At 41.8% G+C, this 72,089-nt stretch overlaps 1 protein-coding gene and 2 long non-coding RNA genes across 4 annotated transcripts; all 3 read right to left on the bottom strand.

The window, feature by feature from the left end:
- Window positions 1-36,745: 36,745 nt before the first annotated feature.
- Window positions 36,746-44,363, bottom strand: wu:fa11c10 (protein FAM110A). Of its 2 annotated transcripts, XM_031286454.2 has the most exons (3): window positions 44,350-44,363; window positions 39,626-40,025; window positions 36,746-39,193 (listed from the first exon to the last, which is right to left on the bottom strand). In XM_031286454.2, exon 3 carries the CDS (start codon window positions 39,181-39,183, stop codon window positions 37,759-37,761), a length of 1,425 nt encoding a protein of 474 aa, XP_031142314.1. In that variant the 5' UTR covers window positions 39,184-39,193; window positions 39,626-40,025; window positions 44,350-44,363; the 3' UTR covers window positions 36,746-37,758. The 2 variants fall into 2 exon arrangements, with proteins under 2 accessions (XP_031142314.1, XP_031142317.1); XM_031286457.2 differs by lacking the exon at window positions 44,350-44,363 and having other exon boundaries at window positions 39,626-40,360.
- A 3,843-nt stretch (window positions 44,364-48,206) lies between these two features.
- LOC118496440 lies at window positions 48,207-66,028 on the bottom strand. Its single transcript, XR_004899007.1, has 3 exons — window positions 65,853-66,028; window positions 48,440-48,517; window positions 48,207-48,216 (listed from the first exon to the last, which is right to left on the bottom strand). It is a non-coding gene; the product is annotated as an uncharacterized LOC118496440 (long non-coding RNA).
- A 4,430-nt stretch (window positions 66,029-70,458) lies between these two features.
- On the bottom strand, window positions 70,459-71,707 carry LOC116041000. Its single transcript, XR_004102813.2, has 2 exons — window positions 71,458-71,707; window positions 70,459-71,372 (listed from the first exon to the last, which is right to left on the bottom strand). It is a non-coding gene; the product is annotated as an uncharacterized LOC116041000 (long non-coding RNA).
- Between the last annotated feature and the right edge of the window lie 382 nt (window positions 71,708-72,089).

Below are 72,089 nucleotides of genomic sequence, written 5' to 3'. Positions count from 1 at the left end.
CAACTTGCTCATTATGATCACCTCTATTACTCAGCTCATGTCAAAACATGTTTAGATCTGCTTCTCACTGTCTGTACTCCTGAAGAGTCATCTGTCAAACACTGAATTCTCATAACTATGTGAGCTATGCAGACAACTGTTTACACTGACTGTGCCTCAAACTTTAACAAGCCTATTTAGCACAACCACTAACAAATAGAGGAAGACAGAGCGACCGTTAGCCTGTTAGAATGACGACTGTGAAGGTTAATCAGACTGAATGACAGTTGAAAATAAGAAGTAAAAGAGCAAACACAGAGAAAATATTAGGGAAGAACATCAAAACATGAATGTAAAAATAGGAAGTTTATTGCGTTTTCAGAAGTTGCGCAAGTGTTGCATCTGTTGTGTGTTTTCTGTCCGGGAGTACAGACGGCAAATTATTTTGGGCTGATAAGACACCCTCAGGTACACTCTCTGTTACCTGGGGGTACTGTTTGTGTGCAGGTGCATGTGAAAGCATGCACACTGGTGTTACTGTTGCGTGCATGTAAAAGCTTCCTTGTATATTTGTGTGAGTGTGTGTGTGTGTGTGTGTGTGTGTGTGTGTGTGTGTGTGTGTGTGTGTGTGTGTGTGTGTAGTTCAGAGTTGTCTCCCTTAAGTTAAACTGACGTCACAGTGACGGCCACAGGTGACTCAACCTCTAAGTCGTGTGTGTGTGTGTGTGTGTGTGTGTGTGTGTGTGTGTATGTGAGCGTGATGTGTTAGATTTTGATGGAACCTTTTAGAGGGAGAGAGGTGGAAGTGGAGAAAGATTTAAAGTAGTTGACAGCTCAGTTAGTATGAAGAGATGAAAAGTGAAGGACGGTAGACACCCACTGCAAAAACATCCACCTCGCAAACCCATTTAGCCTTAGATTCTGTCTTACACTTTTTTCGACCACTTCTTCATTCTTGTTATTCTTAATACATGCAATCAAGGCCTGTACAGTGAGAGGTGCAAAATAAATTCTTATCAGTGTATAAACAAATCCTAGCGAAGCGGCAGGGGAATTTCTGTGTTTTTCAAACTGGTCCCTATTTTTTACAAGTGACTAATGTGAACAAAAATCTTTAAAATTAGTCCAGCATTGAGTGAAAATACTGTAACCAACAGCTGCGAACCAGGCTGCATTGTAATCCTACGGGGAAATTATGCATCATCAATGTACGTCCACTAAAAGTGGTTGTTTTTGCCACTGACAGACCCACATTGGTATTATAAGTGTCTGACTACATTATGGAAAGATGGGAACGTCTTGTTCTGAAATCTCGCGAGGGGAGTTCCAAGGACTTTGTTTTGTCGGAATACAGAAAGTGTAGATTTGCGTTGTCTAAAAGATTTTCAAATGCGCATTTCCAAATTGTGTCAACAACATTTCTAGCTACACTTCACGCAGCTTTCATAGACTAACGTTACCTTTGTTAGATACGGACAGGCTGAAGTTGAGGTTAATTGTGCTAGCTTACAGCATATGAATGGATTCTAACACTCCGGTCCATACACTTACAGACCATTGGGTCTGCATTGACCATTTAGACAGAGGATGACTACTGCTAGCCAAAGAGGAGAAGAAAGTATATACCAAAGCACCTTTTCCTAAAGAAAAATGCTGTTCCAAGAGTGAGGAGCTGCAGACAGAGCGGTGGTAAGCTAATGCTATTAGCTAAAGTTACTGTGTTGACTTGGCATCAGTAAGTTAGTAAGTTACACATGGAAGCATGGCAGGATAACAGCAACTTCTCCATCTTTCCATAATGTAGTCAGACACTTATAATACAATCTGAGCCCGTCAGTGGCTGTACATTGACGGTTGCTATTGCCCCAAAGGGTTACGTTGCAGCCCATTATGCGGCTGCTAACTGCAGGGCTCTCGCTCAATGGACCAATTTCAAACAATGTTGTTCCCATTAGTTACTTTGACACGCAAACATGGGAAAATAGGTTCCAGGTTGAAAAATAACAAAATTCCCCTTTAAGAAGGTTTCTAGGAAGGAACTCAGCAGAAGTAGTTTTTCTTTGAGAGCAGTTTCACTGAAATATATGACATAAGTCAAGAAAATGAATAAGGGAAGATTTTCTTCTGTCAGCCTGTTGGTTTGACGGCTCATTCATCAACCAGAGAATCAGAGTTTGACTTCCACTTTTGGCAAGCATCCGTCCTGCTGATGTGTCATTGGGTAAGAATCCCGTCCAGCCCCAGGACTGCTGTTCTGAGGCTGAACTTGACCTCTGACCTCCCCCTGGAGAGGGATAATGATAAAACTAATTTCCTGTGAGAGAACATTTAGCGTTTGACCAGCTGCAGAGAAAACATTTAATCATTTTTGAGAGGGGACTAGAAAAAGACATATTGTGTCTATAATAACATACATTAAGTCCTGACTGAGAACAGAAACCAACATACTGTGATATTAGCTCTCCTTCACCTGGAGGTAACCACAAAGTAGTACAACCATGTCTCCAATTCAGATACACAAGTATACTAAAACACTTATAGAGTGCACAGTACACACACTGCCGAGCAGCCAGTCACACACACACTCCCACACACGTGCATACAGACAAACACACTCTCGGCAGTGAAATTCCACACCACCTCTCTGTTCTGCCCTTCTCTGTTCAGGTTACATTGTGGTATATAAATAGCAGCTATTCCACTGATAGAACTGACTTAGAAAAACATGTTAATGATGTAAATGTCCCTGAGAAACGTTATAAAAAGAGGAAGATTCTGACAAGCAGAGAAAAGAAAAATGTTTTAATAGAGGCTGAAAGGAGGGAGTATGAGGGACGTCAATTTTCATATCTGTGTTCTTCTTCACGAGATTTCAAGACATTTTAGAGCCAAAGCCAAGTCTCCTAAATCAATGTTGAATGTTTCTGTGAGTTTTGCCAGATGAGGCCGATTAGATAAGAATACAGACTGTTCATGGAAGCACTGGTGTTAGAACGATGGTACAGAAACTAACACGTCACACCACTCACACCTTTATTATTGATCTACCCTGTCCTTTCTGTAACCTTGGACACATTAGTCTGCAAAGTACACACAGAGAAAAATGTGGGGAAGGTACCATTGATGATTCACAGTATATCTATGGCAATGCCACTATGAGTCAACGGACAGTGTTACAACATTACATAAAGTCTGGATTTGTACGCATGAGAATGTCCTCCGCTGAAAAATGCTCCCATAAGTCATTTGTTCAAGCAGCAATTATGACTCATATTTATGTTAATAGTGGCCTCCAGTAATTATTAGCAGAGCAAAGCAGCAAGTAAGGTGACGCAGCATAAGAGCACCGAATTCTGCGCAGGTTGGGGTGGTCAAACAAACCAACCTGATCTCACAGAATTCCATGAAATGAACACGGCCCCTTAACTCAAAATCTATGGCAGTTTCACGGAATCGCAAAAAATTCCGTGAAATGAACACGGCCCCTTAAGTTAAGGAAAAGGTCGTAGGTGGGCTTAACAACAGGACGGTTGGGTTTAGGAAAAGAAGAACGGGATGGTTAGGTTTAGGAAAACAATAACAGGACGCGGAACAACAACGGGACGGTTGGGTTTAGGATAAGAAGAACGGGAAGGTTACGGTTGGGTTTAGGAAACGTGACATGTGGGACACGATCCCCGGTCCACCACCCCAACCAACCTCCCTATGTGGATTTTCAGGCTTTCATACTACTCACTACCGTAGTCGCTCCTAATGCTAGGTCATCTTCTCATTGACTTTACATTGGCATTGTTTTCCGTGGTGGCCACGCGGAATTTTCACACATTCCGTGCCACCACCACATAATGTGGTGTTAACAGTTTGATCATTTCACAGATTTCTGTGAGACCAGGCTGAACAAACACATAAGACTTTTACCCAGGAGACTGGGGTTTATGTCCCGTTTGACGGCAACTTTTATTTTAACTTTACAGAACCAATGGAACTTTCTGCGTTCTGCGTCACATGCGTAACTGAAGTTAAGTCACGTAACAGATAATTTTAACTCAAATCACGATCTTTTTCCAAACTTAACTAAGTAGTTTTTGTGCCTAAGCCTAACTAAATCGTGATGTTTCCCATCGTATTTAAAACCGCAACCGTTACGTTCTCTGGTTTAGATACGAGAACGGAAAACACTCCTGTGGGTTGTATTTCCTGCCACCGGCGCTAATTTATGAAACACTCCTGTTGGTTTCATTAGAGGGTAGATGTAAAAAACCTATACTGTCTTATGTTTTGGAGGACTTGTTGGTACGCATGGTGTAGTGAAGGAGTTAAAAGTGTGAATACCACACGTGATGAATGTTGTATCCTTGCATGAGGGCTGCTGCCCGTTACATTTCCACTTAGTTTCCACTTTGCAAGCCTAGGATGCCTGCCTCTGAAACACACATCTGGGTAGCTTTATTCCTATAATCTAAATTTAATCCAAAAGAAAGGGTGGCCAGATCTCGTCTCAAACTCGTCAGATTCATTTCAGGATTGAAATTTGATAAATGAATGAAATAGTTAACGTTGCCATAATCTTTTTTTTTTTTAAGGCATTTTAGGGCTTTATTTGTATAGGACAGGACAGCTGAAGACATGAAGGGTGAGAGAGGGGGAATGACATGCAGCAAAGGGCCAGAGGTCGGAGTCGAACCCGCAGCCACTGCGTCGAGGAGTAAACCTCTACATATGGGCGCATGCTCTACCAGGTGAGCTACCCAGGCGCCCCATAATCAATATTTTTGTATTAATATTGGACCAAATGCCTACGTGAAATGTGAAAGGTTTCGCTTGCTGTGACAAATCCACAGAGAATTACTGACTTTCGTTGTTTTCAGCCACAGCCAGCAGCTGGTTCTGTCCGTCTCTGGAAGAGGAAAGAGGCCGGCCAAAGAACACCTGGTGACGGGATCTCCAGGCAGACATTCACACACTGGGATACACCTGGTATCAGATAGAAAAGAAAGCTTATGACCGAGAACTCTGGAGGTCCTTGTCCACGGCCTATGCTCCAGGAGGGGTGTCAGGCATAAGTTAAAACACTGCAGACCACTGATTGTACAAAGAGAACCGTCACTAGAGTGACACGGGACATCCTGCACAAACCCGCCATTTTTTTTTATTTAGTTGATTTTATTTTCATTTTATTAGTCAAGCTACCGTCCATAGCAAACCCAACCCAAGAATGACTAAAACCCAATTGTTTTAGTCACTCGAATAGAGTTTTATATATATATATATATATATATATATATATATATATAAAACTCTATATATATATATAGACAGAACACTATCAGGGGCAACCCCCAACTAAGAACAAAAAACAAGCAAAAATAGACAAAACGTATCCAGTCAAAACACTAAACACACCAAACTAAACTCGGCTCACATTTCCAGACAAATATTTTACATGAGAAGAGACTCAGGTGTTACATCATGTTAGATGACAAAAAAGAAAATACACACATATACACACGTACATTTAACATAAACATATATAGACGTATACATGTGTACACACAAATTTAGTCCTGCATAAACCCACTAGTGAGAGTAGTAGAAATATCCATTCCAAAAGGCTCCCTTGTTCTATGAAACACATAATTAGTCCATGAGCCAGGACCCCAAATTTGGGCCATCGGTATCATCTGGGGGGACAAAGTCTCATAGTGATTTTTGGCAAGGTATACACCCCTAGTACTAGAAAAATCACGATAGCAGTGCAGGGGTGGTAGCGAAATCACTTTTTTTCAGCTCATGAAGTAACTAACCCCCTAAGATAAATTCTGTTTTTGAAATCTGGTGTATATCTGGTTTAGGCTCATGATAGGGATATTGTCAATTCTATAATATGGTGCTTGGTATCGTTGGAAAGGTGACCTTTTAGGCTTTCATTTAAGCCCAGTACTGAATCTGTCTGACAAACACAGAGGTCACATGACTTCTTTAAACCAGAAATAACACACATTTTCTCACAATTTCCGCCTAAACTGTATGCTTTCTTTTATCCCTGGGGCATGAAAGAACACCAGGGACACAAAACTCAACAACTTCAATACTCGAGGCACTCTGATGATTCAGAAAATGTACAATATACCCATACTATTTATTTGTGAGAGCCTTAAATTAGACTTGTGCAGCCAGTACCGACGGCACGGGACACATCGAACAGACTCGAGTCACCGACCTCGCCAGACTGTCCGACGGCCGATTGTCGGGCTGTTGTGTCTCCTCTATAAGGGAGACGCCAGCCACCCTCCTGAGGAAACCCATTTCGGAAGAAAAGGACCCACAAGTGCCAAGCCCTGTTGGCAGAGAATGGAAGATGGAGACAGAGGAGGAAGGTGAACAGTTGGTGCTGCACTGGATGGAAGGCCAGCCAGCACCTGAAGCTGTCCTGGATCTACTCGCCTGCAGCTGCACAAAAAAGTGTTCACTCCCACGATGTACGTATGTGTCTTGCAAATGGCCTCAGGTGCACAGACATGTGTAAACTGACAGAGTGTGAAAACTAGGCGACCTATGTAGAAAGTTCAGATGAAGACGAGGACGACATGGAAAATGATGATGATTAGATAATAAAATAATGGATATCAACATACAAACCAGTCTTTGATTAAATATATTCACTTTACAACCTGTTTCTTTATTGACTTTTACAACTAATAAGGCTCCATCCATTTGTCCATTCTATTCGCTCTATTCTATTTTGAAGATGTGTGCTGGCTACACAAGTCTAATTTAAGGCTCTCACAAATAAATAGTATGGGTATATTATACATTTTCGTAGTGCCTCGAGTATTGAAGTTGCTGAGTTTTGTGTCCCTGATGTTCCTTCATGTCCCAGGGATAAAAGAAAGCATACAGTTAAGGTGGAAATTGTGAGAAAATGTGTGTTATTTCTGGTTTAAAGAAGTCATGTGACCTCTGTGTTTGTCAGACAGATTCAGTACTGGGCTTAAATGAAAGCCTAAAAGGTCACCCTTCCAACAATCCCAAGCACCATATTATAGAATATTGACAATATCCTTACCATGAGCCTAAACCAGATATACACCAGATTTCAAAAACGGAATTTATCTTAGGGGGTTAGTAACTTCATGAGCTGAAAAAAAGTGATTTCGCTACCACCCCTGCACTGCTATCGTGATTTGTCTAGTACTAGGGGTGTATACCTTGCCAAAAAACAATGATAGCATGTGTCCCCCCGATGATACCGATCAACCCCCCTGGCTCATGGACTAAATACAGTATTTAGAATGTAGCACACAAGTTCAGTTATCAAGTGAGATATATTCAAGTATGACCTTATGCACTCAAATAGAGTTTTTTAAAAATGGCAGCCCGCAAAACTACACAGTACAATTGATGAAGTGCAGACATCATTGCCGATGAAAGGAGCCAGCGAGTGTCGCATTGAAGATGATGTCACAGCAGCTTCATGGTGATCAGCTGAGAATCCCGCCTACAGTGAGGGGGTACTATCCGCAGTGGAAAACGAAATCGAAAAATGTTGAGTCCAGTCGAGCCAAGGAGCAGAAATGAGGCATAAATGGACACACATCAGAGTGGTATAAATCTTCTCTTCTAAATAAGCAAAATATGTGTATTTCCCCAAATGTCAAACTATTCCTTTAAATGCTATCTTTATATTTTGGTATACATTTTTTTGTATATTTTACCTTACATTTTTGTCTCCAGATCCTATTATCAAACCAAAAGCTTGATCTAATTTTGTGGGGCAAGGTTAGAGCAGATTGAGGGTCAGAGGTTAGGAGTAATGGTTACACTTTTCTTGAAGGTATCTACATAAGAGTGACATGACACTGTCATGAACGTGTCATAAACTTTATAAACAAGTCATATATGTTTATGACATAACGCTTATGTCATTAAGTGTCATTCAGTTTTTGTCATGACAAGTTAGGGTTGGGGTCCCCTGCTGGAGCTGCTACCCCCGCGACCCGTTACCGGATAAGCGGAAGAAGATGGATGGATGGAGTTAGGGTTGGGGTTAGAGTTAGGGTTAGGGTTCATATGTCATGACAGTGTCATGTGTTCATGACACTGTCATGTCACTCTTATGTAGATACCTTCAAGTAAAGTGTTATCACTGTTTCAAAAGACTTTATACTCTATCACTGATCAGTAGACTTTAGCAAAATGGAACCAAAAGTGCTATAAAAAAAAGTAGAATTACATCGTTGACTACTACCACTGCATGCTACAGGAAATGCTATCCGATGAAATTATTTCCAATCAATGACTGACACATGTAGGTTGGGTCAAACTCCGCAGTGCCCCAGGACTGGGTGAAGCTGCCTGGGAATAAGAGGCCATGGATTAGATGGCCGCAGGTCAGGGCAATGTAAGAGGATTGGTTGTGTCCAATAGTCTGTGGGGAAAACGGACAGATGAACAATCAACCAGCTGTAAGCCCAGAGTCAACAACAGTTTATCATAATCTGACTTCATCTCTTTCTCCTCCTCAACCAGCAAACTCTGCTCCTGTATTTTTTTAGTTCATATTCCACCAAAATTTTCCAATGACTCGTATCAGTGAATTCCCAGAATTCATTCTTTGTGTATTTACACATTTCATCTGTTTTTTTGGCTCTCTCACCGCTGTCATCATTATTCATCACCTGCCTCCATTATCATCCCCTTTCTCTCTCTCTGCACCCCCTTCTTCTCATCCTCTTTTTAACCCCTGTATCCTCTCACCCCCTCCTCTTTATGTATCCAGCAGACATTATAAAAGGGGTTTACTATAATCATTACTCTAATCACCCTTTCCCCTCTGACTACCCCCATCTCTCCTCTGTATAATGAGGAAAATTGTAGGTCATCAGGCAGAAGCCTCTGATGAGTTGAGCCGGTCAAAACAGGCATTCACGTACAGAAACCACCCCCCCCAGTTAAATCAACAACAGAGCGCACCACTGCTGATGTTTTGAAATGGAGATATGGCATCATTTGCATGGTTTATGTAATAGTAACAAATGTCTTGGTGGATGTAAATATCTGTCCTATTAGCCATGTTCTCATTCAAATGGCAAGAGGAATTTAAAGCAGCTACAGGGCTTTTAACTGGTTATGGAACAATTTAATACTGATGCCTCTATAGGACCTACATAAGCAAGCGAGACCATCAGCGAGAAGATTGGCCATTTCTATTTAGTTATTCTTAACACCTGTCCCCAGGTCCGGTTCCCCGCGAAATCAGACTTTTCAGATTTACGGCACGCAGACAGGTAAAGCCTAATATTATTGTTGTATCTCATTTATTCAATACGTACACAAACCGAAATGTAAAAACAAAAAATTGTGGTTTTATCAGGAGTCACGTGCTGTAGCTATTTCTTAATAAAAGTCTTAATAATTCCTCGGATGAAACAAATGATTCCAACATAGTAAACTAATCATTGACCTTTAATGGTGCTGAAAGGCATATTTTTGAACTTTGGAGAGAGCCAGGCAAGCTGTTCCCCTCTGGTCTTAATGCTAAGCTAAGCTAATTGACTCCAGGCTCTAGCTCCATATTTAACTCACAGATGTAAGAGTGGTATTAATCCTCTCATCAAACTCTCAGCAAGAAAGCAAATAAGTGTATTTCCCCAAAATGCAGAGCTATTCCTTTCATATTCAAGGATTTTTCTTCATAGTGTGGAGCAAACATCATTAATAGTGGTTTCAATCCATCCCGTTTAAACCATATGTTATAATTAGCATACAAGTATTTGAAGTGACAGCCAGTAGATGAAACTAGGTCTCATATCTCCCACAAAGCAAAACACTCTTCGACAGTCACACAGTGAAATTTTGTTCCAAGTGAAAGCAGATATGTAGATAGCTGTGTTTCAGTCACGGCGCTCTCACCGTGGAATTTATCTGAAAGCACTCAAACAGGCATTAAATAATGTACATCACTGAGTACATTTACATGCACACCAATATTCCACTATTATTCCGAATATGACAATATTCCGAATTTGATACAGGTCATGTAAACAGCATATTCCGGTTGGATATTCCGAATAAGGCCTTTTTCCGAATATAGCATTTTCCGATTAAGACGTGGGATATTCCGGTAAAATTCTGGTTTTAGAGGCACTCTTTGGACATGTATACAGTGCATTCGGAATATGCGTCTCAATCGGGGGTTTTACCGCAGTTTATGGACACTTGCCCGTTTACGGCTTATGGTCAGCTCTGTGCGTTGCCATGGTTGCGGTACACTAACCAACCAGCCAACAGTTTGCAAGACTGCAGACCCGATAAGAAGGAGAAACACCGCTACTTTTAAACATTATCAAAGACTTGGATATCAACAGGTTTTTGATTATGCACACATATCGCTACGCTGACCTTTTCGAAAAGCTGGTTGAAGGAATCAAAGAGGGGCCGCTGCCGCTGGTAGACTTTGAAAAAAATCCTGTTTTGCACGGCTACATGTAAACGGGAATATTAGTGGAATACTTACTTTCATTAGCCATGTAAACAGCTTAGTCGGAATATCGTTTTCCGTCTCGGAATTAGGGCAAAAAACAGAATATTATGTGCATGTAAACGTAGTCATTGATGTAAATTTGGAATTGAGTATGAGGGAGGGAGTTCACATTCACAGTTGGTAAGCGGGTAGATTTCACAATCACTGAATTGCGTACACATGCGGTGGGATTAAATAAATGTATACTTCTTCCCACTCTTTTTCGGATATGTTAACAGATCGTCTTGTCTTGTTATTTGTTGTTTTTGATTTGTTTTGCTTGAAGTTCTTGAGGATTTTTCTGCATTGAGTACTTTTACTTTTAGTACTTTAAGTTTAAAGTACTAAGTTAAGTTAGTTTAAGTTTAGTGTGGTATTACTTTTACTTAAATAAAGGATCTAAATACTTATTGCACAATTGGTAAAGAGAACACATTACATCCGTCCGACCTATTTTCATACAACAGTAGTTGTGTGTTTCCAGATGAGTCGAGTGAGCAGAGTATCAGGAATCAAAACTTAAATAAATGATAAAACAATGTTTTATGCAAGTTTTCTTTCACAGCACTCAGGATTTCAACTCCATGTTTACCTGGCCTCTTTTTTTTCTCCACTTTCCACACACAAAACACGCTTGTGCAGACATATACAGTATGCTACAACCTCCCTCTTAACTCACAGGTTATGCATGCGCAGACAGATTTCTTGCACGTGTTCTCTCACATTGTCAAAGCTTCTCTTATTATTTTCCCAACCATCACTTTAATGGAAAAGTGTTTGGCTTGATCCTTGCGTGAGATAAACACTCCACAATTCACCAAAGGCTTGGCTTTCTGTTCTCATGTAACACAAAGAAATTGGAGTTCTTCTAAAATCTTTCCACTTGGGACCCATGTCTTTTTCCTCTCTATGTTCTCTCTAATCCTCACTTCTTTTACCCTCTTTGTCCCAACCCCCATTCCTTTCCCATGTTAATGTCCTCCCTTTTCACCCTCTGCTTTGTCTCCACTTTCCATTCTCTTTACTTCTCAGCCTGAGCTCCATCATTGCTTTGTCTCCTATAAGCACTGCTAGTGTAGTGGTATCACACAAGATTCACATTCTCGTGACCCGATCTTGATTTCCGGGCAGTGTGCACAATATTCTGACAACTTGTGTTTCCCTCTCTCTTCTTAAGAGATCCCCAGCTTGAGATTTTGGACTGGCCAATGTCAATGTTGGTCAGTCCAGGTCCAGACTGAAATATCTCAACAACTACTGGATGGATTGCCATGACATTAAGTACAGATATTAATGCCCCCCAGAGGACGAATCCTTCCAACTTTGGTGAACCGCTGACTTTTCCTGTAGTACCATCATTAGGTCAACATTTTAATGTGTTCAATAGAGAGGTGAAGTCCCTCCCGAAGGACTACCATGGGACCTTATTTTTGAAATAAATGTTTACAGTAGTTAACAGCGTGAGACAATTATTTTTTTTTTAATCCCGTTTGAATTGAGTCATGAATTACACATACTGGTAGCCTATAATGTTTGTCAATTTAAAAGATAATTTTGCAAGTCAAGAAAGACGCAGTTTGTCCTAAAACTGTTAAGTATAAGACTGAAAATATGCCATCAGAAAGACTACTCTGCCCAAAGTCACGTAAATGACGTCTCGCTCAAACTACCATGTCTGTGTGTTTCGTACTGGGATGTGATGTTACTCACACAAAGCAACAGGTGTTGCTCGTTCTTTAGCTTCCCGGACTGTTAAAAAGACGCAGGATAAAATGTGCGAACGGAGAGATGTACAGTAAGTGGTACTGCGACTTTCTTGACTTGCAAAAATATCTGTAACCCTTGTGTTGTCTTCCCGTCGACCATGAACTTGTCCTTGGAACTTGAACTTGGGTCAAAATTGAAAATAAACTTTTTTTTGGCGCTTTTTTCGACGTTTGTCGGGGTTGTTTTATGCTTTTGGCACTTTTTTGAGTTTGAAAAAAAAAGAAGAAATTAGTTATTTAACAAATAGTTAAGATCAGAGGATGTTGATGGATAATCACAGACTGGTTTATGTCAAAGTGTAGTCGGGATACCGTTTTAAAACCATTTAAACAAATGCTATGAAAAAACAACTTTGAAAACAGGTCAAATTTGACCAGAGGACAATACAAGGGTTAAAATAGAGAGCCAAAGTCACGCCCTTCTACTTCCGGTCCATGGGACCTATCTTTCGAAAAAAAATATGAACAGGAGTCAATGGAGAGATAATAATAATTTTTTGGTCCGGTTCAAATTGAGCCATGGATTACAAATATGATGTTCGTCAATTTAAAAGATAATTTTGTAACTGAAGAAAGTCTCAGTTTATTGTTAAACTGTTTTAGTAAAAGATTGTGAAAATACGTAATTAGAAAGACTACACACTTCAAAGTCGCATGGATGACGTCTTGCTGAAGCTACGATTAGTAGACGGGCTCTGCTACGATGTCTGTGTGTATCGTACCGGGGATGTAACGTTACTCAAATGAACAAAGGAAGTTGCTTGTTCTTTTGCTTATCTGCTGAAAACACTTCACTGGATAAAACATAACACGTGTTGTGGAACAGAGCTATGCTAGCTAGCTAGCGAGCAAGTTGAGCATCAAGCCAGGTGATGTAAATTGTGTGAGACGAGAGATGTAGTTCACTGAGCGGTTTCACACAAAACTAAGTGGTGATATGACAAAACTACGGCTAACTGAGACTTTCTTCGGTTGAAAAATTATCTTTTAAATTATGATTTTAAAAATGATTTGCCTCTCCCCGTTCACTACCGTTCATATTTTTTCCGAATTAAGGTCCCATGAGGTCCACCGGAAGGGGAGGGACTTTGCCTCTCTATTGACTGGTTAACATGGAACACAATTTCCCCCCATTCTGTTAAAGCTATAGTGCGTAGTTTCTGCCACCCTATGAGGAATTCTAAGTAATGACAACAAAACTGTCGGCGCGTCCACATGATACTAGCCTTCCGTGATCGTGCACACGCCCCCACCCCTCCTCCAAGATGTTGCTAGTATGTAAGGAGGACACGGAGGATTCAAAAAACATGATTGACTCTTCAGAAGAGGTGATTATCTTCACTCGAGCTTCTGTGCGGTGCGGCAAAGTCACCGGACGCCACAATCTTCTGAACATACTGAGCCATACTGAGAAATACAGAGAGAGTTGTGTGGAGCTGATAGTCTTAATTAGCTTTGTAGCAACTCATTTGGCAATGTCGGATGTTCATTAATATCAAAAAGTTACGCACTAAATATTTAAGTACACACATTAATTTCCTTTGCAGTCAGTCACACCCCAAACAACTCATGCACATAAAAGTACACATTACACATTACACTGTTTACCTAATTTGTGATCTACATGTTTATTTGCTTTAAGCTTTACACTGTTTAAATGGAGTGCGCACATTTTTACATTGTAAGGTTTAAGAATTGTTTTTCTGTTATATTAATCATTATGTTTTTGTCTGGTTACCATGCTGGTGGGGAGGTTCTTCCTGGTTGAAGTAAAGGCGTGACCAATGGTGGAAGACTGTTATATTCTGTGAGCTGCCAATTGGGCCGTACCATCTGTTGCCATGTTGGAGGGTGGGATTTAGGTTCAGTTGGGTTTTCTTTGTATTATTTGTAGTTTATGTTCATTTTGGTTTCCCCTTGGGTGTTTTTTGGTTTGGCCAAGCCAGTATATACTAGGGGTGGGGATCACCAGAGGCCTCACGATATGATATCACGATACTTATGTCATGATACGATATTATTGTGATTTTAAACTTATTGCAGTATTCTGCGATATATTGCAATTTATTACCTTTTTTTCCAACTTCAAATTTTTTTCCAATTTCAAATTATGTCCCCAAAAGGAAACTTTGTCAACATCTGTTTTATAAAAAGAAAAAAAAAATCTCTGTTTGTTCATCTCACTTCAATTTTATTGCTGCAAAATGGGATTGTCAAGCAGACAAAATGACCAACACATATATAATAAAAGATCGATACTTGGCGTCTGTGTATCGATACAGTATTGCCATGGAACATATCGCGACACTGTGCTGTATTGATCCCCCCCCACCCCTAGTATATACCTACTGTATGTCCCCTTTTGTCTCATTCAGTTAGGTCAGTTTGTTTGAATAACGAATTAATTAAAAAAAAAACTCCTGTTCTGCTTGGTACCTGAAATTAACAAAAATCATATGTGTAGGCTAATTCATGGCTCAATTAAAATGGGATAAAATAATGATTTGTCTCTCCCCCCTCACTACCATTGTTTTTTAGATATAATGTCCTGGGAATGCTGATTTCAGCATTATGGTATGCAGCCTCACAGAGCTGCAAGTTTGGCTGTAGACTCTTAGTCCTGTTAAATTAGTAATCTTGGAAACTTGTTCTACTACTGCACTTAATAACTGTAAAGTCTTTCCAGAATAAGGCATCAACCCAATATAAAAAGCGCAGAAATAATAAAGACTACAAAACAAATAATACTGACATCCTCTCCATGATTTCCAGTGAAGCACCTTCCCTTAGATGCAGTGCCTTCATTTTCCACCTCTTTAATGCATCAGCTAAAAAGCTGTAATACGAACTGCTTACTTCCAGACCATTTTATTAACCAGTCCTATTTGAGGCGTCTGCTTCTCACATGAGAATTCTTGCAAGAACAACCATGAGAATTTGCCTTTATCTGCTCCTTTTGGCTCCTTTTGATCCCACAACCACAGGCTGGGCTATGTTGGGAAACCAAGCTAATGGGGTACATACTTGTCCCTCCACCAGTAAATTCCGCATAAAAGTCATATGCAATTACATGGTTAATGAGCCAAATCTGAACAACTAGTTTTTGTTTTTTATTGTCGTGGGATGTCTTGACTGTTTCCTATTTGTTTTCGTTTTTCTGGGCTGCAGAAAATGACAAAACTGCTACTTTTCAACAACAAGCAGCAGTGGATGGCCTGTGCATTGACTATTTCACTGTGTCACAGTGTCAATCAGGTCAAATCATATAAACACTGTATGCACAGTAGGTCTGAATCCTGTTCAGCAGCTGCTGCAGCTACAGCTGGTACTTCTTTCTGATAGCCTGCATGTTCTCAGAAAACTAATGCCTCTCTATAATTCATCTACACCCTTTCTACACATGCATGCATACAGGCACAAATCCACAACTGTCAACACACACACACACACACACACACACACACACACACACTCACACACACACACACACACACACACACACACACACACACACACAAAGGGCCAGGCTAATGACAAAACTGCTTACAGAGTCTCTGTTTACATATTTCATAAGTTAGACATGCAGGTCTGAGTCTTAATGGAGAAATGGAGCTGAATTATGGGCCCCATGGTGCCATCTTTTACTGGTAGCATGCATATGCAAGATTAAAGAAGATGCTACTGTTACACACACACACACTCATAAACACCAATACTTGCCCTCTGTCTTTTTTTGGTTTCTCTCTCTCGCTCTCTCTCTCTCTCTCTCTCTCTCTCTCTCTCTCTCTCTCTCTCTCACACACACACACACACACACACACACACACACACACCTGCAGTTTGTGGTCTCTGAATGACAGTGTTGAAAAGGCTCACAGGATCTCACCTCGTCAAATGTAAAAGCTTCCAAGGTCTTGCACTCATCTAGGCAATTAGTCTAATGTCCCAGACCATTAGACACACACTCAAACTTGTGACACCTTTTATGTACGGGACAGTGTCCATCAGACTAAAACGAATGATCTCCCACTTCAATCTTCCAATGCTCATGCACAAGGTTAAAACATGCCTTTATCCGACTGTCAGACACGACAAGAGTTGTCTGAATTTGTTGATGACGATCCTCGCAGAGGAACACTCCGTCCTCTTTTCTCGCCATGCCTCTCGTGATTTCACCCTCATCTTACCTTCAACTCTGCCTCAGTTTTACATAACTCTCAAAACAAACAATAGAAAATCTGCCTCTTAAATAAATGAACGCATTTATGGCCTTTTTTGAGCACACATTTAGAATTCTCTCCCCAGACCCAAATAAATCAAACCAGAAGCATTCACTCAGGCCCGAGCCATTACACCTTAATAATGCACTGCATACACACACACACACACACTCACAAACTTTCTTTCCTGTCTTGCAAAATTCCTTGGATCATTCTGGCGACCTAGTTTACAGCCCTCGCCTCTGAGCCACAGAGAGTTGGTTCCTTTTGAAGATGCATTGAGCAGCACAGCATGACAAGCCCATTATACAGCCGGAGGAGGAAAAATCGTTCAATTACCAACTGGCAACTCTTGAGGGGAAAGTAATGAGCACTATTCACTTAACCATATCAGTTTTTATGACTTGATAATAATACTAAAATAATAAAAGTGCACACAATAATAATAATATTCTCTATCGATGTATGATATAGAATACGGCCTCACATAATACATAGTAATTATATTGATATATTTTGCTAATGCAGTTTTGATTCATGAGTGACGATGTGACAGACATCCTCCAGTGTGGAAGCTCTAGTGGATCCACCATATCTGCCTCTGTACCAGATGGATGCTTCGGTGCTGGGCAGCATAATTGCCATTACTTTTTGTTGCACTTTTGTGTCAGTGATTATACATTTCTGTGCTCATAAACACTGTCTTACACATTTTCCCAGCCCATGGAAAGTTGGAATTAGAGTGTCGTTATGACATTTTTAGAAGCCAAAGAGAAAACCACAGATTATTGTGTGTAAAGCAGTGATAAATCAACAAATATGCATGACCACACATCCAGTGGCTTTGGAAAGTATTCTGACGTTTTGCACACTTTTGTAGATTTAATTTAACATGGAAGAAACATTTTTTACAATGTACCAAGAATCAAAAACGTAAAATCTCCCGTTTACATACAGTAAGTATTCAGAGCATTGATTCATTACTTTAGAGAAGCACCTTTAGCAGTAAATACAGTTTAAGTTAAGGTCAGGTCACACCAGAAAGTGACACAGCAACTTACATTCACACATCTTTGGGAGATAGATAGATAGATAGATAGATAGATAGATAGATAGATAGATAGATAGATAGATAGATAGATAGATAGATAGAAAGAAAGAAATAAGACACATTAAGAACAATATATAACAGGGAATAAGTTATAAGATGTAGATGTTATGACCACAGTCAGGTGTACCGCAGACAAAGTGATATAATGGTAGGGGCTGAGAGAGACAGGCTCATGCTGAAAAGTCCATTTCTCCCCTCCCCCTTTGTGTGGTATTGAAGAGTTGTGACATATCCACTAGTGCCTATATGCACAGGGCTAGCTGGTGAACCACTGTAGCTGGAGAGCTAACTGCTAACACCCTAGCAAGCCATAACTATATTGTTCGAGCCAAGAATTTTGGCTTGTGGCCTTCATCAGGGTGCACAAGCCGAAAGGTGTTTGGTCTAACTATATAGTTGTTCTGCAGATTACAAGTGATGCTGGAGCTTTGACCTCTTTAGACTTTTTTCCCTTTTCCATGCACCTTGGAAGTAGCTGAAGTTATGTTGGAAATCCCTAATCAGTTTCTCCAATCCTTCCTGGCATATCCATAATGATATAATCATTGGATTAAATGAAATCTATAACACAAGAAAGTGTGCAAAAAGTGAAGGGGTCTGAATACTTTCGTAAGCCACTGTAGTATAGTACGGGATTCATAGATAACAGTCAGTGTGGTGTCTTGTTTGTACTGTTGCAAAGAGGCACATCTGCAGGGCTTATTATCCAGCATCAAGAACACAACAGTGACCTCTGCCCTCATAAAGTGATAATGGTTGGATAAAATAATGTAAGGGTACATACAAACACACTAGAGCACACCCACCCACACAAGCGCATGAAGGCATTCGCAGATGCAATCAGCCAGATATGCAGTACAGTAGATGCAACCATGCTGCACTGATGAATCTGCAAACACACACACACACACACACACACATACACACACACACACACACACACGCACAGACACAAGCCTCTGCACATGCACACCTAAATGCACGCATGCATACACAAATGCAATGGGCACAAACACTCTCACAAATGCACACACACACAATTTCAATTTTCTTGTGTTTTATATGTATACTTTCTGATATATATTTACATCTGTACATAGTCAATATTCATGTTTACCTTGTTCAGCTTTGCTGGCCTTTGTTTCAAGCTGTTATCTCACACACATACACACACACACACACACACACACACACACACACACACACACACACACACAAAATCCCTTGTACAACAATAGTGAAATATTAATCCAGGCTCACAGGCGGACTCTTCCTCAGTAAGATGAGTAGTGAGATGGGCTGACGAGACGAGACAGTAACCTACATATCATGAGGTTTCCGGCTGGATCACCAGGTTACTTCACATTAAAATCGCTCCACTTATTTTACCGGCTTTCATTGCACTGTTATAATTTAGCTACAGTCTTCTGGCTGTGTTATGCCGTGCAGCCTGGCATGGAAGATGAAAGGAAGTGTTAAAATAGAATAAAATCAGTGTGACAAACTGCCGCGACAGCCCTCTAAATCAGTTTATGATCCTGAAAAAACAGTTATTTGACAAAGCAGATTCCTGAAGGAAACTGGAAGCACACCAGTCTGTATTGCTGCAGCACTATCTCATCATACACAGATTCAATGTGACACAACATTTACACAGTCTGTGTGTGATAGGATGCTGCAGCTCAAACAGTGTTTGATCCACCAGAACATCTTTCATTCTCTGTGTATGGGATGTCAGTTACTGCTTCAAACGCTCTGCCATCATCGGAGTGTTTTTCAGCATCTGCACCATCAGAGAAAGGTTTTCATTTACTATACTAAGCCAAATAAGGGTATAAGGTATGGGCGTGTGGTGCATGTAAGAGGATGCACGTGTATTCAAGATGAGACATAACATTAGCATGTTTGTCCATGTGACATACTGCACGCCAAACTGAAAGAAAAGAGACTGAGAAATGCGCGGCCGATGATAAGCTTTGCAGCCTTACCGAGGCAGTTTTACCAACATTAGCTAGAACCAAAAGTGGGCTACGTCGTGCATGTGTAATTAGAGCAGGGTTTTTACTCCCTGAAAAGCTCCTCAGCTCTGTGAAGAGGGGGATAACACAGAAGAGGATGAAAGCCAAACTGAGAGAAAGAAATAAAGGGCTGTCATTGTTTTGTGAAAATGGTGCTGTTGTGTGTATTATTTACATGGTCTGAACGCCCTGAGTGTGTTTCTGTCTACCTGTTTGGAGGATGGAGGAAGATTTGGGCTCAATTGATTACAAACTCTAGTCAATTTGTGAAATCGAGGTTCTCTCCCTGGGAGTAACTTTACCGTCTCAGCGGGGAATCAGCGCCTGAATCAACTTGAATTCTACTTAAATTGTAAAAGCATCCGGCCTGTCTTTTTCCTCTGGGAAATGCTCTTCTGGGACAGCAATGCTTAAAGTACAGATGATCTTGTTGAATGCTAAGAAAATTACATGTTCTAATAAATCCTATGAGACTCAATATAAGATTATCCACTTCCAATTCCAAGAATCTCAAGTTTCTGGCTATCGGTCCAAAACGAGATTAAGAACATTTTTAGGTTTGATATTCCACTAAATCCATACCATTTTGTACTGGGACTGGTTACCAATTGTGATCGTAGGTATAGGTACATTCTTAGAGTCGCTTTGTATGCTGCACGCCTCACAATACTACATAAATGGTTAGATGAAGATCCTCCTAATATTACAATGTGGTACGAAAAATGTATGTCCATCTTGCCATTGGAGAGATCATCACATGTACTAAGAAATACGCTCGATGTTTTTGTAAGAGAATGGTCCCCATTAGAATTATACCTGAAAGAAGAATGGCCTAGAGTAATGTGTATAGGGGTAGGAATTTGAAAAGTGACTGAAAAAGCACATGAAATATTTAATTTTGCACTGCAACTGCTAGTTTTATTTTACTAACTCTCTTATATATGTATATGTATGTATGTGTATATATATATGCTATATGTATGTGTATATATATATATATATATATATATTTTTTTTATGTGACTGTTGGTTATGTTTATGTCTTGTTTCACTTGTGGTTTCTTGTATTGTCTCAAATTAAAATAAAAAAAAAAAAAAAAAAAAGTACAGATGAAGCCATCACAAGTTTTTTCAACACGCTCGCTGTGCTGCTGCTCTGCACACAAGGAAAAGGTTTCAATGTGATCCACACGTACAAATCACTCTCATGCACAATTTCTTTTGTATATTTTGAATGAAACAGAATCAAACATACTGTAAATGTGAAATGTACATTTTTTGTTTTGTTGTTTTTTTCAGCGTGGTTGTTTTTAATCTACAACATCATAACTGGCACAAACACACCGTACTAAGCTGGTTGTTAGATACATTCCCACAGTTCAGTTCAGTCCAAACGACAGCTGCTCATGACCGTTTCACTGTATTGCTGAGTACCAGCTGTGATGCAACGGTCCTCTTAGAGACAACTGGCTCTCACACACACACACACACACACACACACACACACACACACACGCAAATTCTCTACGCACATGAGGCCCCTGTGACCCATCGACATAATGACTCGAGTGGCACATGAGGAGACGATCGAGGCACACGTAGAGAACATCACTGTAGCCTACTGATTTCTAAAAATAAAAGTTTGTTTTAAATGGACTTTACATAATGTCTGGTGATGAACTAGATAAGCATTCAGAACTAATCCTGTACAAATGACGGCCTTAATTAGATGTTACTTTCAGTTCATCTCCTCATATTTTCAAATCAAAATGAAATTTGAATCCTCCTCATTTTTTGTCTACAGAAATAGAAGCTAAAATGATGCTGCAGCTATTGTGCATATTCTTTCCTTTTTTCAACAGAGAATAAAACCGTATCACAGCCAGCATTGATAGGAGACACGCTGGCAGCCTCCATGGTGCGCTTTGAACTTTGCTTACGAACGTTGATTTCTCGCACCCGGCGCAAGTTTCTTTGCTAGTTTAAGACCAACGCAGTTGTCAATTTCCCGTCCATTACATTACATGTCATTTAGCTGACGCTTTTATCCAAAGCGACTTACAATTGCTATATATGCCAGCGGTCACACGTCTCTGGAGCAACCAGGGGTTAAGTGTCTTGCACAGGGACACATTGGTTGATGTATCGCAATGGGAATCGAACCCGGGTCACCCACACCAAAGGCATGTGTCATATCCACTGCGCCATCACCACCCCGTCCAGCGCCCACATCGTTTAAATAGCAAATGCACCTGCGCCCATCTTTGTGCCCATGGGCGTGCTGGTCTTACAGGGAGGTGTGTTTAGGTGCATTATTGGCGTATTGCTATCTTGAGGCAGCGGGAAGTGATCGTGCCATTGACCAACAAAAAATTGGTCTGAAGTCAATAATACAGCATTTCATTATTATTTTAACAGCAAATTAGTCAAATTCGCCTAGGCTCGTGCACAGCGCACACACTATGCTTGTTACACACACACAGGGAAGCGCAGCAGCACACAAACATGCAGAAGATTACAAATAAAAATATTACGGTGAAAATCCGCCATCATAATAGCAATGTGCCAAGGTACAAACGCGCCTGGCTTTTAAAGGGAATGGGAGATCAGAGACACTCTGATTGGTTTATTGCATGTTGCACCCAAAACACACCTATGAATTAATGAAGATAATAAGTACAACCCTTTTGAACCATGCGCCCGGCGCGCTCGATGGTGTTTTTTGCCTCCAACGGAGCCTTCCAGGCAGCTAACCCTAACCTTAATCCTAAACATAACCATTGCCGCGCTGCCTGGGAGGAGACGTTGGGGGTAAAAAACACCAAAGACAGCCGAGCGCACGGACCCTTTTTTCGCCATCAAACTAGCAAAAGTGTATTTGGACACGCCCTAAACGCACCTGCACCATGCGTTTCACGCAGTGCGCTTAGATCGTTAAAATAGGGCCCAGAGAGTTGGTGATCAACCTGTTGTCCCTTTACAACATTCAACATTTGGGATTAGGACCCATTGTGCTGTGAACATAGACCAAATATAAAGATGAACTAATCCCACTATACAAAAGTGAAGCCAAAATATCCCAGATGCGGGCGCTGCTATCTTGCGATTTTGGAGAAAGAGTCTGCACAGTAGTGATTCGGCGGTGGAGCCACAGTATATACGTCCCGCCCATACACCTGCTCGACCAATCGTGAGTCAATCACAGCTGTCAGTCATAACTTTCACCCCGTTGCTGTAGATATCTCATTTAAGGATGAGATCTTAATCAAACACATCAGCAGGGTAGTGACTTCTTTGCTCTTTGAACTTCCCATGCATCTGTCACAGTGCAGAGACAATGCTGCAAATATGTAACCAAGGGCAAAAACTCCTGCTATCTTATCTCACACACACACACACACACACACACATAGAAAAAAACATACGTGCACATGTTGAAACAGTTCAGACATGATTAGATTCTCATAGGGAAGCATATAAGAGAGATGAAGAAATGAGGCTGACGTTATGACAGGTACAGAAAGGAATGTGCTGGTTTATTGTCTGACTCAACAATATATTCATTTTGCGTGCTTCGATTGGGCCTGCGTGTTTTTTTGACAGCATGACTAAGCATTTGTTCCTGGCAGAAGCAAGCACACAAAAGGAAGAGGAATCATCATTTCATGGTATTTTAGTTCTTAATCGGCCACATCTAAACAAAAGTCCAAATGAACAGAGATGTTACGTGCTGAAAGAGGGCCGATCAGTTCAGTGAACACTGAGCCAGTATCGTGGTGCTTTTATGTAAAAGGGGTGGTTAATGGGTCACGAGTTCACAGGTCATTCAGCTGTAAAGATCCCAGACCGCTGTCAGTCCCATCAGCTCCATCGATGGATCGAGTCTGACCTCCAGCCTCGTTACAACATCTGAGGGACACAGTCTGCAACACAACCAACCACAGAAGTGTGATGCCTCACTCGGTAGCTAAACACACGGGGTGAAAAGAGGAGCTGCAGTACAACAAAAATATGGTGTTTTTTTTAATTAAACCATGTAAACCTATCCTTTTACAACCTTTAAATACAATTATGAACCTGAAAATGAGCATAATATGAGCACTTTAATGAAACAACAACAAAAACTGTACTCAAACAAAGGGCACAAACTGAACCCCGAGAAATACAAAAACTAAATTAAACCGAGGAAAAATAACATCAAACAAACAAAATGGCAACCACGCAGCAAGCTGCCAAGTCCGTTCTGCCTTTCCGTCCTTCTGAAGGCGATTTGAGCCGCTCAGCCTCACCTTAACTGGACCTTACCACCTGCACGGGTGATTATTCGGTGAGCTAAACTGAAAGAGCAACCGTAACACTCTGCATCTGAAAATACCATTACATTTACATAGAACAGGTACTGCTGACATTGCTATTTATACATATATGTGCACCCACAACAATAGGCACCCCAAGTATTATAAAAATGTCATTCACTGCAGAACGATCTTATCTATTGTTCTACACCTTAGGAGTGCCCAGCCCCTCCCTGCTGAAAGGACCTAATCAGGCAAACCTGTATGCACTCTCCTTGATTCAGCTGATCTACCCCCCCACATCACAGGCAGAACCATAACTAAAATACTAGCTCGATGGTGTTTTAAGCCCCCACCATCGACTTCAAGGCAGCGCTGCGACCATCAACTTCAAGGCACCTAACCCTAACCCAACCCTAACCCTAACCCTAATGCCTTCCATGCAGTGCTGCCTGGAAGATGACGTTGGGGGCTTAAAACACCAAAATGTACTATGAACCCATAAACCCACTAAACAGGCCTATGTCAAATGATAAAGTATCAAATAAACTAAAACATTACACTGAAATCAAGGATTAAACAGATACTAAACATTGTTCATTTTGGGAAAAGAGGCTAGTGAAAAGGAAGAAAGGCAGCCTTTTCACAAGATACAATCACAATGTTTGTTTACAATAACTTCCGGTCCCGTACAATTTAACAGAGCTGAACAAACGGGGATGAGGAACAGCTGAATGTACTCTCATTCCATCCATCTAATATGCATGTTTGATGCTTTCATATGTCAACACTTTTACTCAAACTAGCAGTCAGTCCGACCGGCGGTGAGATGTTGCTGTTCGTGACGCTAGATTTGGTTTATCAAAGATGCACAGTACAGAAAATAAGCACAGCAGAAATGTCAGATAGGTCAGACCTCCGTGTTTAACTATATATCTTTAATCGTTGAAAGCGCTGAAAATGACATCAGAAATAAACTAGTCTGCTGATTTCACATATCTCCACAATTCAAATCAACTGCCAGTTTTCTACCCGGAAGGGATTTTTTTGTGTTAACGCGACGGCACAGTGGTTCAGCCTTTTTCTATTCACATGTACATGTTTTTTTTAAATGTAATAATCCAATGCCCGGCTCTGTTGTCAATCAAATGGCAACGGTGTTCTCATAACTTCTTTCCATGTTATCAATCAAATCAAAGGATATAAATTGGGTTAATTTCATTCATTTGATTCCCTCACATTTCTGTTCATTGTCATTCATTAATTATGTTGCCTTTAACTAATCAGTATCTATGTTATAAGTGTAATACAGAATCTAATTTTGAGTTCTGCTCTGTATCTGTTAACAAGTGGCAGGATACCTGAAAGTTGGAAATAACAGCAGGGTGGGAAACTTCCTACATTGTAGTCAGTCAGAGATGGGGAATTTTCATTCAGTCAGAGGTTAGATAAACATTAAGCCTGCTCTCTTTCTCTTTCTCTCTGACACACTTGCCAGTCACATTTTCTGTGCGTTTGGCAGCCTTCGTAGGCGGGTAAACTCCATGTTTCCGCTGATTGCTGCTGTGGAGCTGCTGGCCAGATATTTTGTTTTGGCTACAGATGGCCAGTGTGAATTCCCTTCCAAACATTAAAAAAAATCCTTCACACAGCTTTTAAGCTTTGCAATGACGTATATAGAGATCAAAATTTCCTTGCTTCTACTTTGCTTTTTCCCTCGATGAGTGTGCGGTCCTGTCAAGAGTTATTTTTTCTCCTTTTTCCACTTTCTGTCCTCCCTAATGTACGACGGAGCATTAGGGCCACATCAAGGGGGAAAGAAATTAAGGAGGAAGATTTTTTATTTATTTTGCATTTCGAGAATTAAGTCGAAATGTCGAGAATAAAGTCAACATGACGAGAATAAAGTTGAAAATACCATTTCGAGAATAAAGTCGACATGTCGAGAAAAAACTTGATATTTCAAGAATCAAGTCGGATTTTTGAGAATAAACCAAACTACTGGTCTTCTACAAAATGCCTTGTGAAGGCCTATATGAACTTGTGAAATTATGCTTCAGAATCGGTTTTAATAACAAGGAAATTCTTTCTCTTTTAGTGCATAAACACAGTATGGTGATAAGTATTAGGACTTTGAAGAGATTGTTCCGAAAATTGCGTCTGTTCAGAAGGAGAAACCACACAAACTTGGAAGAGGTGGCCGTATTTCTGCAAACTGAAATAGCTTGTAATGGACAGATGCAAGGGTATCAATGGTTACACCTACGCGCAATACAGAGAGGATATGTTGTATCACAAGACAGTCTGCTTGGTGTGTGTACATGGGACTGTTGCCATGTCAAAGTCCAGCAGATCTGTTCCCAGAATGCTTGGCTGAGTCTGAGGCCTTCAAACCCACAGGTTCAGTCCACCTCCGGTCGGAACATCCTCACTTGAGTCCAGGCGCCATGACTGAGTCATAAAAATGGAAGGAAACGTTAGTAAGACTTACAGAAAGAAAAATATAAAACAAAAGGAAAATGTTTTTGAGACTAAAAGACAACAACACACACAGTCAAGTTATTCACATGAGTGCTCTGGCCGAATCACTGAAAGGAATAGCAATTTGGTCACAGTGCTCGTGTTAAGTGCCATGAAATGAATACTCCGCTGATGCCCTGTTTCTCATTTCGATGGATTTCCAGGTTCATAGGAAAATATTGGTATTTTTAAACCTGAGTCTTAGTCCCATAAATGCGGCCATTCGGATAATGGTTCATGCTAACTTTGCACTTGCTACCTCTGTTATAGAGAATTGGTAAAATGCAGTGGTGTAGTCTAATGTATTGTAGTGGGTATACTGTACTATATGTGTATATATATTGGCCAGAATCTGCCTTTGGGGGAGGGGGTGGCCATATCATAGTGGGGGGGGGGGGAGTTTTGAGCATTAACGACTTCATTTCCTGTATTCTGATACACGTTTATGCACCAATTTACACAAAAATATCTTTATTTAGCCTACAGTATGTGAAGAAGAAAAACACAGATGAAAATTCAAAATATATCAAAACTATAATGGAAAGTATGTTGTTGCGTGTCATTGGGCATTTTGAAGTGGGTATATGGAAATCCTGGAGCTTTCTTAGTGGGTATACTGCGTATACCTGCGTATCACGTAGACTACACCACTGTTAAAATGCGAACAAAACAAGGTATATAAGGACAAGCAGCACGAGCCTTCTATAGAGCTTGACAGTGACCGCTCACTTTTTGAATGGCTCTGATTCCAGAAGTGATTCTCCCTGTTCAGTAGCTCCATTGACGTTTCAGAAAATGCTTATATAAAGAGTTTTAAGCCTGGAACCAAACCAACCATCTACAAGATGAACTGTGACCATAAAACATTTGATTCGGTGCAAAAAAAAACATTTTGAAAAGTAAAAAAAGGCAAAGGTAGAAGACTGTGTACATAACCAACGTAGACTTCCCTGGCAGCAGCTCACTAGCCGTTCACGGTAAACATTTCCATTGTGAAAGCCAGCTCCACCAATCAGAGACGTCGCTGTTACACTTTGGATTGTTGTTCTACAGGAGCATATACCATCCTTTCAAATTCTCTAATCTTCTAGCTGGTGGTAAGTTTACCTTGGATGGTTCCGACGTTATAGCTAAAAATCTAAATCCTTATGCAGAATATGAATGGGATTTTCACTTCCAGAACCACACTGTTGAGCTCTATAAGGCTTCCCAAATAAACGTCATATTCACGTAAATAATTTCAAACGCTTGTCACTCTGACAATACAGAAATTACTTTTTTTAATTAAATAAATAACACAAGAAAAACTCAGTCAACAACTTTATGTTTTACTGTGTTGTCCGTATGGCCATAATTATGAGAATAAACCCAGGCTGAAGAATAGTGTGATGTTTCTATAGTAGTTATGTGCCTTATGTCTAACTGACACACATAACTGACACCGTGAAATAGAAAACGACTGAAGAGTAAGTAATAATTTTCGTTGGTGAGGTTGCACTCATCTTCTGTGGAGTGTCTCTTAGTCTTTACCACTTTATAAGCAAAATGAATTATTGACAAAATCTCTTTGCACTTATCCTCCTTAAAGAGTCTTAATGTGGGCCTTGTGAGTGAGTGAGTGAGTGTGTGTGTGTGTGTGTGTGTGTGTGTGTGTGTGTGTGTGTGTGTGTGTGTGTTTTATATGCGTGTGTGTGTGTGTGTGTGTGTGTGTGTGTGTTAGGAAAATGTTCCTCTTTGCTGTGGTCTGTGAGTACATTAGTTTTGGAAAACATCCACAGTCCACCTCATTAATACTGAGCGTACACACACACACACACACACACACACACACACACACACACACACACACACACACACACATATCATAATGTAACACTCTTAATCACAACGCCCAGTCATGCTTTCCTGCTCATCCACCTACGTCGTCTTCTCTTCTGAGAACAGGACTAATTATGTGTCTGCTGGAAGACAGTCAATGTATCCCAGTGTTGTGCAATGTAGCTACTCCTGGAGGGATTAAGATAATAATAAATTTTAAACTTTTAACCTTCCCATGATTACTCAACCTTTTTTTGTTCCACTTCTTACATATTTGTTATAATTATTCATAATGAAATGAGGTGAAATCAATAAAGCACACAAATCAATAAAGCAGCATATGATATACATATACATATGATAAGACATATAATTGGTAATTGATATATATCAATTACCAATGTATTTCACAGTAAGTGATGAATAATCCACATTGGAAACAACACTAATATCAACACTACATGCTCGTCCATTTTATTTAGGTTTTTAAATCATTCTGTAGCTTCCCACTAGTGTTCCTTATGTATTCAAATCCAAACATTCACATTCTGGTCGAGGCAAGTATGTGTAGGTAAAGGTACTTTATTGTCAGATACACATACATAGCAAAATTCATTCTCTGCATTTAACCCATTCTTCAAGGGAGCAGTGGGCAGCCATTTACAGCGCCCGGGGACCAACTCCAGATCTGGGCCAGTGCCTTGATCAGGGGCACTGACTGGAGAACCTAGTACATGTTTTTTGATGGTGGGGGAAACCGGAGCACCCGGAGAAAACCAACGCGAACATGGGGAGAACATACAAACTCCACACAGAAAGGCCCGGAACGACCTGGATTCAAATCCAGAACCTTCTTGCTGTGAGGCCACAGTGCTAACCATTGGGGCCACCATGCTGCCCCTAGGCCCATTGGGCCACCATGCTGCCCGTAGGCCCATTGGGCCACCATGCTGCCCGTAGGCCCATTGGGCCACCATGCTGCCCGTAGGCCCATTGGGCCACCATGCTGCCCGTAGGCCCATTGGGCCACCATGCTGCCCGTAGGCCCATTGAGCCACCATGCTGTTTAGGCGTCAAAATGCTGTTTTCCTAAGCCCTTCTAAAAAGTTTTTTCCCACGGGACCTTACATATGTTTCTGTATGATGACGTTGCTTCAGTAACAGTACAGTAACTTGGATGGCGGTCTGCACAGCCCCGGGTTTGGAGAAGCAGACAGGAAGCTGAGCAGTGTACTGCTGCTTAGGGCAGATCTGTCACACAATAACACAAACACAATAGGCTCTTCATTTCACTGCTCCACACACTTGGACCGACACATCACTACTGCAGCACAGGAATCTCCAAAGAGTCATCTTTCCAGGAAATCCAACCTGTTATTGTGTCACTTCTTAATTGCTGCAGATGCGTTTTGACATCTTCACAATAAAAGCTGGATTCTTTGCATTTTTTTTTAACACAGGAATCTATGTAACTGTGTTCACTGTCACCAGTCCCATTTAAAAACCTGGAATAAGGTCGATGGTATTTGCTGTTTGATCCTGGGTGAGACTGGCTGGATGAAAGATGAAAGCTGTACTGTGTCCAAATCTATAGAGGAGCATAAAGAAAACAGAGTGTGCTGTGTATTTAGGCAGCAGGCAGCGTCCAGAGGCTGATATGATTTAGATGAACAGATAGAGACAAAGAGAGGGAGATGGAAAGATGGACGTCAAGAGATAAGGGAAGCAACGCAGCGCTCTGCAACAACACGTTAAGCTAACACAGACAACCCAGTTTTGTTTTCCCACGGGATATACAGTTGGTCCCAGTGAGAAATATATACACACACACACACACACACACACAAATATAGTCATAAACAGAGATCCCATCTGCCCCAGCGCTTTAATCAGCTTATCACTCCCTGCACTGAGGCTGTTTAGCAGGACTATATCAAGCTTTGACATACATTAGTGGTACTACTGGGATCAAGCAATATACGGTTCCTAACAGAGCACACACACATACACGTGCCATGTACACATGTCCAACACATTGGAGCTGACAAGACACTCCTAACATGTACACACGCACAAATTTGGACCTAAGTACGCATGCATGCAAAGAGAACACACTGCGCAAAAAGATTGGAAACATCCTCTGCATGCAAGTACCATCAAAATCATTAAACATGCACACACTCTTGGAGAACTTACTGCTTGGAAAAACAACACAAACAAGGCCGAGACACGCAACAGAGCATGCACAGGCAAAAATACAAACTGTGTGTGTGTGTGTGTGTGTGTGTGTGTGTGTGTTTGTGTTCTGACAGGATGCCAAAGCCCAGCTGATCTCTCAGTAAATATGGACATATGGTCAGCCTCTGTGGAGAGAGAGAGAGAGAGAGAGAGAGAGAGAGAGAGAGAGAGAGAGAGAGATGACACTGGGCTGGTTCTTGGCGAGTATCCCTTATCTGTCCACAGGGAGACCGCAGCAAGTGGAGACATCTTATCCTCCCAGGACATGTGTTCCTTTCCCAAAGCTGAAGCGTTTAGTCTTTTTGACTCTTCACATCACCCCGGGGAGCAGGTCAGAGGTGTCCACTCTTGGTTATCTAATGATGGAGACTGTAACGGGATGAAAACAAGGGAATTGTCGTGCCAGACCGACTAGTTAGTTATGTAACTTGCACAGAGCGGTTTGAAGAAGCGATGTGAAATGTGTACATCATGTGTCAAAACAAAAAGTGTGACAGCTTGGAACAAAACCTGCCAGCTACAGTCAATCTGTGATCTCTCTTTCTTTCATATATGCATCAAAACCCCTGTTTGTTTGTTTGTTTGTTTTTTGGGGGGGAGGGGCTGCTCTGCTTTGCTACATCAGGGCTCCAGTCAAGTACACTTGGAAGTTAACAAATAAAGATTTGAAATGCATTTGTTATTGTTCTGTGTCCTATTTAGGAAAGACAAGTTAACTTTTCTATATCTCAGCACAATAGCGAATCCAGTGTCTATATAATATAATATATATATATGTGTGTGTGTGTGTGTGTGTGTGTGTGTGTGTGTGTATGTTCCTGATTTATAAAACATTATCCTCCAACTCTCAAAAATATCTCTTATTCAGAGGTTAATTTATCTGCTGGACTAGTTACTGTACTAATAAGCAGCACCTTATTTCAGCAACGTTATGTCTCTGCCAGAACTGTTGGCTCACGTTAGCACTTCTTGAAAGGAAAAAAGGAGGACAGTTATGGAATAATTCATCTACAGTACAATGTCTTTCGTGTTTACAGGCCGTCGACAGGAATGAGTGCAGGATTAATGACAGCTGTCAACTATCTAAATGTAATTCTACGTGTTTACTATAGGAATATACGCAACTTCTTTATAATGTTATCCAACCCCTTATCTGCTCGTCTCAAGCGAGGCCCATCTTCCAACTGAGTTACTGAATGATCATGAAAGCACACACACACACACACACACACACACACACACATACACGCACACACTTTGTTTTATTAATGCTAAGTGTGTCCTCATTAGAATTTATTTTTAAGAGTTTAAAGAGTTTGTTGAGTGTGAACAACTAAAGTAAGACTTACATTTTGCTTACATAACTAGACTAAATTGTCTTTAGTTTTTGTTGACGTTCCACTTCTGGGATTGTTACAGCGGATGTCCTTCATTTTCGGCCGGATGTCCGTTACCTTCCACTTTCTTTGTGTTGCCGTTCTAAACTCTTGTGGATTTCTGAGGACTATGGTTAACTGCTCCTCAGATCTCTGCAGGGTAAATCCAGACAGCTAGCTAGACTATCTGTCCACTCTGAGTTTTCTGTTGCACACCTAAAACAACCTTTGAACGTACACGTTCCACCAAAACAAGTTCCTTCCCGAGACTATTTTGCAGAGGCACCGTTGCTCCATCCGGCGCTTAGCGCCCCCCCAAGACGATTGTGATTGGTTTAAAGAAATGCCAATAAACCACAGCACATTTTTCTCCCATCCCAGAATGCTGTGTGGACTAGCCAAACCCTCCTCTGCAGCACTGTGGAGGAAGGTCTGGCAATGTGAGACTAACTAAAACGCAACTAAAATTAACAATACTTAACAAACAAGTAACAAAAAGTCTCCTGATTTATTTTTAAATGAATAGTCGGTACCTCCTGCCATGAGTGCAGAGCTGCTGATCTCACTTATTGGACATTAAAGCCCCAGAGATGCACAGCTGCTCCATGACTGAGGGTATTTGCCCCTAGAAGTGGGACACAATACTTATTCATAGGCATAAAATCACCTTCACTTTCACAGCATCCATGTCGTTTTCCCTCTTCTTCCCATCTCTACCTCCTTCCACCAACTTCCTCTCTCATCCTCTTCCATTTCCAAGCCTTTAAACTGCTGTGATCTGTCGCTTCTCTCTGTCCCCTCGGTGTAAATCAGAGTTGCCTGGGACATCAGGCGGCTGCTGTCATGATGCCCAGGCTCCAGGCTCCAGGCTCCAGGCGGAAATATTTATCGTTTGCAACAGTGTGCTCCACTTCACCACACTTCCCCAGTCCTCTAGCCACCCACGTCCTCAAAACCAGTAAATTGTGAGAGCAGTAAATCAAGGCCACGTTCTGTAATGATGTCATGATGTGAAGGGACTGTGATTTCTGACAAGCCAGGCCACTGCGGACTGGTCGCGGGCCTGAAGGAGGCACGAGCCATGGCCCAGCTGTCTGAAAGCTCAATGATTTCATAACTCGGAATGGAAACCACCAAATATCAGACGTGCTCATCAGAAATGGCATTTAATCCTGGAAGCCAGTTTGCAGGGAAAACAAGCACAAGAGGGAAAACTTGGTGGTGATGGTGAATCGGATCCAGACTGTTCAGACACCCAGGGTGGGTTAGTACTAAGGATGCACCGAATCCAGATTTTTGGAGTTCGGCCGAATACCGAATCCACTGGTTAAGATTCTGCCAAATACCGAATCCTACTCCCTTCCTCAGTCCATTAACACAGTAAACACATTAATGAAGTAAACAACGTCCACAGCAGTGTATTTTTCATTTTATTTACCTGAAGTGGCTGCTGTCTGTAGATTCCTTCATGCACAACTTGTATTCTTTCAGATGTTTCATACCAGATGTTGTAACAGCGGTGATGTTGTGTATTGTTTAGGGTCCTTACCACCACGAGACAAATCGGCATTGCAAATTGAACATGTAGCTGGACTTGAATGGCCTTCTTTTGACAGAAAGTACTGCCAAAGAACACTTTTTCTGCTCACGAGTTCCATTTTCACTTTCTCACAGCCTACTGCATTGAACGGTCCAACTACGTAAACACCTTCCCGTAATCAACGGCGCCGTCATTACGTCGACCAGCGTAGCGCGCGTAGTGCAAGCGTAGGGTTCGGTGGAAAAAAATTCTAAGGTTCGGCAGAAACCGAACCCCGTCAAAAAGCCCAATATTCGGCCGAATCCTGGATTCGGTGCATCCTTACTTAGTACTTTAGAGTTCAAGTACTACTCAGCCTATGTTGTAAAATGTCTTCTGGAAGGAGCTTTCAAAAGTCTAAAAAATTTGCTTGGGCAACACAAATGTATATCATGGTCTCACAAAATATGCTATCAAGTTGCATTATGGGAAATGTATGGATCCAGTGTTTCTGGGATCATTACTCTAACGTAAGAACGCACCACTGAAAACCACTAAGCATGAAATACTGACCATCTGTATGTTCGCAGCTTGTTCTTTGGTGGAGAGGGGCAGATATACTCAACTTGGATTCAAAGCAATTACAATGAGATCCATTAGTGACCCAGAGTCACCTCAAAAAACATCCCAAAAAACTTCTCAAACCTCTCCTGCAGAATAACCTACTTCTCCGCCGTCAAACCGTGTCACCTTTCAAACCTACAGGAGGTAAAAACTTGATACTCAAACATACATTTTTAGTGTTCCTTCCCTGGTCCTCCTTCCAATGTTCATGTTTTTTTCCTAAACGTCATGTACCTCATGTGGCTTCTTTCAAATCTGAGGTCAAAACATGCTTTTATTCCACTGCATTTCACCTGATTCTGTTTTTATTCTGTTGCATGGGTTTCACTATTTCTTGCTTTTAATACTTTTATTTTGTTAAGTTTATTGTGTATTGCTGTTTTCTTATTTAGTTTTTATGTAAAACAATTTGTACCTTTGTTTTGATATGTGCTAAATAAATAGATATTTACATAAAACATCCTTTTACAGTCATAAGCCCACTTTGCACAATTGTCTTACTGTCTAAAAATGTCAATTTTCTTGTGTTTATATATATATATATATATATACTTTCTGATATATACAGTATTTACATCTGTACATAGTAGTCAATGTTCATGTTTACCTTGTTCAGCTTTTGCGTACACACACACACACACACACACACACGGCCAATAAAGCTGATTCTGATTCTAAACTTACAGTGCAATGAATGCATACACAGTGTGGACAGCATCACACCCATTCATTTTACACTCCAACATTGTGTTTAATTGAGCAGTTGCTTTCTTAATGAGGGTCCAGAGCTCTGAAACAGGGTGTGGGTCTTGTGCAATTCCATGTGAGTGACTAAATGAGAGACTAGAAGTCCAAGAGCAGAGTGAGTTTGTATGTGTGTCAACATTTTTCCATCTAAATAATGTAGCACTCAGACTCTCATAATAACACGATCAAAGTAAACAAAAGCCATCCAGAGGAGATCAGTGAAAGTACTGTGTGTGTGTGTCAATTATTGATGCTGACATGAGAGGCCAAACACCTGCCTCTGCTGAACTGGACCCGCACCAGATTTTACATTATAAACCAAGGACTTGAAAGCAGCACTTCGCAAACTCCCAAAACACTGAGGAAACCAGAGGAGTGTCTGTTTGCAGCCATATGCTAGGACCAGGTGGGCTCATCTTCATATTTAGTCAACATGAAAGAAGAGCTGGGCGATAACACAAATATCACGATATTTTTTGACCCAATACATCAATAGTGATATTGTAGGGTTGACTATTGGTGCTTTCCCAAAATACTAAAAATGAGTTTTGATAAATAATCACCAATAATGTGGATACAATGACTAAAGCTTAATTTATGGTCGCCCATAAATTAAGAGGCTGTCGCGGCGCGTGGTCATGCACCTCTGAATGTTTGTAAAGCAAGCGGTATACTCGCTGTTCCCGACCTGTTGCACGACAATGTGACGTCATGGGAGCACCGGAACTATTTATACTCGCGCGTGGTGGTACTGACACTAGTTGCAGTCTTCTCCTGAACAGAGGTGGCGCTAATGAGGAAAGGCTACCAACTTTGCTATTTCTACGGACTAGAAGAAGAAAAAGGTAAACAATGGCACTTTGAACATTTCAGAATGTCTGCACAACGATTCAATGACCTACTTCGTCGGATCACGCCTTTCATTCGCCATAAAAGAACTCATCTTAACCCGGTAACCTGGTGACTTGCAGTCACTCTGAGAGTCCTGGCATCCGGTTGCCCTCGAACTCGTCCATGCTTCCCGTTTCCGTTTTGTCGTGCGCCGCTGAAAGAAATGGAGTGGTGCATGACCTCTGGTCGCGAACATAAAATCCTGGCGCGCCAGCAAGATCTACGTCATTTTGACGTCGCGCGACACGTTGGGAACGGTAACTGTAAAGAGGCCTTTAACTATGTGCCCACTGCACGCGCTGCGCTTTCAATTCAACATGGTCGGCAGGTTTGTCTGTACAAACATCTGTATGATTCTTCATGTACAGACCACAGGGAGTCAAACAGCCTTAAATGTGTGGTCAGAGAGCCTCATACGTCGATGTCGATATAATCAACATATTGCCCAGCCCTACTTAAAAGACCAGAAAAATAATAAACAACAGCGTACTTTAAAACATTTTTTTATTAATTTTTTTTTTTAGTTTAGAATACACCGTTTTGGATCTCTCACTTGAAGACTCTTTGGGCATCCAGTGCCGGATTTAACAGCATACTTTGTTCACCGTCACTCTTGTGGTGTTCTCCAGCCCTCTGATCTGAATGCCGCTGTACGCTGCTCTTCATCTACCTGTGATAGGTACATGTACGGAGAGCAAACCCTGGCTGATACTCATTCTGAATATCCTGAAAAGATAAAAGTAGATGCAGAGGGTGGAGAACTTGTACACGGGAGACAGACCTCACCTCTTGCTCTCCTGCGTCAAGGAAGTCAAATAAATACACACTTTATTTAGTGCTCCCCACAGAGCAGTGGGCACATGTTCCCCTGTTTACAACGTTCACAACTGGTGCCTGTAATTGTAGTAGATATGATCAGATTGCACTGAAGAGCAAAGATTGAATTCTGTACACAAAGTTGTCCAATATTAAAAAATACATTAAATTAATTTTCCCAAATAAATATTGGTCCATTTTCGTTAGTATGTCAAGTACATTTTCCTGAGTCACTTTCAGAACCACCATAGATATTTTTTTTTTTTCTACGAGTATGCTCTTTTCAGTCTTCCTTTTACCCATTCTTAGATTTTCTCTCCATTCTTACTGGAGGTAAAATAACTTTTTCATGCTACACTTACTTCAACCATCCACTTATGAGCTCAACCCTCATATGACTTGCTCTCTCATCCATGACATACATAGTAAACAGATTTCGCTCACTGCACCAGTGCAGCATAATCCAAAACATGAGACCATGTTTCAAATGCAATCACACACCTAGACAATGTTTTACAGTCAGATATACAGAGAGCACCAACTGCAGCTGCTCCCATATTTACTGTAATTGACCTGAATGCACGTCTGTGCCGTGAATTGATAATCTGTGTATGAGCAAAGTGTGTGCTTTGTTGACATGACAAACCCTAAAATAAAATGTGTACAAATGTTTCACTCGCATGCTGACAGAAAAATTGTATAATAACAGTCTTACAGCCACAGGATTTTTGAAAATACAAATGTGTTTATGGAAGCTTTTTTGTGAAGTTTCACAGTATCAACGTGGTTCTCTTCCTGGCTTGCTCAACAGTCACTGCACTGTGTAGCATCAGAGTCTCCAGCAGTTTGCAGCCAAGTTCCAGTGGCTTTGTGCTGCGGAGCTCTATGGTACACACACACACACACACACACACACACACAAAGTACCTTTACACGAGGAACCACAATCGCAAAAATCCTCTGCCTTCATCCTCACCGTCATCATTTATACCAGTCTATTATTGCTTTCGTAAACCAATATTGTCATACAAGATCAAGTGAAGGAAAAGGGAAATGTATCGTCCATTTCGTCCTGCAGGGAAGCAGTCCTGACTCGCAGCCCAGATAACAATTACTGATGTGTAATTTCCAAAACGTGTGAGTCTTTACAGGAAATAGAAAAAAAAGCAACTACTGGATTATCCTTAAATGTGATTTAAGGCAGCAGAAGATGAACAGATGGGCTTTGCCGTCTTCAGACGTATGTATACATACAAAAAGGTACTGCTTCCCTGTCTGACTCTTAAGTCCTCGTTAGTCTATACGTTAGAGACAGCGTTGTTGGCGTCTCGCGCCTGACGGATGCCGTACAGCCACTTGATGACTCGCGCGTTCCTCTCGATGACGGAGATGCCGTAGGGGACCCGTTCGTTGCCTCTTGCGGGCCCGCCATCGGCATCCTCGTCTCCCCCGTCCTCCCTTGCCTGGGCAGCCTCGTCCCCACACTCCGAGCTGGGCGTGCTGACGCTGCGGAGCTTGGAGACCGACACAATGTCTGAGTTGGCTCTTGTGAAACGCTCCACTCCACCCATGCCCTCCACCTCCCCCGGGTCCAGCCCGCAGTAGTTGAAGAAGCGCTCCAGGTCGGCTGTGGCGCGCGAGTAACGGTCGCTCAGGTCCGACTTGGAGCGATGCAAGGATGGGTGCTTACGGGCAGAGCCCTTGGAGCTGGCGTTCGATATCCGGGTGAAAGCGGGGGAGGCTGGCGGGATCATGCCAGCTCGGATCAACATGGGACTTGGCGGGAGGTAGACTGGAGGGGAGGGCAGGGTTTGGGAGGGGGTCATGAGCTGGGGGTGGGGTTGGGGTTTGTTCTGAGAGGGTGGAGGAGGTGGTGGAGGTGGGACCAGGGGGTGTGGGACTTGGCCCTGGGCAGTCTGTCTGGGCCTGAGTTGCGGCTGCAGTAGGGCCCTCTGAGGCTTCCTAATGTCAGCCTGAGGCCGAACGTCCACCCTGCGCACTGTCACTGAGTTAGGGGAGCTGTAGGGCGCTGGAACCCCTATCCGGGGTACTCGTGCTGGAACAGGGGGGGGTCGGCGGGTGGGTTCTGCTGCAGGGATCCGGAGGTTGTTGTTGAGTGGAGAGGAAGTGCAGGAGGAGGTGGAGGAGGAGTTGACGGTGCCGTGATTCAAAGGTTTGAGGTTGTTGAGGAGTTGGTTGCTCCTCTCTTGTTCGGCTGACAGGCTGCTGCCGATGCTCTTAGCTCCTGATGAAGGAGACGAAGAGGAGGGGGAGGTGGAGGAAGAGGACTGGGAACAGGGCATTGGTCCATCACATACATCATTGATGAGATTATTAAGAATATCCAAGTTAAGAGCAGGTCCTCTTCTTCCTCCTGGTCCGTCTCTCCCTCCTCTGTTTTCCACATCAGCTGGGCAGCGGGGAACTTTGCGTGCTGGAGGAGTGCTGATCTGGCACTGGAGCATCAACCCCGGAGGAACGAGGGGCTTGCGGATGATTGGTGGTTTGATGGGGGCCTGGCGGGTGAGGGCCACCTGCTGGCTCTTCACGTACTTGGCCTTGTCGGCCTCCAGGCGTTCTACAGCGCTCAGCTTACGGGCCCCGGGCTCAGCCTGACGACGGAAGTAGTCTGGACCCTTGTGAAGTATCCTGAAGGGCATGGCGGAGGTGAAGGGAACCCCGGCCAGACGGCCGTCTGACGGCCGCAGGGTCTCCACCGGCATACTGGACGAGCTGACGGAGAGAAAGAAACATTTTCTATCAGTCAAAAGGTTTTTTTTTAACTGAATTATGTACAAAGGAAAGACACGCAAAGAATCTAAATGTAACCTGCTGCTGATGTGCAAGTGTGTTTATGCTGTTTGTTTAATAAAAAAAAACTAATTTGGTCACAAAAAATAAACTATTTATTGTGTTAAAAGGTAACAAAAAGTGATTTATAGCAACCACAATGTTGTGGACATGAGGAGATATAAGTTAGACTAGAGACAAAAAGAAAAAGTGACAGAGGGAGAGGTGGGTGAGTCAACGAACATCCTTTTAGAGCTCCTGCATGTCCTCTCGAGGCTTAAGAAAATAGCTCTTTTGTACCCTCTTTTCTTCCCACTCTCCCCCCCGCTTCCTCCCTCGCACCCTCGCTCCCAGAGCCGCCTTTAACTTCCTTACCAGTCGCTGTGCTGCTGCTCTTACTTCTCCTTTTCTTCCTCCTTTCTTCTCAGTTGCCCCTCTTGCTCTTTTATCCTTCCTTTCCGCTGAGTCTCAGTCAACGACTACTTGTGGGACAGGGTCAGTCGGGGTCAAATTCCACATCAGGCCCGACCAGACCACATCTATTAGCTCAGCAGTGACCCAAAAGGGGGGGTCTGGCTGCAGATTGGGGTCACCGGTCAGCCACAGCGCAGCTGATGGGAGCTCTTTATCCAAAATGCAGGTCTGGTAGATCAGTCAGCAATGATACCGGCAACACACTGGCCTTTAAGATCCCCCTTCAAGATCTCTGTCCAACTCGTCTGTCAAGCGCGTCTGCCTGTCCAGTTTTGATGTGACACAAAAAGCCGTCCAGGAACTGGAGAGGGTTTAAAAAAAAAAGAGATGGCATTCAAAGTCAGATAGTAGTAGCGCTCTCAGTTTCCTATCCGCCTCTCATTAACAAAAGCATCCACACGCACTGGTAGAGAGACACACACACACACACACACACTCTCACACACGGCTGACAGACGGGGACACTCTTTAACACTGAAGTGGAGCAGACGGGACAGGCTTTAATACAGAGTCTAGCTCCTCCCAGTCGGCCAATCACACATCAGGCTGGGAGCCTCAGTGGGGCACAGGGGTGGAGTGGGAGGCGGGAGGCGTGCTCCAATTGGTCCACCCCGAAAGGGATTCTAACCAATCGAACCCCTCCCCCCTCTGAGCACAACAATACACTGAGCAGGGTTTTCATTCAAATGAAAATTCTTTGAAAGGGAGAAAGGGGGGGAGAGAAAGAGAGAGGGGGACAACGGGCAAAACAGCTGCAATCTTTTACATTGACTTGCATCAAGCTCAGCGGGGGGTTATGAAAACATTGTGAAAAACACTGAAAGCCTACACAACTGTTCTTCTTGTTCAGCTCTTTGTCTTCATCAGCGCAGAAGCAGAGACAAGTGTGGATGGTGTGAACAACAGAGACACAGCAAACAATAGACCATTGCCTTATTCCATGTCTAATAGTGATTACATTTGTATTTTAACTATTCAGCTGGTGCTTGTAGTGCTATGGTCTTAATGTTTACACAGTGTCTAAACACTGGCCTAACAATTGCAACTTTAGTTTAGAGACAAACAAACAGAGAGGCAGTGAAAGTTTTTTCACAGTTTTTACATGTTTGCACCCAATTACTTCTGTATCGTTTCTGAGTATTAGGAATTAAAAGCACTGCCGACACACTGTGTTCATGTATTTCCCCCTGTTTCTCAAAGCTCTAATTTCCCAGAAAAACAATTCTCTCCACCCTCCCCCCCAAAAAACACTCCTCCACTCTTCCCCGCTGCTCATCCCTCCCCTGCATCTTATCATTTACAACATTACACTCCAGGGTTACATCACACCCAGTTAGTAGGCCTGTTTCTCTCTCTCCCTCCTCCTCACCTCCACCTCCAACACATATCTATTCGCACATTTTTAATTAGTCTTTTTATAGCTGTCTTCCTTCCTGTCTCCTTCAACATGTGACCCCGTTTCCCCCCCACGTCTCCCTCCTCTCATCCCTGAACAGCAGCAGAGAGAAAGAGCAAAAGCAACCATGACAGCTTAGACTTGGACACACACACAAACACACAGACACAGACACAGACACACTCACACACACAGCTTGAAAACCCACAGATATGCACACAGTCACACACTTTGCTTTCATCTCGACTATGTGACAAACCAAAGACGAGTTTAAAATAGTCTGGCTTAAATTGCAAACACATTTGCATCACAGAAAATAATGCTTCACAAACATTAAGCGACCAAAAGCCTTGAGGCAAACCTCTAGGGAGTACATTCAGGAGCCAGAGCAAAACATAGTATTATGCAAATAATGAACGCACAATAAAGAAAAGTGATCTGAGTGAGAGAGAAAAATGTGACACGTTACTGGCAAAGAAAGGAGGGATTGTTCAGTTAGTTTCAGGTACAGGAGGACAGAAACCCATTAGACGCACAGAAGATGATGACGACATCATCCCAGTTTGGATTTTTGGCTTATCAAAAAGGGCCTAATGATCCTCGGAGAAACTCAGACAAAAGGTTTCATGCAACTTTTTTCACATATTCAGTGCTCCAATGTACAGAATGTGGTGCGTCTGTCAACAAACCAAGCACATGATGCAACGCTGGTGCTCCACCTGCTAGATTAAACGTTTGCACCCCAGCACAGTAAATACACAAAAGACCACAGTAAAAACTGGAGCCAATCCCTTACACTTTACACCTAGAGACTATTTGAATACAGCCATTAAAGCCCATCTTAAAATCTTTTTTTTTTTTCAAGCAATACAATGTGTGAATTTGTTAATAATTATTTCTTTTAAATATAAACGCCTTAAAGAGGAAGTACTTGGGAAACACCAGAAAAAGGTCTTCTGCCTCCCCACTCACACACTAACACCAGCTTCAGTGCAATAGCTATAAGTAAAGAAATGGTGGTATGTATGTGTCCATTCATAGAAACTCATCCTAAAGAACAAGTGAGGACAAAAGTCTGCTCACAGAATCAGAAACCTCAGCCAGTTCAGGTTTAGTATGCTGTGGCCTTGTCATTACCCTAAAACAGGCCTCTACTGAAAAAAAACATCCTTTTAATCCAGATTTAGAGCCTTTTTCAGGTCCACAAAAAGACCAATTTCTTCAAGAATGGCCAACATTTGGCTGGTCTTTGGGTACAAGAAAATTATACAAATACTTTGACAGGGGTCCCAATTTAATGTGTAATGGTTTAAAATGTGTACACATACTAACTTGGCCACCTCTCTGCCTTTTCCAAAACATAACAATGTAGTTTAAAGGCTCCATTTCTGCCTCTGGCACACACCTTAAACATAGTTACTATAACGGACTAATCATGTAAAACACAAAAGGGGAAACATGGGATATCTCTCCAGTTCAAACACTATAAAACACAAGGCTTTAACAACCACGCAAGAGCTATGTGCATGCAATCACACACTTTCACTTTCAGTGGAGAACTATATATAATCCACTCATTATTTACTCTCTGTTACCTTACTGGACCCAACAGTTTAGCCATGGATACTGTTGAAGATGGAGAAATGGAAGGAGAAAGAGTTTGAACTACTAGAAATGGCCAAATGGCTTGTGAATGTTAAAAATTTACCAGCCACTCAATAGATTACCATTGTTTTTTTTGGCTGGTAAGTGAAGCAAATCTACCAGTCACTTGCATATTTTACCAGCATTTGGCTGGTGCCAATTTTGAACTGTGTGTGTGTGTGTGTGTGTGTGTGTGTGTGTGTGTGTGTCTCTCTCAGCCTGTCTGTCTTGTTTTTCTAACTTTCCATCTTTTGCTTTCCATTCATGTTCTGTTCTGCAGTTGCACAAACAGCTGATGTCTCTAAAAGTGATGAGTGCACCACAGGCACCAACCACAGCAACAGACCAAGGAATGATATTTCTTTTCCACGATGGAAACTTGCTCGGTTCAATTATCATAAAACTATGCGAACCACTGTGTTGTTATGAATCTGACCGCTTTTACATTCGGCTTTCCAACCGCCATATTAGCGGGTAATGATATGGCATATGATGTCTGCTGTGTGCGTGAGTGAGGACAGAAAGAATTGAAAGGTAAAAGTGTGGCAAAAGGGGTGGCAGGGGAAGCTCCTGCTCAAAAGAAGGGATGACTAACCTTTAACCACAGCTGACTATGGTCAACTACCAACCGGCCTGCTTAAGACTAATTATAGGGAGAGCCCACGACTGGGAGCAATTAGCCTCTTTTTTTTTGCCTATTTCCTAGCACAAAGTTACTGAGTGACTAAATAGCAAACAGCAACATGTGAGAAAATGGATTCCAGCCAGAGAGGCGAGGTGAGAGGAAAGAGGAACACAGGCTAGAACTTATACTTTTTATACTTGTTTTCCTTAGAAAATGTCTTAAATCATGACAAAAACAGGAAGATGCAGCACTCTTGAGGGTCCAAACATTGAGGGACAGGAACAAGGTGCATGTCATGTGTGGGGTCTGTGAAGCCAGCTGGCTCATACTGCAGTGGCCTTGGTCCCAGCGGACATTGACCCCAGATTGTATAAAAAACAACAGAGACCCCACCTAAAGAGATGTCACCAGAAATCCCCTCCTGTCCGACCTGAAACGTAGACACTGAAGAAAACCTCAATAATCTTGTGAACTAAATGAATGATGTAAGTGTAGATAACAAGATAAGTGTGAAATGTGATTTCTTTTTTTTTTTTTAACGGATGCTCCTTCCATTCATGATCTTAACAACATCGGGTGATACGGAGATTTCAATTAATTCAATCTCAGAGGTCTGTTTGAGCTAAACGACTTTCCTCGAGCTGGAAGGGGATCAGTAGGTTGCTCAGGGGCAATGTGCAGCTAAATACAAGCAAATTATGTTTAAATCCTTCAATGTCAGAGAAAAAAACTCAGTATCATGAATGTTCTTTGAAAGAGTCACCTTCACCCCAAGCAGAGAGAGAGAGAGAAAGAAAGAAAGAAAGAAAGAAAGAGAGAGAGAGAGAGAGAGAGGGTAGTTGCGGCGAGTTAGTCAGCAGTGATTTCTCAGGTTTGTGGCCCACTGGAGGGATGAGAAGGAAGCAATGATGCATTTCACAACAGGAAATGTTTGACAAAGACAGAAAAACAGACAAACACACTCAGCTGGAGGGTTTTCTTCTGAGTGCGTGACCGGCAGGTTGGCCTTGTTTTATGGTGACCTTCGCCCATCTATTTCTGGACACTTGGCCTCTTTGCCATGAAGCCGGTACACAATGCACTGGCAACCACTGTAGAGGAATCCCACACTGAGGTAAGCTGTAGCACAGACTGTCCAATCTAACCACTGCTCAACAAAAAAGGAAAACAAGTCTCATGAGTACATTTGCCGACATAGCACTAAACACAAAGTACGTCATCTGATGAAATCCCATCAAGGCTGCCACTTGAACTCTCTGTTTAATTCACTCAGTTAAGCATCTTCCTTGTATCCTCTGGTTGAATGATAGTCTAACATGATAGAAAATAAGCCCAAACCTGGATATAAAAAGGTTATGTGCATGCAACACATGCTTGATTTTGAACTTTGTTAAGCACTTTGGTCAACTATGGTTGTTTTTAAACGTGCTATATAAATAAAAATTGAACTGAACTGAACACAAGCCCCAGCCCATCACCCCACTGGGACACCCCAGCTTCAGTTTGTAAGTCCATAAAAGCTTAAAAGAAGAGTTCAAAAGGTTATCAGTCACGCCCCTTCCAGGCTGATTTAGGGAGCTCCAAAGACAGCTAATGAAGACAGAGAGGCAGGCACCAGACCTCACGGGATTCAACCCTTAACACTAGAACCGCCAGAGCCCACCACATTAAAAGTTGTGATTAAAAAAAAAATTGAATTATTCTGTCATTGTTATTGCTGTTTCCCTCCTCCTGCCCTGACATTTCCTTATCTATTCTGCACATTCCTAAATTATCATAATGATAGAACAACATTTAAAAAAACCAAACAAACAGGTTTTTGGTGTCGTTTTCACAAGCTACCCCCCCCCCTTTTGTTCACCTGGAGTAGTGCTGATTAACGTTGGTACCCTCCTCCGCAGCTGAATTGACGCATATGCATGATGGCCGTACAGCGCATTGAGACAATGAATGGGACATAGAAGCTCATTTGCACGTCAATATTCACTCACATGCACTTCTATGCATACTAAGGTTCTGTAGGCCCACAGTATTCATTCTTTTCATATATCATAGGTAAAATATCAGAAATTAAAAGCGAAACTAATCACACTTTCTGTCAGACTATAAAAGCTGTGTCCTGACACGGAAGTCCTGGGTGTGCGCTATATGTAAGTAAATAACGTAGAGCAAGCCGGTCATTATTTCTAATTAGAACCTCGACAGGCTGATGCAGGACACTAACGGTCTTGCATCACTTCTTGGCCGTCGGACTTGGTGGTTATAGTACCCCTAAAATGCCTGGCAGTGCTAATGTTAATGCCCTGGCCTCACCACACAATGCTGTGCATCTATCAGCTCCAGCCACGCTGACCATTTCCTACTGAAAACAGCACTTGGCTCGGTGGAGAACTTGGCTGACATGCATGACTGAAGTGTCTGGACTAGAGGGTTATGCAACTATTGTTCACTAGGGTCTAGTCAACTGCAAAAACAACCATTGAACCATAAGCAGACAGTTATTATTGCATCTATGTTCATCTTTGTATGGCCCTCCCCCAGTCTCTTCACCCATTGGTCTCCCCTTAAACCCCCTCCTCCACCTCTGCCCATCACTGTCTGAGCCTGTGGCCTCAGGAAACACACACATCCATGCACAATTACACCCAAGGGTGGGATGGAGAGGGGTCCAATGAAATCCTGTCTCATGTGTATATGTGTAGCTGTGCATCCATGAATGTCAGCATCCACATTTGTGTGTGTGTGTGTGTGTGTGTGTGTGTGTGTGTGAGAGGAAGACAGTTTTGACTGAGTAGGTAATCAGTGGAGAGCAGGTGGCTAAGTCTTCCCTCAGGAAAACTAAACGCGGCAGCTAAGACAAACATATTATAACATCTGCCATTGGCCCACATTAGATAAATAGAAGAAAAAAAAAATATCACATATGCTTTGTCACATGAACAAGAACGACATAACACAAAAAAAATTTCATCCACTCTTCTGTATTTATAGTTGTAAATGAAATGAATTATCAGCAGCATCTTACAAACTGTCACTGGAAAAGTAATTGATAGATAGCCAGAGAACTTCCCAATCTACATACTGTTACTGCACTCCGTTGGCACAACCCAGTAGATGAAGTTATGTGGATTTCAGTTTTTTCAGAGTGCAACACTATTACAAAACTCAACGAATTCTGGTACATTTTGAAGAACGGCAGGCAAATTGTTTGAAGTACAAGTCATCCTATATTATGTATTTATATAAAATGATAAGATGTTGGGTGATTTATTTCTCTCCCTGTACTGGATAACTAGCATGTAGGATTATAACCCCTCATATTTACAATGACCGTAAGGGATTCTGGCATTGCTGAGCCTCCAGAGGGTGAAAAAACTCAGATCCAGCTAAGAATTTCTGCTGATTATGGAAACTGTGATGATACCCTGCAAACTGATCTGTAGATCTTGGGAGATGAGTGTAATTTTAAGTGTGTCTGTGTTTGGATCAGGGGCTTGAGGCATTTTTTTCTTGCCTCACTCAGCTGGAGCTAATCTCTCAGGTAACACATACACATGGAGACATATGTACACATACAGACAAACATACACACTAATGCAATTACATGCCAACTGCATACTAAAAGATACAGAACTGCATACCTGAACAGTCACACACACACACACACACACACATCTATGCTGCAACGATAGAGGATGAAGGCAAACAAAAAAATACAGGGAGAGAGAGAAAATGCCCCCCCCCCCCACACACTATAACGTGGTGATGAAAACATTCCAGAGACACGCAAGCGTGGACGCAATCACATACTGCTGTCCTTAGTCAGCTACAGAGCCACATGGCACACACACTGGTGGGAGGGAGAGTGGTCACTGTGGAGTCGCCTCAATGGCTAGGCCACACTGTTGGCTTGGATACAGGGAGTGACACACACACACACACACACACACACACACACACACACACACACACACACACACACACACACACACACACACACACACACACACACACACACACACTCCTGTTATCCCTTTATAATCCCCAATTACCTATCCACTGACAGAGAGAGGTGCTGAAAGTCTAAAGAGCGGTCATGAATAGCATGTTTTTGTTTGTTTTAGCCAACAGCCTAATGTGCTAGACATTTCTTTCTCTCCCATACACATACAGGCTTCAAAACTGAAGTAACACCATGCATCTTAGAGAGAAAAGAGAGACAAATGAGCTCATAAAACTTTGTCACATCTTTGTCCCTTATCAACACAGTCAGTGAGATGAACCCAAGTACCTCTGCCATGTTAGCGGTGAGAAACGCTTTTCTTCTCTGCTTGACATAAAACGTCAACATGAAACTTGTTAGGAGGGTACAATACATCCACTCTGCCAGCATGCCGGGCAGCTTCTCACCCTGTTACAGCTGTGAGGGCTGTGGGAATGAAAATAGTCCTGGAGCAGAGCTGCCAAATGTTATAATCAAGACCAGTATTTTTAGATCTGGCATTCCATCCCAAGGACAAGGAAGCACAGGCAGAAGCGCAGAAAGAGACAAGAGCTGCCTCTATAATAATAGAGCATTTCAATTGCTCTGTATGGTCTGCTATCAGAAGGCTTATGCTGAGCTTCTTGCTATGTTTAAGATATTAATAGCAATAATGGATTGAAGGCATTTACATAAACAGGCCATAAAAGAAAGCAATAGCTTAACTCACTACAGAGATATTGACAAAAGTCAAAACATCACTCTCAAGTGTAAAGTTTGCTGTCGATATCTGCCAGATCAACAAGCCCTCCCCCATTTTTAAGTACACAGACACAGCCCCAAGCCTACACACCGGAGGCACTCTGATCTGCTCAAACAGGACTGAAGTTAAGTTTACTTACATGATGTCTACGAGTCACAGTGGGATCTTAAAACTGGAAAACCAGAAGTCGTGAGTTACGCTGTAAGAAGCAGGTAGGAGCTCTGAGTCTGCACGGCACAAGAGCCAAGGTGCCGGTAAGCGTAGTTGTGTGTTCCTGCGTGTGTGCGAACCAAATGAACACTAACCTGAGCGTCTGTCTGCTCCTTAGGCTCATATATGCTCCCCTCCTTCTCCTCCTACTGCCTTGGAAGACTCCGCCCCCTCTGTTGAGAAACAGGAAGACCGTTAGGAGAGCAGGAAGCAAGAGCTTTTCCTAGCAGTCACCTGATCTCTGACACTTTCTAATTACCCTGTCTTTCTTTTAAAGTGCTATTTCCACTCTGGCACCTGTAATGCAGGAAATGGGAACAATGATTAATTTAACCATGCTGATGTAGTGGAACACGAAAAGGAAAAGTGTCACCAGCAATCATCATGAAGAAAACAATCAATATAGACACAAATCAGAGATCAATTACATTGTGTGGAGAGTACCGTGAAGGCTGTTTCTTGTTAGGTTCTATCAGTTTCTGCAATGCACACTTTTCTGTGATTTTACAGCTATGATTGCTATTGCTTCTCATTAAAAAAATTACGGGCTTTTCCTGCTTATTCCAAACAAACTGCTGCCATTTCTGCAGCTGAAAATATATAATGCATCCTTCCTGTTCACAAGAGGACTTTTCCTGGGAAAGACCGAGCAGCAGGTGTTGCGGGATAGACTAGTCTAAATTCAGTCTAAAGTTTGACGCTACTTTCTATGTATATGATTAGACATCTAATCGGGAAGCCTCTGTATGTGTGTGTGTGTGGTCTGTAGAGCTGAGCAATATATCGATATTATATCGATATCGTGATATGAGACTAGATATCGTCCTAGATTTTGGATATCGTAATATGGCACAAAGTGTTGTCTTTTCCTGGTTTTAGAGGCTGCATCACAGTAAAGTGATGTCATTTTCTGAACTTACCAGACTGTTGTAACTGTTCTATTATTTACCTTTACCCACTAAGTCATTATATCCACATTACTGATGATTATTTATCAAAAATCTCATTGTGTAAATATTTTGTGAAAGCCCCAATAGTCAACACTACAATATCGTTGTGGTATCGATATCGAGGTATTTGGTCAAAAATATCGGGATAGTGGATTTTCTCCATATCGCCCAGCCCTAGTGGTCTGTCTTTGAAATATCTCATGAACCGTTCACACTTGGTTTCCTGGGTACCCACTGAACTTGGGGTTTGGAATTTGGAGCAGTTTGGACAGCGTTGGATATTAAACTGTGAATAAAACTAAAAGGCCGTAGAAAAAAGGTTGAGGAAAAAAAGCGCTGCCATAACGCTGGCTCCTCCGTGTCTACCCTTCACAATAAAAGGTCCATCTTAAATACACTCAGCATTATGCTAAGAGGACACTCAATAAAAAATGATTTCTACCCTTCACAATAAAAGCTCTGCTTAAATTCACTCGGATCATTTCACTTAGAGGAAACTCAATCAAATGGCGTTTTTGCTGACACTAGATCGTATCAAGTTGCTGAGAGCTGTAAATTCACCACTTCTTCCTTCTCACTCAGACTCACCCTCAATGCTTACCCTGGGTCCGGTTGTTCAAGTGTGCTGCTAACTTATAACACTAATAACATTACCGTTGGCAAAATACCCCAGCGAATCAAATCCATACTTAAACGTTAACCGTCAAGCCACTAAGCCTGTTTGGAAATTAACACCTCTGCTGAAGTGTTAAATTTGTTAACGATAGACGATATGACGAGACAGCACCGCTGTCATTAAGGCTCTGACACACCAACCTGACGGCCGACCGCGTGCCTCGGAACACACCGAAGTGACGCCGACTTGAGCGTACGTTCTGCGCGCGCGTTGAGACGTAATACGTCTCCATAACAGCAGGCGGCGCTAATCTGTATAGCCGATAATCGGGTTGGTGTGTCAGAGCCTTTAAACGCTGACTGTGGCGATATCAACATGCAATAGCGTTGACGAAAAACAAAACACCTCTCAGTTAATTTTCAATTTCCAAGGGGCGTTATCAACAGACCAAAATGCCTTGACCCACAACCAATCAGAGCAACCAAGCGACGCAGCTCTAAGCAACCCATACAAGTGCTTGATCTGTTTTGAAGCATTAAAGAAAATGGCTGCCTGGTCACAAACTTCCTCAAATTACAGCAACAACTAAAATGTGTTAAAGTAAAAAAAAGGCAATACACTAACATCATTTTGATTCATATTTGATCAGAAACGTCTAGTTTTTAGTAGACAGTCTGATTTCGTCACTCTTCGTCTTAGACCCGCCCCATGTAAGATAGACGGTTGTGATTGGCCTGTCCAGCTGGAAATCTGTCTGAATGGGAGGGGGGCCAGACCCTCTACTACGTCCCTAATTTCCAAGTTATTCCAGATAACATTAGTCTTTCCTTTCCAATAGATTCTTCTGAGATAATGAACAATGTATTCTAGTAAGTGAGAAAGTCAATGTAGGGAAGTGGAATAACAGACGGTGAATGAAAGAAAAAAATATGATTATGAAGGAGGTGTGGTCAAGGATATCCTGTCATTAGGCCCTGCAAAACAGTGGTTCAGCAGAAGCTTTAACTACTGGAATATCTCCTGTGAGTTTGTATAAAGATTTGTGTCCAATTAATACAAAAAATAAACCAGTAAATGCACTTGTATCCATTCCCAGGAAAAGTTGATTTCACTTCCTGCACACAGTGGCTGAGCTGCCTCGCTCCTTATAGTCCAAACACACACAGCGGTGCTTATTTAAAGGAGTCAGCCGGGCAGGGTGCACCAGACCTCTCTCACACACACACACACACACACAGGTCAGTCATTCTCCGGAGGCAGCAACAGGGAGCGGACTTGCGCTCAGGCTCCTCACTGTAGAGGAAAAGCAATCGGCAGCTCTGAAGTCAAAAACACACAGCGGGAGTCGATGGGATAGGACAATAAACATTTCAGCTGGGTCAACAAATTTTGACACCTTCTCCACCTCTGTTAATACCATGAATCACACTCTCCTCCCTTCCTTCCTCCTCCCCTCCCGCACATCCCTCATTCCAAAGATTGGGCCTGGCTGATAATCACATATTTATCATCTCTGTTCCTCTTCTCATATATCTTTCGGCAAAACATCTACTTTTCTCTTAAATAGATCCATTTTCTCCTCCTTTCTCTGCTTCGCCTCCCATGTCTTTGAACTTCCCGTTTTCTACCTTTTGTCTCATACCTCTCTTTAAACTTTCTTGCTCCTCTTATGTCAGTCCTTTTCACACACATCTATGGAAAGCTACATGATCTCTGTGCCAGGGGGAAATATTTTCAACATACTTACCTGTGAGCATCCCAGCCAGCCCTCTGGCAGTGGTAAAGCACCTCCATGCAACAGAACACGCACCTTCGCTTGCAGACACAGAGGAGGCAGGTGGATTACGAGTATTAGTGTGCGTGTGTGGTGCCTTCTCATTTGGCCAAATACTCTGTGATCCATGCTGCACAGATGCACACACATGCTCACTTACCAACACAATGATAAGTCTATTATAACCCCCCCCCACAGGATGTTTACTAAAAACACACTGTTAGCTCCATTCACAATTCTCTTTTTTGATTCATCAGCTGGAAATGTCTTTTTATAGTGACCACTGGAGAGGACAAGGGGTGTAAAGTTACTGCAGCTCTAGCTCTTTTCTCTCATACCAAAATCATTAGCTCCGTCCCTCAGAGCACACACACACATTCCACGAATGCAGGGACACACCATGCTAACATCTCACATTACTGCTCACATTACACACTGGCATGCCCAAGCAGGCCCAATTTCTGTCACCCTGCATCCTCAGTTGGTGAAGATACCAAATGGCACCAAACTGCAATCAAATCTCCTGAGAAAGTCAAAACTGAGCTGAGTGAGAACAATCTTGAGACTTATGTAGAAAAGGAACAAAAATGCTTCTTTGTAATAACGCAGGCGACGACCACAAGCATTTGGCTGTGGTCCAAACACTTATCTGCTCACATTTGCAAGTCATGTTGAATTTGGCCATGTAAATGGGATTATTTCACGAATGATAACAGATGGCGGTTGACATTCAAATTTCAAGAGGGACTTCTTAGCAGACCAGGTTAACACTGACATTCATTGACTTTCACATACTCAAAACGTGCTGCAAACAGACAAAGCAATCCTTCGATGGACATCTTACCCTGAAATACCTCAGCAGATGCTTCTGGCACAGTAAAGGACACTATCTATGTATTCACGAACAAAGACCAAAATGATCTCAGCATATGATATGATGATAGATACAACGAGATAACAGAAATGTGTCCTGTAGAGATTTGCCCATACAGTTCCCACAGAGGCAGGTATTCCTTTAATATCTTTGTTTGTTTGTACGAGTCAACTGCAAGCAATGCTGCAAAAATCCCATTTACATTAACCCTGGAAGATTTAATTCATAATGCCCACTTCTATACTCTGTATCAAAAGGGGTCCTACAGCGATTTAGTATTGCACTACCATTAAGTTGTAGCCTGGATGCCAGCCGAACTTAGCCCCGCCCACAACATTTGAGGTTGGGAAGTTCGGTCTGGACTTGATCCGTTGTGGAGCGACTATGCTCGAATCAGAGCTGACCAATCAAAGTGTCAGGGTGGGCTTTGTACGATGATGGACAGATGATCAACAGTAACGTAATCAACCACGTCACCAAAGAGCGCTTGGGTTGAATTCATTTACAACAAAGGTGGCTGCCGCTGGAGAATTGAGATGTGTAGATTCCGCCATCGCGTCTGTTATAGAAGATATCGACAGCGCATTAATTTTAAAAGAGGAACAGAGAACCGCGACCACGTATGTAAACACATTGCCACACCCGTCCGCACGACACAGAAACTGCCGCCTCTACCTTTGCTCTGTCGAAGCCATGGGTGTATTAAGAGGAGGGTGGGGGGCGCGTTCATCATACCTAGTTTAATAACACTTAAACAAGGACCTCTTTAAGTGTTCAGGCTGGTAAGTTGATGTACCCCAAAAATATAGGAGGTTTCTTTCGCCATGCAAGTCTCTGGGAAAAGTCTTTCTGGGCCAGAGGGGTGCAGTTCCACCGTTGGCCACTAAGCCCATGGTTGCTTTAAGACATGGCGCTGTTCCTCGGGGGTTGGTCGAAGCCATTGACATATATAAAATGGACAGATCCCGTTGCTCTGGACGGAGACCAGTGAAGAATATTAGAAGCACTTTTCTGGTGATGGCTGAGCGTTACTGCGCAGCCTCCAACTGAGAGAGACGACGTAAATGTGACGTGAGCAACTTGTCTGAAAGTTTTCTGGTAGCTGTGCCAAGAGAAATCTCAATCATTCAAAATCTTGCAGAGACGGAGAGCGTAGGTATATGTAAGGAGATAACATAGGCACAGGCTAATTATTGCTAACTAAAATGCTAGTTAACATTAGTAATTAAACTTAAACAGCTAATGTGAGACGAAACTGCCTACGAGCTTCTCCTGTACTGTACGGTAATTTCTCTACTGTGCGACAGTAAGTCGCGTGGTTATGACACAATCGTTAGCCTATTTTTACAAAAACGTCTGCTACGGAGCCATAACGTGAGGTACAAGGTAATGGAGCCTTTTATACATTGTCGTGTTTCTTTAGAAATAAACAATGGACAAATAGAGTCTTTAAACGCTTCAGATTTAAGTTATTCTCTGTCAAAGTGGTGCCAAAATGAATGGCATACAATGGAATGTTAACTGGAGGTGATGGCTTGGTAGCATCAAAATGGCGCCATAGGAGCTACGTGTTCCGAGGAGAAGCTTACCCCCTTGGTTGAAGCCTGCCTTTGACTCTCCGTTGCTCTGATTGGTTGTAGGTCTATCCAATTGAGTGCAGAGGCATTTTTTTTCGGAGTTCGGTTGAAACACGCCCCGTAATCACCGCCCAATGGAGCAGTATCAGACTCATATTCTGACTAGAATGTGAGTATGACAACGTCAGGCTAATGAAGTTGTAGGACTCACTAGAGTTTTGTGTAATAATCAAAATTGAAGCAGCGGAGACCCAGATATGTCCACTTTTAATCTCTAGTATGGGCCAAGCTCCAAAAACACTGGATGCTACAATTTCCATAATTAGGGCTGCAATTAGTTATTATTTTCATTCATTGATTTACCAGTTCATTTCTCGATTAATAGCTTGGTCTACATGTCAGAAAATGATGGAAAATGCTCATCACCATTTCCCAGAGCCCAAAGAGACATTTTGAAATTGCTTGCCTTTTCTCAACAACAATCTAAAAGATATTAATAAGTGTCATATTGACAAAGAAAAGCAGCACTTAAGCTGGAACAATTATTTGACCATTGTGCCAGGAGAAATAGTCTGGTAGATAACCCACCGTAAACCATCAAATTGTTGCATTTACACTTTTTTTCTTGTACAAATTAAACAAATGAAATGCAAAAGGTAATTAATGTTAGCCAGCCGCAGCTTCATATTTACTATACAGACATGAGAGTGGTATCAACCTTCTCATCTAACTAACTCCCAACAAGAACTCAAATAAAGCATACAGTATTTCCCAAAATGCTGAACTATTCTTTAAAAATTTATTAAATCCAATCCGAAATAACTTGAAAGCTCCCTCCAAAGTAAGTAAGTAAAATGTATTCATAAAGCAATTAACACAGACATAAGTCAAAAAGTGCTTTACAGGAGCAAACACAAAACAGAATGTGAACACAATACACAATCAGTATTACACAATAACATTGAAAGTGCAGACCAGGTGCATACGGGTCAACAAAATGCCTGTCTAAACAGGTATACGGCTTTATCTGATTTTTAAAAGAATCCACAGAAACAGAAGACTGCAACTGAGGAGGCAAAGCATTCAATATGCAGCCACATAAATTATGCAGGATTCTGCCCATGCAAAGCTCTATACTGTACATAAGTGTATGCTTTTTAAACTGAATCTAATATGCAACAGGGAGCCAGTGAAGAGACTTAAGTACCAGGGTAATGTGTAGGGCTGTTCTCGACTGAAAAAATTCTTAGTCGACTAACACTGATTCAATTGTATCGACTAATCGATTAGTTGATTTAAATCGACAGATCTGTAAATCTGAGTTTCACCGCAAAGAGTCATGCAAAAGCACCACTTTAATTCTTGTGTTTACCAGAGATGTGCTCGTACATTTCTTGGAAATAAGTCATTCAGCATGAAAAAAGCATAAAACATGACTAATCGACTAAAGAAATCTTAGTTGACTAAGACCAAAACAACCGATTAGTCGACTAATCGATTAAGAGGGGGCAGCCCTAGTAATGTTAGAATTTCATTTTGACCCAGGGAGCCAAAAGCAATAGAAGACAACTACAGCTATCATTGTTTTCACAGGCTAGAGACAGAGCTGTGTTGAAGGTATACACAGGTTAAAAAAAATGTATGTATTAACTAAAAACAACTTAGGGTTACACTTTACTTGAAGGTATCTACATAAGAGTGACATGACACTGTCATGTCATAACACTTCTGTCATTAAAAGGAACACGCCGACTTATTGGGACTTTAGCTTATTCACAGTAACCCCCAGAGTTAGACAAGTCCATACATACCCTTCTCCTCTCCGTGTGTGTTGTAACTCTGTCTGACGCACCCAGCGCTAGCTAAGCCTGGTGGTAACCGGTTCCAACTAGCCTACTGCTCCAAATAAGTGACAAAATAACGCCAACATGTTCCTGTTTACATGTTGTGATTTGTATAGTCACAGGGTGTACAAATAACTAGTTAATTTGAGACACAGCCATCTTCTAACCGTATACAAACTGGGAACTATATTCTCAGAAAGGCGAAGCACTGCTACTTCGGCGGAGTGATTTGCTAGCAGCACCTGAAGCCCTGTAGTGATAAGCAGTGAGTTCCCCTGGAGTTCGTTCAGAGTTGGAGTAATAGAGTCAACAATTACTAGATAGTAAAAGCATAGTGACCTTGTTATTTGTACACCCTGTGACTATAGAAATCCCAACATGTAAACAGGAACATGTTGGTGTTATTTTGTCACTTATTCGGAGCAGTAGGCTTGTTGGAACCGGTTACCTCCAGGATCTGTGCTAGGCTTAGCTAGCGCTGGGTGCGTCAGACAGAGTTACAACACGCACAGAGATGAGAAGGGTATGTATGGACTTGTCTAACTCTGGGGGTTACGGTGAATAAGCTAAAGTCCCAATAAGTTGGCGTTTTTCTTTAAGTGTCATTCGGTTTTTGTCATGACAAGTTAGGGTTCATGTGTCATGACAGTGTCGTGCTCATGACGGTGTCAGGTCACTCTTAGGCCAGTTATACACTGGATGCGTGGCGTGAGCGTGTCAGCTGTGTGGCGTGTCCGTTTATATTTCGGCTCCTATGTTAACAGGTTAGAGCTTACACACTGCCTGCGTGACACGCAAGTCTCGCGTGCATGCGTGAAAACGCGTGCATGCTAGAAATAGAACCGACGCCTATTTTTCACGCGACACGCAAGCGTGTTGGAAGCGTTTCCAGGCAAAATAGAATAGGAAAAGATGTTTATATGTCATTTTGACACTAATACATATTAATAAATGACATGTTGATGTTTGAAAGTATCTAGGTTTTGATATAAATGCAGATATAAATGTAATAAAAAAAAAAATTAAAAAAAAAACGATTTTCTAATATTGCACCTGTCAATACAGAACGAAATATTCTGTAGCCTATTTTGCCGTCAATACTGCCGACGTTGTCTTTGCTGTAATCAAATCAGTCTATATTTATGTATAACATGGTATTTCATTTTATCAATGGGAAACATACATGTGTACAGACAAGGCTAGTAGCAGCAGCGCCGCGTCAGACATGTTTCTGGTGTGTAAAGACATAGAAAAATCCACACAGCTGACACGCAACAGAAACGCCACGCTCACACGACGCAGCCAGTGTGTAACCGGCCTTATGTAGATACCTTCAAGTAAAGTGTTACCCAACTTAGTTTCAGTTTGAGACAGCAACTAACACAAACATGTTGTAACACTGCAATTTATAACGACGTCTTGACCTTTTCCTCTATTTATTTGTACTGTAATACCCTCGCACTCAACTCTGCAGACATTCTGCAGCTACATAAAGATAGTATTGAAAACGTGATAACCAATGTGACACAAGAGTTGGGATCTGTAACACTCTCAGACATTAAAAAGCTGCCTGTTTGAGCTCTCTGGTTACTAGGTCAGAGGGCCCCAGTGTGGAGGGGGCAGGGTAAATAATGGTTAACAAGAAGCATGTTGCTAAACAGCGACCTCAAAACAGCCAGAGGCGCTGATGACAGGCAATGGGCAGAGCCTCTGTCACGTGCAGTGAGGAATCATGGCCTTCTGGGAATGGCACACACACAAAAAAAAAAATAGAGAGGGCACGAAGAAAGAAAGAAATGTTGGCAACCAGTCTGTTGTCGTTTGTCTTTGAAGGGTGGGGCAGACAAGGAAGATCCTCCAAAAAGTACATTAGCAAACACTCCAGCACCCATTCACGCACACATTCAAATGCCGTTTCAAGCTCACACATTCTGGGTGTGTTGGGGATTAATGAAGACAAACTGATGAGCACACACTTTGTGACGTATCAAAGACAACCACAAACTCACCAAATCGGATACTGTGTACGCAGTGTTTCCCACAGGTTGAGAATTTACTTGTGGTGGTGGGTGGCGCAGGATGTGACGGCGCGGCTCAGTAATAAACTTAAACAAAGGTTTATGAACTATTTATTGAAAACAATGACTGCATAACATTAACAGATCATTTAGAAAGAAATAACTATGTACATATTAAACAAACCAGACTAGATGATATGGATACAGATGAAGTGTAGCCTTTGATGTGCTGTGTCAGTTAAATCTGGGTGGTTTGTCAAATAACTTTTATGGTTCAGCAGACAAAATACCTGATTACCGGAAGCCAAAATGTTCTATTAACTAACAACTTAACCTTAAAACTATGATCCACACAGAAAATTACATGTTATTATAAACCTCAACACTGTCTCCTCCTAACTCCTGTTAAATCACATTAGACTAACGCTATCTAAAGTTCATTCTTGTCCATTTTGTTTGCTATGGGTCATTGTTTGTTTTTAAAAGTGTTTAAATCCGTGTTCTGGGGATCCTAATAACATTAAACAGGCTGTTTGGTACTAATGTTATACATGTCCGTGTTGATAGATTTCTGTCGTTCAAACTCCGAATTGTAGTTTAAAACTTTTACAGCCAACTTACTAAAATCTTGGGTTTTAGTCGGGCTTGAGTCCACAAATACAGTTCACGGGCACGGCAAACTGATCTTATAAAGTGGCGTATGTATGACACGCCAATTCGTATGCCATTTTGCCAATCACTTTTTAGCGTGTTTATCAACGCAGTTCAGCCGCCATTGACCTACATTATGAGTGAATTTTCGCCGTAGCGAGTAGTATGAAGGGAGGTTGGTTGGGGTAGTGGATGGGTAAAACACAGGACTTTAACCCAGGAGAGCCGCGATCACGTCCTGCGTGTGGCGTTTTTCAGCCGTTTCTTTTGTTTTTGTTTATTTATTTATTTTTTTTAAGCCTTCCCCAATGTTTCTTTCCTAAACCCAACCGTTTGTTTTCCTAAGCGTGTGACGTTGGTCACTGTCGTGTTTTTGTCGTTTTTTTGTTACTAAAGCCTTTCCCAATGCTCTTTCCCTAAATCCAACCTTTTTTTTTTTTTTTTTTACACGCGTGACGTTGTTCTTGCGATAGTACGTCACGTTCTCGCTATAACACGCAACGTGGCGACGCCACGTGGTGTGTATGTTTACATCTGCTGTATACAGCGTAGACATACACGCAGATAGCTCAAAATGCGTACAGATAACACGCCATTTGACTTTAGGAAAGTGGCGTGTATGTTTATGCAAAGTCATGATGCCATGTTGGGCACGGAGACAAACTGAAGGCTCAGTTAGCGATGAATGACGTCCGGGGGCGTTTTTTTTATTTATTTTTTTACAGTTTATCAGTACAGTTAATCCGGAAAGCCACAACACCACAAGCAACATGGCTGCTACTACTAATGATAGCCAAGGCTGAATAAGGGCTGCACAATATAGTTTTTTTATCGTCATCGCGATATTCACTGGCGCAACATACACATCGCGAAAGGCTGCGACATATCGCAAAAGACAGATTTCTTTTGTGTTAGTTGAAATAGAATATCAGTAGAAAACTGCACATTAAAATGTTAACTGTCTCTTTTTAGCGGTGCCTTTTATGTTCAATTCAACGTTCAATTTGTTCAATAAAAGAATGTTGGAAATGATTTCCTTACATTTGTTTTAACTTCAACAAGCCATTTGTTGTATTTTAGTAGAATACGGAAAGCAGTAGAAACGCAAAAATGAGTACACTTTATCTGTTTATTTATCGCTAAGTAATATCGTTATCGCCATATTCAACAACGTTATCGCATATTTCCCTCATATCCTGCAGCCCTACGCTGCATCATGCACGCTGAACGCAACTTCACAAGGGGGAGGGGCTGGAGGCCGCTGGTCTGTGTGCATTATAAAAATACATCGTTTACTGAAGGAAAAAAAAATTATTTGGATTTTATCTACCTGGGCGGGGGTGCCCCAAGTAGAACCTACGTATGGGAAACACTGGTATGCAGTCAGCGTTGAGTCAGTCTCAACTGTCTGGATTTCAGCCTCAGACACAATATGATTAATGACTGAATCTGTGTGTGGGCTGTTGGCATATAAATAGCAGCAAACACAAACACCACTTGTGCTCCTTCACCTGGCAAACACAGCCAACAAAGTAGAACAAAGTAAGTAGATCAGTGTCAGACTGATGTACACGTGTTTTGTTTCAGGTGGAAACCAGTTCAGCCATCAACGGCACTGAAAACAAAATGATAAAGGGTTTCTGCAGGACACTAACTTCATGCAAGGTCTTCCTCTCTAAGTTACCTCTCATTGAGCAAAGCGCCGTCAGTTTGTCTCCGGGCCACATCTCCACTCAGTCACACAAGACGAGCTGTTTGCATGTGAGGGATCTGCATGCAAGTCCTGAGCTGCTGACCTCCAGAGTTCAGTACAAACAGAGACACAGCTTGCCAGGACAAGGAGTCACAGTGACCTCATTCCTCAGGGGGGGAGACTCGCCCAAACTGGGAGCACCCAAGAGCCAATGACAGAAGGGAACTCCAGCCACATGACTCCTAATGTCTAAGATATTTAGGCCAGAGAGGGCTTAACCTGACTGTGAAGCTAGCAAGAATGCACACTGCACTCTTTAAAAGTGAGACGTCAGATCTTGATATCAAGAGGAAATACTGAAGTCCAACTATCAATGAAGGCGGATATAATAATACTAGCCTACAAAGACGAATATGAGGCGAGTCTTACATTTTAGATATCGTGATATGACACGTGTTGTCTTTTCTTGGTTTTAAAGGCTGCATTGCAGTGAAGTGATGTACTTTTCTGGACTTACTAGCTGTTCTATTATTTGCCTTTACCCACCTAGTCATGGTATCCACATTATTGGTGATTATTTATCAAAACTCTCATTGTGTAAATATTTTGTGAAAGCACCAATAGTCTACCCTACAATATCGCCATCGATGTATTTGGTCAAAAATATCGTGATATTTGATTTTCTCCATATCGCCCAGCTCTATTCTGCAACAATGGGTGTGTGAGGTAACTTGTATTCACTTGAGTACTTTGATGTGATGCTATTTTATACTTCTACTTTACATTTCAGGGAGAAATATTGTACTTTGACATCTGTAGTTACTAGTCACTTTGATCAAGGTTTTACTTTTACTTACTATATATGTGTATATATTTATATCACACACACACACACACACACAGTTACAATTTAGAAATAATATCAGTTATAAAATATGATGCATTGTTTAAACCACCCATCAGTATAATATAGTTCAAATTAGTTCCACCTTTACTAGCTACAATAGTTACACATTAACAATAATTACACATTAATGCAATGGTAATAATCATCCAATAATAAGATAAAACAGGGACAGGGGCCATTCCTCTGCCTCATGATAACTTTTACTGTTTGTGGTCCTTTCTGGGACAGCTGTCATTACCGGTGCTAACAATAAGCACATCATTCAAAATAACACGTTACTGATCACTGTAGGGCAGGAAACACTTTGCACAGTTACTCTGTTGGAAATACAACAGAGGAAGGGGAGCAACTCATATATTTGCATGGTTAACATAACTACACATACTGAAACAAATGTTTTTCTCTTCAAAATGCCTGGGACCAGCTGTTCTGCTTTCTGGATTGAGTCATTATACGACGCATGTGCACAAATGATGTCCAAAGTATGCCGGTTCTTGTCTTCCAAATTTCTTCTAGTACAAGCATGCGTCATTTCCTAGGAATTCCTTGCGCATGTACACGCCATGATCTGAATCCAGCGCTGCACCACTGACAATGTAAACTACTAGGTAACTAATGAGTGTAAACTCATTTAACGGCTATGGCAGAATAAATACCATCAAAAAATGGGTTTCATACGATGAAATTCTTGAGGATTATAACTTTAGGTAATTCTTTCTGCTAATGTATGTACCTTTGCTGAAATAAAATTATGAATTAGTATTTTTAAAGTGCGATATTGCTACTTTTACTTAACTAAAAGATCTCAATACTTCTTCCACCACCATTCAGGAGTGTACTTATGCATTCAAATGTGCAGCTTATCTAGTGTCAGTGATATCATACATGTGGCACCTATGCACATGAATGCATAAATACTCTGTTTCACCCACATTAAATGAGTGCTTTGAACAGCGTTGCATAATGCCAGATTTTATCTGTGGCTCTGTGTGCAGCTGTGTGTGTGTGTGTGTGTGTGTGTGTGTGTGTGTGTGTGTGTGTGTGTGTGTGTGTGTGTGTGTGTGTGTGGTTATGTTGTATACTTTGGCCAAGTGGAGCAGATTACTCGGACTTTGCAGACTGCCGTGCGCTGTATACAGCGTAGACATACACGCGGATAGCATCAAAATGCGTACAGATAACACGCCACTTGGCTTTAGGAAAGTGGCGTGTATGTTTTTCGCAAAGTCATGATGTCATGTTGTCAGTGCAGAAATAGCGGCCAAATACAGGTAGAACCACAGGACAGACAACAGCCAAACAGAGACGGGCAAGAAACCAGAGAAAGAAAGACCAGAAGAGAAACACAGCAACAGACAAGCAGGACTTGACACTGTGACAGCAGCTAAGACAGACAGTTAAGTGCTTCTGAGTCACACAAACACTTTTTTTCTGAAACAAAGGGCAGTGTGCGATTTGACTATGGCACCTAACGCAAATCCCCAACACGACTTACTCGCCTTGTGTTCACCCGGGGAAAACTCTACCAAAATAGCACATGTATTTTCTTCATGCTTTTAGAAGTGGAAACTCTAAAAATGGTCAGTCTTGCGAAGAAAAACACATTTTCATATGTTGTTCTGCAACAATAATGTTGGCTATAATATCATAAGCCACAGCTAGTGGAGCATAACTATTATTTGCTGGCTATTCTTTGTGATAAATGGTATGTAGGTTTGGTAGGAAAAACATGGTATGTTCCAGCTAATCACAGGGTTGGTGTCATAGACCTTCTGAGCTGAGAGAAAGCAGAGAACATCACGAGCATTATTAACAGTGGTTAGTTACTCTATTATGCATGCCATCACAGCAAGATGATGTAACAGTTGAGATTAAATGTTCCAGCGTGTCTGTCTGTCTGTGGCAGCTAGCCTATGTTAGGCACAGACTGTAATATTACAGCCACTGACATCTACAATATAGTCCCTAATTAGAAAGGATTCCCTTATTTTTTCCCTGGCCAGCTAAATCCACACCGCTAGGATCAAGTTAACAACAGGATGGGCGGACAGAGAAAAAAAAAAAAAAGATCCTCTGAGGCTGAAAACCCCCAAACCCCAAACATCTACTAGCATATATCTTATAACTGCTAAGTATGGGTTTTTCACAAAATGTCTCGATTCTTATTTTTTTAACCCGAACATTTAACAAGTACTTCCCTTTTGGAGCCTCAACACTTAAGAAGTCAAACATCAGAGACTACAAAGTTGAGTCGGTCTTAAGGCTGCACGATAATAGGAAAATATCTATTTGCGATTATTTTTGACCGATATTGCGATTGCGATATGATTCACGATATTGGAGGGAATGCTCATTTTTGTATCATTCTCATTGAAAAATATTTAAAAAAATAAAATAAAAATGATTGAAGTGTGATTTATTGCGAGGATCTGTACCACACAAAGATTTTTTCTTTAGTCTGTAGGATACGATTTGTAGGCCGGGACGTCTCTGCAGCACCACAATACTTCATTTTAGAACGGTTTGACACGTTTTACCTTTAACAAATATTGCGCCCCCCTGCGATTTGGATATTGCACTAGTTCATATTGCGATTATGATAAAATTGCGATTAATTGTGCAGCCCTAGTTGGTCTCAACTTTTCGCCACAAACCCGCTGCGTTTTTTTGCTTGTCCCCCCTGCGGCAAATCCCGCCTAAATGCACTACCCCCATTCAAAATGAATGGATTCCTGCGTTTTTTGGCGGACCATTGGACGGCCAACACGGGCTGTCTAACGCAGCGCTGTGGAGATAGGTCTGGCAAGTGAGACTAGTGTGAACTGACGTACTTAGAGCTGTCTTCTTGTGATCAGATCACTCGGGACTGATGTTAAAATTTAGTGAAAACGGCACCTAAGAAAGCAGCCGTTTTAGACATGCATTATTTGCACATGCGCCATCAGTGAAGGTCTACTCATTCAATTTCAAATAATTCAAAATGAAAAGGATGACATGTTTATGTTCATTCCAATAAAATTCCAGTTCCACTGGAAGAATCAGGAGTTTCAATTGATTTTACCCACCAGAATGGCAAAGCTGCTGATCAAGCTAATCTAAGATCCTGAATTAGACAAAAGGCTCTGTTACCAGGGGAGTATATATAGCCAACATCTTACACGCGCATTACATAAGCAGAAGCCCATCTCCTGCTTTGATACCACTGATGTAAAAGTACATCCCTTGGACAGGACATTGGTGGGTTGTGGTGGGCCTCTGTCTTCAAACCCCATAAGCTTCTTTCCAGACATCACCAAGCCCTACTCTTCATCCATTTGATGTTTCCCCTTGTCTAAATGAAAGAAACTAATTCTCTGCGGATTTTTCAAGAGACAAATGTGAATAACAGTAGGCAGTTCTGCACCACTGCTATTTGCACTCTGTCACGCACTGTTATTACCGTTTGAAAAGTTGCATGCTTTTTCCATTTGGATAGAAGAAATAGGGTCAGCCGACTATTTTTCTTGTTTTTTTCCCCAAAATGAATGCTCGCTTACTGAGGGGGCCATAAAGAAAGACTCCACGCTGAGAAGTTAACTGACTTTTCTTGAGTCCTGCAGGATGCACATTCCTGGCCTGGAAATGATTAAGAGTGGAAATTACAAGGTGGTGGGTTTGTTGCCGTTGCCCAAAGTGAACAGCTTTTGCAAGTCTATTATGAGCATGAACCAATTATTAAGCAAACGTAGTCTACTTTTCTCACGTTATATTTAATGTGACGGGATGGCGCATGTAGCTCAGCAGAATGTCGTTTAATAAAAGGGAGAAACAAAAGAAAATGGCAATTCAGTCAGATTATTTGGTCATGTTTCTGTAGCTGGAGCTAACCTTTCACCTCCCAGCAAAGAGGGAGAAAAGAGAACATAGAAGTTCACCCGTAGTCATGATTTTTAAGCAGACTCAACCTGCTGATTCAACAGCAGCACATCTCAGACCTCAACTTCCGCCTCTGATGGCGAGAGAATAAACGCTTTCCTCCCCCATGGTGTAAATGCTCCAAAACCCAAACAGTGTGAAGCATTGTGTGACCTTTAAACCAGACACGACTCATATCCTGCAGTACTGAAGTGGACTTCCTCTTTTTATGCAATCCCATCTAACAGGCCATGATTTCCCAACATCACCTCCCCAGTAAAATCATCTCTGCGGCGGATTACGGAAGGACTGAGGTGGTCTCAGAGAGATTACAGACCTTGTGCATTTACAGACAATGTTTGAGTCACTGACGTTAACGCTAGCCTACAAAAAACTGTACATGGACATGTTGGAAATCTTTGAACAATAAAGTAAAGGTAGTATATTCTGTTGCTAAATGGAAATAATATTGTCTTTAAAAGCCACGTTAACACAGTGTATAAAAGAAACAACCTCTTTTGGCTTCTTTACCTCGACTGTAGCTAGCTATATTTCTAATAAATATTTAACCAACTGCAAGGGGCAGCGGAGGGATTTCAAATCTTTGTTTTTTTCACTCAGCCTATCAAACGGCCATTATGCTAACGGTTACAACAAAAGCCACATTTATTGTTCCACATGGCCACTTCCATTAGAAAAGACCTACTCACCTGTGTCTACAGCTCTTTTTGGAAGAGGGTGTATTTATTTTCGTGTGTCGAAGCGGGTATTACTACATACAAGATACAGGAAAGCGTTGGTCAACGAGTCCACGTTCTCTTAATACATCCATGGTCCACTTTCACAGAAACTTTCAATGTTGGCGCGGCTGATACCATGAAGGAACTCTAACCACACTTTAAGAAAGCTGGCCTTTGTTATGTACGCTTATGAAACGCAGTACAACCGATACAATCATGAATAGATTAATGTGTTGGAGTAACAGTCGATTCAATGATTGTGAAATGCTGAATTCATTTCACGTTATAGTTTATTTAGGACAGACAGTTAGCGCACCCCTAAAATTATCCCACTTTGGTATGGTCGGGTTCCCCCTCATTGGTCAGCCTGGGCCATTTACAGTTTTGGAGGACGCTGAATGCCCGGTACCTTGGTAACCACTTCTTCTCGCGAGAATAAAAGCATGGAACGTCATACAAAATGACTAGACTTGAACGTTTTTTTTTTATTCAGAATACAGATATACAAACAAAGAAGGATTTTTTACAAATCCACTATAAAAATAGAGCTTTTGTCTCGGGTCGAGCATATAAACAAAACCTAGGAGCACACACATAAATCAACATAAAGAAGAAAATAAAATAAGAGAAAAGAAATAAAAAGGCTATCTCAAAATATCTTAACGTTTCAATGACTTACACAAAAGATTTAACTCATTCTTCCAATGGATCAGGGAGGGTTTGGTCTTAAAATATCTACATTTATGTATAAAGAAAAAATGTTCTTCCTTAAAATACAGGGGGCATAAGTAAGTACATCCCTATGTTAAATTCCCATAGAGGCAGACATATTTTTATTTTTAAAGGCCAGTTATTTCATGGATCCAGGATAGTATGCATCCTGATAAAGTTCCCTTGGCCTTTGGAATTAAAATAGCCCCACATCATCACATACCCTTCATCATACCTAGAGATTGCATGTTTTTATGTCGGTTAGCCTAATAGCTGGTTTGATTTGCATTGAGACATGATTTTATGGAAAGTGCCCCATGCCAAACTATGGTAATTTTCCTTTAATAGAATAGTTTTAATAACTTTGTTGGTAAATTGGAAATCAATTCCTTCAATGCAGAGCTGCCTCAGACTCAGGAGAAACTTTGGAGAACCTAATGTCTTCTCTCACCATTGATTTTAGAGACATTGATATAGCTTTCAACCATCTATCATAATGCTTGACATTACATTGAAGTTGATATTTCTCACAAAACTCCTTGCGCTGTAACACGATTCCATTACCGTTCATAAAATGAGAAATTGCCCAGATTCCCTTGGATTTCCATTCCTCCATGTACACAGATTTTCTGCTTATCAATATTTATCTATTATTTCAAACTGGAGTATTATGAGGTGTAAAATGATGTTTGTGGATTAACTTCCAATAGAGATGGACCTGCTCATGGAAAGCAGAAAGTTTGACTGGTAATGAATTGCATTCAAAATCACATCACAGAAGAAAGTCTATTCCACCCATTTTTGAAAATAGTAAACTAGAATTGAACGTTGAACATGCTTTCCTCAGAAATAGTGGATTGGTTGGTTGATTGATTGATTGAAAACTGCAATTTCTGCTAATCTGATATAGAAACACAACTTTATTTTACAGCTGTATACTTATCCAGAAATAAATGTGGATCGTTTTATTTAAAAATATTTTATATGGGATATCGCTGAGCACAAAACACTGAATTTATTGTTAATATTTTTTTGGTGAGTGACTTCAAAAGAATGTGAATTTACAAAATAATCCCCGTTGATGAATATATTTATGAAAACATTAAACATTTAGAGCTGAATGATGGGCAGGAAGGTTACAGCTCTACTGCAGTTATTCCAAAATGATCTCCCTCCTTCATGTTCTCCTCAAAGCGAGGGGGCCAACAGAGGGGCTTGGGTTCAGCTAATGACAAACCAAGCTGGGGGATGATCTAATGTTTTGGCAACAACCTGCTTTAATTAACCAATTCGGGATGACCTCAGCTCTAAGGAGAGAAGAGTATGTTTCCCCTTCTTTCTCCATGTGCATGCAGAGGAGGATACAACACTTACCACACTGTTCCCACGAGGACAATCATTGTTTTCTTCCTCACAGAACCCCAAGTGTTATTCCTCTGCAAGTCTTCCTTTGAATGAAAGGAGAGGCTAAACTTCTGGAGAAGTGTTGATAAGAGTGAGAGTGATGCAACGAGTAGCCTATACTTGCCACACATCAAAGAGCAGCCAGCATGCGTGTGAGGCGATCAGAGCACAATTACATTATAACTGCAGGTGTTTGGTGATGATGAATGTTAAGTTTCTATGGTTTTAACGGACATGTGGTCATGAGGATTTTGTTTACTTTATGTAAAAAGAATGTTAAAACGTCTGACCTGTGACCTGTAAACCATTCTGTGGTGCTATGCCCACATCTAACCACTTATCTTGAGGAAATAAGTACGTATAGGGCTGGAAAGAAATAGGGGAGGAGAGAGGGACAGACTATCACAGTTGATAGGCAGTATCAGCAGTATAGTATCATCTTTTTTTCCTTGTTAGGATAGAAAGAACATTACACCAAGCTTCTTTTAAATATCTGGCAAACAAAACGTGTCGTTACACACCTTGTAAAATATCCTTCTCGGAATCTCTTGTTTGTACTAGTGAGTTTGGCACACATCAGTCCACCAAACATCACTTATTTCAATCAAGCTGCTAGTTTTAGAGTGGGTTTACTTGCTTACTGCTGCCCACACCTGATTCGGTATTCGGTAAAGCTTTGAAACAAAATGAGCCCTCTCCTTTAGTTTCAATGGGGCCACTGTTTTGGCACATTGGGGATTCTGACGCAACAGGATCTGGCGAATAAAACGCAACATCGTCAGCCAAAAGACTTGGCTTGAACCTGCCTAAATGTAATGCAAGATCATCCACTAAAAAACACTGTGCAGTGTTTTGGTTTCTAAACAGCCTTTCAATTCATGGGTGTATACCTCAAACCATAACATAAAAAGAATAATACAATACAATGAGTAATACATCCATGATTTTGAAGACTTGGCAGAAACCAAGAAAACAGTCCTCAGCAGCTTATAATATTACGAGGAAGGATTTTACAACTCTGCAAAGTAATCACGGTGGCAATCATGTTATTTATCTGCAACGATCTCAAAGTAAACAGAGTGGTATGTAAGGAATGTGTGCCTGCCCGTATTGCATAGCGTTGCATCAAATTTCATCCGGGTCCAACTTTTTTGGCGGGAGCCCACTGTGTTGCCAAACCCACTGTGCCAACCTAGCGGCTCTAATCAAATGACTAGGGCCCCATCAGACGGAGAGCTTTTTGCAGGTTGCAAAACGCAAAGCACACCCATAGAAATAGAATGAGAGAACAGACATTCCTATTCAAATCAACATAGCAGGATGATCAGGGCGGCATCCATTTTTATGTGTACCATTGCCATTGCAAAGAACTGTGACTGTTGTAGCAGGCTAACTCCCGAATAAACTTCTGTAGAAACAGACTTTCGGCAAGTCATGGACAAACTTAGGGTAGGTTTTGCAACAAACAAGCAGTGGAGTAGTACAAAGAATGGGAAGACGACTTTTGTGCACTATGTCTGCTGCCTAGCTGCTAGAGAGGAATTGAGGATTGCTGGATTTAACAAGAGACAGACAAAAGGAAAACGCCGGCTTTGTGTGGACGGTAGGCCAAAACAGAGTTCTTCAACTAATGAGCGTGACACACTGACGTGTGTTGTCACCATAACAACTAACAACAATCACCATTTTCTCTTGAACATTCCAGGCTTGAATGCAGGGCAGTTTGTAAAGCAAATGTTACTGTACCAACCTCACCTCCCAGCCCTCTGATGAGGGTCTGAGGTAGTTGACCTTTGCCCTGCTGTCACCCAACAGAGACGAAAACTTCGTCACCCTGTCACATGTAGTTTGTAAGATTATGACACACACACACACACACACACACACACGACACTCTAGGGGCCCTATCTTGCACCCGGCACAGCGCAGCGCAAAGCCCGATGCAAGTGTCTTTGCTAGTCCCGTCCAGCGCCCACGTCGTTTAAATAGCAAATGCACCTGCGTCCATCTTTGCGCCCATGGGCGTGCTGGTCTTACAGGGAGGTGTGTTCAGGTGCATTATTGGCGTATTGCTATCTTGAGGCAGCGGGAAGTGATCACGCCATTGACAAACAAAAACCTGGTCTAAAGTCAAAAGCGCAGCATTTCATTGTTATTTTAACAGCGAATTAGTAAAATGCGCCTAGGTTCGTGCACAGCACGTGCACACTATGCTTGTTACACACACACAGGGAAGCGCAGCAGCACACAAATATGCAAAAGATTACAAATAAAAATATTACGGTGCAAATCCGCCATCATAATAGCAATGCGCCAAGGTACAAACGCGCCTGACTTTTAAAGGGAATGGGAGATGACACTCTGATTGGTTTATTGCATGTTACACCCAAAACACACCTATGAATTAATGAAGACACTAAGTACAACCCTTTTAAACCATGCGCCCGGACCCTTTTTTCCGCCGTCAAACAAGCAAAAGTGGATTTGGACACGGCCTAAACGCACCTGCGCCAAGCGCTTCACGCTGTGTGCTCAGATTGTTAAAATAGGGCCCTAATACTATTATTATACACATACATACAGGCGACGTGAAGACAATTCTGCTTTTTCTTTGTTTTCTACATAAAGCTGGCTGTGTTATTGGTAAAAGAACCTCAATCTAAATACCAGTCATAAAAAGAAGTGAAATAAATACAAGTAGGTAAAGTTGTTGGTGTTGCTAAAACTGAAGCCTCAGAAATGAAATCTTCATCTTTCTGAAGCTGCATCAGTAGAAGGAGTGTCTTGAAATGAGACATGACAAAGCGAGTTTTGACTCTACTTGTCACAAAACAAAAGCTTTGGTGTCTGACTGTGTGATTGTGCCTTTATTTAGTAAGTCTGGAGCAAGGGGTGTGCACTTCCTTCTAACTTGAGTGCTGTGAGGGTTGGCAGATCTTAATTTCATGGTTCCATAACTGTCTTATCTCTTATCTGCTACCTGAGCCCTGGGCAATAAAACCCCCCCCCTTCACACCCACACCTTTAAAAACAAACTCTCAAGGAGTCAAAAGTATTCATGAACTGAAACAGCTCGGAGCACTTCGCTTATCAATTCATGTTCAGCTCGTAATTAAATGCATAAACATTGCCGCTTCCCTTCTTATGTAACATAACAAATATGTCCAACCACCGAGTAACACATTTTCCACAGCCTCACATTCGATAAAGAGCCAGTTAAACAGCAGGCTGGCTGTTGTTTACAGCCCCACCTGTGCTGTGTTGATGGTCCTTTCAATGACGTCCAGTTAAGGAGGAGGAAGCTCATGAAGGGCTCAGACTCTGACCCTCGGTTGAACCGCTGGACTTCAGAGAAGAGGAAATCATTCAGGGGCCCTGGAAGACACGACGTCATCAGTTGCTGTGGTTGTTTTTGGCTACGCAGTAAAGCACGGAGTAGAGTATATGCGCATGCTCTTACCGTATGTGCTGCATTGTTATTGCACGATGAGTTGTGGATTATACTTTACAGTGGCCTTCAGCATTTCCTTCAAAGAGGTTTCTCAGTAATGATGCTTTTCGTAGAGTGGGATTCTGTATAAATATTAAATGTATTAACTTAGTTTCTGGCAACGTGGGGGTAGTGTAAACAACACGGACATATTGTCACTTTTCTAAAGTTGTCATGGTGAACTTGTTAACTTGTTAGCCAACAGTTTCCCATTTACATATTCAGCTGATGCGGAGCAACATTAGCATTCATTTAAAAGCATACTATGCAGGATCAATGAGAGAGACAGAGAGAGAGAGAGAGAGAGGGAGTAGTAGTGGTGGAGCGAGCTAGAGAGTGGATAAAGAAAGGGAGCTGCGTTAGCGAGAACAAAGCAGTGAATCAGAGGAATAAACGTTATTTTCTGATTGTCTCACGGCTGTTACATTCTAAAGCACAAATGAACACACACACACCTCCGCACAACCCTGCGCGAAGGTGCCGCATTGCCGGATTTTGTGTGAAGGCAGCCAAAGCGCACACTTCATCCTGTCCGCTGTGGCCTCTCTGCTCTGCGTGTGTGTGGCTCACCCCTCCCTCGGTCCTATGGACCTGCAGCTCTT

Source organism: Sander lucioperca, chromosome 12 (assembly GCF_008315115.2).
Source record: "Sander lucioperca isolate FBNREF2018 chromosome 12, SLUC_FBN_1.2, whole genome shotgun sequence".
Taxonomy (NCBI): Eukaryota; Metazoa; Chordata; class Actinopteri; order Perciformes; family Percidae; genus Sander; species Sander lucioperca.
The sequence above is the reverse complement of the archived record's forward strand: the minus strand, read 5'-3'. Positions and strand labels throughout refer to the sequence as shown.

What these genes read in the sequence shown, in the direction of transcription:
- wu:fa11c10 (XM_031286454.2), bottom strand. Translation starts at nt 39,183, where the DNA reads ATGCCGGTGGAGACCCTGCGGCCGTCAGACGGCCGTCTGGCCGGGGTT.